The following is a 60,948-nucleotide window of genomic DNA, read 5'->3' as shown; positions in this document are numbered from 1 at the left end:
CAACATAAATATATCTAAGTATTTATAAGTTGCCTAGTAGCCATAACACAAGCTTTGCTTACCGAGGGACCAGATGGCTGTGTTAATTTTTCAGGGTTATTATATTATCATCAATTAAAAAAAGCTGTTTGGTCCCTGAAACTTCAGTCTATTAATTCGACACTTGTAAATAATCTATACATATAAATAAAATTGGAGTGTCTGTTTGTAATATTGAAATAACCGTTTTTTACTACATGCATATGAATATAAATACGGTACATACACCAAAATAACATTTCTTACAATTTTTGTCTGTCTGTCTGTCTGTTTGTTCCGGCTAATCTCTGAAATGGCTGGATCGATTTTGACGGGACTTTTATTGGCAGTTAGCTAATGTAATAAGGAGTGACTTAGGCTACTTTTATTTTGGAAAAATAAAGATAAATTCCACGCGGAAGAAGTCGCGTGTACAGCTAGTTGGATATATTAAAAAAAAACAATATTAGTCTTAATGTTTATTTATGAACAATCAACTGTTATCCTTAATGCTATATATTTACAATTTATTTTCGTAAAATTAAACAAAAACGAATCTCCTCGAAATGTACAATCGACCGCAAAAGTTTTCATATATATTTGACAATACTATGAATATATTTGTACGTATTTGTAAATTGCAATGAGTTTCCACTAGAGAGCAATTTGTAGGATGAGGGTCAAAGGGTGATCAGGCAATGAATAGTTTGGAAACCAAATGGGTTATGGTTTTTTTAGGGTTTCGGGCTATTATCAGTTGCTAAGACTTCACAATGCTGAGATAGTACTGCCACCTGTTTAGATCTTGTGCTCGCCCTGTTTCAAAGTCCGTACCCCCCGTCGGGAACAGGAATTGAAGGAGATTTTTAAGAGCGATGGTCTGTATCTCCTTTGGATGTAGTGAAAGTATCATTACATAGTATAAAACAAAGTCGCTATCTGTCCTTATGTAACCTTAAATCTTTAAAACTACGCAACGGATATTGAAGCGGTTTGTTTTTAATAGCTAGAGTTATTCAAGAGGTATGTTTATTTAATACATGTACACCCGTGCGAAGCCGGGGCGAGTACTAGTTAACTAATAAACAACTAAAGCGAAAACAAACTAGTAATACACGGAAAACTGATTTCGGAACTGAATCGAGGACTTTTAGCGCTCGACTAACTAAACCAATGCGGTGTCATGTACATAATTAAATAAAAAAACATCGACGGAAGAAAGTGGATTGTCGGAACTTGAAATACCCAACTTTACCCGCCTCCCCTCCAGAAGAAGAGGGGGGAATGTGATTGTTAGTAATGTCGAGGAGTGAGTAATGCTAGCAATGTACCATGTCAGGTTGGGCTAACTGACCTGACCTCATATTATCATGAGTTCATATTATCATCCTTCACTGGTGCCCCGCCAGCGTAAAAGTAGCTCAGATGGGGCACCATTCCGTTATCATCCATTAAAAAAAAATCTTCAGATACAAAAGAAAATCAAATTTTCACAACACATATATTTATAAAGATAGAAAGTTAAAAATTCATTCACAAACTGGAAATTCACAAAAAACTGCCTAACAGGAATTGAATCCTGAGCTTTCACTGCTACAAATAACTAAACCAATCGGTAACTCATATATTTATCGAGAAACACCGTTGTTGTTACATAGTATAAAACAAAGTCGCTGTCGCTTCTGTCCGTCCGTATTTATGCTTAAACCTTTAAAACTACGCAATGGATTTGGAAGCGTTTTTTTTTAAATAGATAGAGTGAATCAAGGTTTATATATATAATACATGTACACCCGGGTGAAGCCGGGGCGAGTAGGTAGTGTTGAATAAAATGTTGAAAAAAATTGCGTTAAATACATATCAATTTTCATATTTCTATCCTGATAAATATGTGATAAGAATTTCTGAAATAAAAGAATCTGAATAAACTTTTGTAAAGTTGAGTTTTTCACTTTACGACAAATCCGCTTTCTTCTCTCGATATATGTTAAAAATAAGCAACAATCTATTGACTTAACCTTAAAGTTAGGTCTATAAAATTGCAATTGGAAACTTAGTTAACTAGTGTGGTATTAGGCTGTTCAAGTATTACGTAAGCACTATGGGGGGGGGGGGGGGGGGGGGGGGTATTTGCTTGGCTTATTTTGGATGACATGGGGGTGGGGGAGTCTAGATGATGATTACGTCATCGTTATTTTCTTTTTTACACAAATGGCAACCCTCACATTGTCTTTGCTAAAAAAAACAATACATTAATCGAAAATGTTTATGTCAGCATGAGGGGAGGGGGTAAAAGCTTTGCTTACTTTTGCTGATAGGGGGTGGGGGGGGGAATAATTGTAAATCTGCTTACGTAATACTTGAACGGCCCGTATGAGACAGTCTCTGACGATTATTTTTTTATCATTAATCGGAGTAGGTAGAGTTATTTTATGTAGTTGCCATATGATACAATAATGTGGATATTCCCCGAATCCCAGGATATATTTTTAAGTAGAAAAATAATAAGTTATTTACGCCTTACGGAGATTACTCTCCAAGACGTTTATAGATTTTTATTGATTTATTTAAACACAGAGAGCGCGATTTACCAAGGTACTTTCGATAAACAATTGTATTCCAATGGTGCAGAAAGAGACAAAAACAGGTGACACTACCTGTACGTGTGAGGGAGAACGCAATATGCAGCGACATTATGAGTTTTTTTTCGTACTCTTGGCAACACAGTGCCAAGAGTCTTTAGGTATTATATTATTTTATTCTATAATATTTATTGCTATTAAATTTATTATATATCAATCGCTTTATTCTTAAGAGGAATTCTTTTCAAAATATTTAGATGTGCCTGCAACTGTGTAAAACTTTAGTAGTTTTAACTTGAAGCACGACATGCTGTTGGCCGCAGATGGCCTTTACTGACTGTAACCGGACGATAGAGGGCGAGTGCAGAGGGAACCCATATCAACATCAATGTTTGAGATCAATGATCATAAACTTTACCTACTTCGATCAGTTATTATGCATACTTTGAGTATATCACAATATTCACTATTCTAATTCCATGGCGTTCTTCATGTAATTGTCAAGTTCTTTGTCCAGGGCTGACTTGGTGCCGGCCATGTACTGGTCTAGTTGGGCATCCAACTCCTCTTTCGTGGGGACGGGTTTTTGGACTTGATTCCTAACTACACCTCCTGGAAAAGTAATAATAATCATTACATAGTATAAAACAAATTCGCTGTCGTTGTCTGTCCGTCCCTATGTATGCTTAAATCTTTAACACTATGCAACGGATTTTGAAGTTTTTTTTTAATAGATAGAGTGATTCTAGAGGAAGGTTTATATATATAATACATGTACGCCTGGGCGAAGCCGGGGCGACTATCTAGTAATATATAAATAACCCTGGAAAATTAACACAGCGCCATCTAGTCCTAAGTTAAGCAGAGCTTGTGTTATGAGTACTAGACAACTTATATGAATACTTAGATTTTTTTGTAAATACATACATAATGTACATAGAAAACACTCAGATCGCTACAAACAATCATACTCATGAATACAAATTTTCACACCGTGCGAGGAATCGAACCCGCAACCATTGCAGGTGGAGGGATAAACAATAGACATCTATGGTCGTCAATATTGAACCATCCGAGCATTTTTACAAGTTTATAGTTTTTGTCGAAAAACGTGATTTTTTATATTTCTAGACCCGGGGGTATTCGGGTCATTTTGACTAACAGTTGAAAGGTTAATAAAAAAAATACCTCTGCCCCTGGCGCGGCCCCGGTTGGCTCGTGGAGGTCGCAGGGGCTGCGGTCGCGGCCGGCCAGGCCTCCACGCGCGCCCCCCGCCCTGACGAGCGCCCCTGGGGACACAATAACTTACATTACCAACTTGGAAACATTTAAACACTCAATGATCAAATTAAATACTCAATAATCCTCAATGAAGGGTTGAAGGGGATTTTTTTGTAATTAAAATGGCAGTTAATTAATCACAGCTGAGGACTTTTAAAATATATATATATATTTACTAGCCCGGAAAACGTTGTTCTGCCTTAAAATAAAAAAAAAATTAGGGGTGGACTACCCCTAACATTTAGGGGGATGAAAAATAGATGTTGGCTGATTCTCAGACCTACTCAATACGCTCACAAAATTTCATGAGAATCGGTCAAGCCGTTTCGGAGGAGTATGGGAACGAAAACTGTGACACGAGAATTTTATATATAAGATTATAATATATTTATTGATTATATCTACACCATTGGCAGCTCAGCCACGGAGGCCGATTCTTACAATTATGTTAAAATATAATATCATATAATAATATCACATAATGATAATGATAACAGGGATGAATGGAAGCGAAAAACATATTACGCCGACCCCAAATAAATGGGATAAGGAAGAAGCAGATGATGATGATAATAATATATTTAATAGGAAAGTGCTGCATCGTCAGCGAAATTGCACGTGGAAGAATTTGTAGCTAACAGTGCAGCCTAAATGACGTTTTCATTTTTTTTTTATACTATGATGTTGTCAATCAAGCATACGGCCCATCTGATGGTAAACGGTTACCGTAGCCTATGAACGCCTGAAACACCAGGTGTATCACTTGCGCGTTGCCGACCCTTAAGAAACCTTAATATACCCTTCTTGAAAAACCCCCATGCTGTAGTCTCGTGGGAAAACCTCGGCAGGAAGTTCATTCCACAATCTAAGTGTACGCGGGAGGAAACTCCTCTGAAACCGCACTGTTCAGGACCACTTAGGTTCCAGCGTGTGGGGATGAATTCCCTGTCGATGGCGAGCGGTGCGGTGGTAAAAGGTGGCTGTCGGCATCATGTCGAACAATTCCTCAGAACACAGTCCGTTGTACAATCGGTAGAACACACAAAGTGAAGCGAAGTCTCGCCTCAAGCTAAGTGGCTCGATACCGCCAGAGAGATTGGGATCATCGACAATTCTCATAGCACGTCTCTGAACCGAGTCAAAAGGACCGAGCTGGTATCCAGGTGCTCCCGCCCAAGATTAAAATTTCATTGTAAAGAGTATTTCATACTGTCATATGTACATTCATATAACATATTATTTTACTTAATAATTATTGTCATGTATATATATTACATATATTGTCTAGGATGACATCTGGAACTCCTTATGGTTATATAGAGAAAGTCTTTTTTGTTGAATACAAGATTTATTAAATCATTCAAAAATCATTTTTTTAAATGTAGGACATTTTAGCCGCTTATGAACGTCAAGTTTTACATTATAATTTTTTTTCCCTACCGTCCAGTTCGGTATATAGATCCAATTGAGAAGAACTGGGAAGAAACTCAATTGAATTACTTTTTTTTTAAATCCATTTTATTTACAACGCATAGGTATTTATATAGGTGTCTATGTCTAACATTAAATGAAAATCCCGAACATGAAAACTATTGCCATGCACGCTCGTCATTCAAGTAATCGTTTAGTGATTAATAGGCCTTGCTCAGTAAATATGATTTAACAATTTAGTTTAGTAAATTGTTTTACAATTTATGTAACTTAAATCATCAACTGCTTCTTCCTTATCCCATTTGTTTGTGGTCGGCGTAATATGTTTTTCGCTTCCATTCATACCTGTTCGCAGTCATCGCGTTATTTACTTCCTTTCTTACCATATCATCTTTCACACAGTCCATCCATCTCTTTTTCGGCCTTCCTCTGCCCTTATAACCATGTGGTCAGGTAGGGAAAAAATATTAATACAAAAAAGTTGAAGTTCACATGCGGCTAAAATATCCTGTATGAATAAATGATTTTTGATATACATTCAATTAGATTTTTTTTATAGATAATGGAACGGTGCACCCGTCTGCGCTAACGGTTTACACTGGTAGAGCACCAGTGGAGGATGATAAGATGAACATGAGGTCAGGCTCAGTTAGCCCATTGTGACAAATTCACCAGGAATTTATCATGATTTCCAGGGAGGACCGTGTGGAGGTCAATCTGACATGGTACATTGCTAATAATGGTGATGGGTTATGAGTACATATTACTAACAATCCCTTTGAGGTATCTCAAATCGAATGGGGGGGTATTCGATTTAAGATACCTCAGACAAAAATATTGCTTAAACAAAACCCCCGTCCAATTCAAACGGGGATCGATATTACGACGGTTTGAGCCGAGGTTCGAGCCCCTAGTGATGCCCTCAGACTAAAGTCGTATCCGTCAGGCGGGAGTTGGCCTTCAGCCGCTCCATAAGTCTTTCCGCAGGTTTGGAGTGCCATCTGCACTCGCCTCCTCGTCCGCTGAAGCTGTAAAGACCAACTGCGGCCAACAGCATTAGAGTAGTCCGGAAAAAAAGATTGCCCGCCCACTGTGGCTCAGATTGGCAAAAGATAAACAGATGGAAAACATTGGAGGAGGCATTTGTGTCAAAAAGGAAAAGTTGGCGCAAGAAATTAATCATCAATAAAAAAAACCAACCTGAGACGACCGCGAAGCATGCGGTTGGGTCCACCGCGGCGCCGGAGTCCCCTCCACGCGCCCACAGATGCTAAGTTGCTGAATGATGCTGATCGACTGTAAATTAATTTAAGACAAGATGAGCTCACAGACTTATAATAATAAATATAAGGCCAATTCACACAGCGCCATCTAGTCCTAAGTTAAACTAGCTAAAGCTTGTGTTATGGGTACTAGACAACTGATACAAGTACATAGATATTTTTTTGTAAATACACACATATTATAGAAAACACCCAGACGGATACAAACAATTGTACCCATAAATACAAATGTTTGTGCTGTGCGAGGAATCGAACCCGCAACCATCGGACATAAAGCGGTGTGCTAAACCGCTAGAATAGAATAGAATAGAAAATCATTTATTCAAATAAACTTAATTTAAGCACTTTTGAATAGTCAACAGTTTTTTAAATCTACCGCTTATTCGGAAACCTGTCTCATCACAAGAATAAGCAAGAAACTTGTGTGTTGCTCCTTGAATATGTTGATAAAATTGAAAAATCGATATTTTTAAATATTTTATATGTACTATTGTATTTTGAAGTAATATGAATAAATTCATTACAAACCTCAGATTCCCATTAGACTGCCTCCAGGAGACTCTGTCCTTTATACTGGCTTGGGAGAGGTTACCAAAGCTATTGGAGCGCCGTAACCCTGGCAGGCTGCTCTCACTGCCAAACCTTCGTAAACCACCAAGACGCTGTTGGATTGCCTGCTGAAATAAATATGATAATTATAACCCAAGACAACTAAGAGACTTCTGAGTTCAGTTTGGCTGACTTCTTTGTAGTCTCGGCTCTATATGAACAACAGCTCAGATGAGAGGCTGTGTGGAGTATAGAATCTACATTATATTACATTACAGTTTAAACAGTGCCATGTAGTACCAAGCTAAGCAGAGCTTGTGTTATGGGTACTAGACAACTGAAAACTCCAAGACCAATAGAAACAATTATATTAATGAATACAAATGTACTATTCAATGAATTGAACCAGCAACTGTCAGGAAGTAAGGTGTGTGTTAAATCGTCAGATCGCAGGGGCCGTCAAAGTAGATATTTTATATTTTGTAGCTTGTCTAGTATATAGATAGATGTAGAAAATATGAATATCTTCAACACACACAATGAAATAAATGTGCCAGTGTGAGTGATAAAATGGAAACTATTTATGCTTTTCCACAACATTATTATGTAATATTATTAATAACTTACTGTTTTACCCTCAATAGGCCAAAACACTAGTTTCATGTCACAAATTAATCTTACAAAATTACCATTACTTGGGCTGTATGCTTGTATACCTTATTACTTTATTGGTAAAAAAAATGTTTCATTATCAAAATCTGTTCTATAGACAATGATTTTGCAACATATAAAGATTGCAAAGTTGATACTTATAAGATAGACCAAAACATGATATCAAATTGAAATATAAATTATAATATCGAAATAAAAGACTAAGAAACAGTAAGAAAAATATTATACTTAATTAAAAAACCTACCCTTTTAGCTTGCTGTTCCAACCGGCGCGCTATCTGCTCTATGAAGTTTTTATTCTTATAGTTAAAGTTCTGGTTTTGAGCGAAGTATGAAGCCGCGCTTGGGCGTCTTCGTTGCCTCATAGGAACACGATTCGGTGTTACTGAGGCTAGAAGTGTAAACCGATCGTTCAAGCTCATAGTGGTGGCCTGAAGACCGTGGACTTTTTCTATTACCATGTTGCCGACTACGGGTAAATTAGAAATTAGAAAACAAACAACGCAATATGTAAACACTAATGCATTTGAAAAGTATGACTGGAACGGTGTAGTAAAACGTTAAATTCATATACGATTTAAATACGTAAGAACACAAATTCAGAGAAATTTGATATTATTTATAAAATGTCAAGTAAAATGTGAAATACAATATTCACATTCGCGGCTTGCTATGTTTCACAGATTACAGAAACTTAAACTTCCTGCATGACACTTCTCAGCTGTCTGTGCCAATTTTCTACAGAATAAAAGTATTATGACAGTTTGAATGATAGTGTATAAATCGTTGTTATGCGGTCTTTTCATTACAATATTTATGTATTGATGGCGAAATAAAATAATAATGCTACATTTTCAGTTTTCAACATATCATTTTTTGACATATCGTATTTATTTTTCTATATTCAAAATTCACAAATCATGTAGGATATTTTAACCGCTTATGAACGTCAATTTTTTCCCTACCATATATAAAAGAAGAAATGTAGACTGCCAGTAACTGTCAATTTGCAACAGATAGTATAAATGCGAAATTTATTTTGAAAGTAACAAAGTGCCAGTTCGGTGTAGTATTTCACTTTCTTCAATCAAAATAAAATTTTTGTTAAACCAAAATTTAATGTTTTCCATATGGCATGCTATTTCTGACATTGATGTTAATATTCTTCATGTCATTTCATCTGTCAAATGCTGTCAATGTCAGTCATATTTATTTCGGCGAATTGTTTTGATTTTCTTCAGGATTTCATAAGATAACGCAATGGAATTCTAAAATAATATATTACTAACACTACATATTGTCCTTAAATATATAGAAGAAGTGATGTTTGATTCTAAAAAAATCCCTTCTTAGTCAGTTTTTTTGTGTAATATCAATAATAAACTTCCCAAAGTTGTTATAGGTTATGTAAGTTAAGTTTTCATGCAACATGAAGTTAGATTGCTTTATAAAGGGGCGCTGGAGCGAGGAGGCACTCATTTCGATTCAACCTATGATGTCGGACGTTGGCAACAACGGTACAGTCGAGGAAACTTGTTTGGTCGATATGGACGCTTGCTATGAAACGTTCGACAAAGATGGGTATGTTCATTCATCGGCGTTTCTCATTCACATTATTACAAAAAAAAAACTATAGTATATGTTATATTTTTTTTTACTAATTCCAATTAATAAAAACTTTTTAAAGAAGTACAGAAAACTTTTTTTTACACTTAGTCTGTATAACATTCTTTTTCGTTACAAATCATTTTTTATTATATTTTTCGCACTGTATATATTTATTTTTAAAACAACCTTGAGTGTCAGAACTTATATTGATTACTCCACTATGCACATTACACTTAATATCTGGTGGTTTCACTATATAATCCAAATAATATAAATGAGAAAGTGTGTCTGTTTACCTTAATCTTGTATTAGACTGGCTGAACAGTAAAATGGTAATGAAATATGAGAATATTGGCCATCTTTTATCTCAAATAAAGCACTTGAAGATGTTTATTTATTTTATTTGAATTTTCATTCAATAACTTATATTAAGTTGTATAAAGTGAAATGAGTTATATTATATCAATTTATATAACTATATTGACCCATATTATATGTGTATATATATATATCTTAAAAACTAATACAATATATAGAAAGTAATAAAATAATAATATTGTTTCTAAGATCACTTCACTCACTACGAGAGTCTGCCGCTGTAGCACCAGTACACCACCAATATATGAGATGGTGCTAAGTACCCAATACATAGAAAACTCATTTCACAGTGTTTGTTATCAAACTCTTCTAAAACTTGACCTAAGAAATGATTTTGGTGTAGACACATATTAACACTTTTTTTTCTTTTTCAATAATTTATATTGGCAATCCGTTTATTTTTTAAACAATAGTCCAATCTGATTTGTCTTTTATTTCTTAAATACAATAGAATAGAATAGAAAATCATTTATACAAATAAACTTAATTTAAGCACTTTTGAATAATAGTAGAATGACAATCTTTTTAATGTGTCAAATAATGAGGCACTTTCTTGGATGTCATATCTTTTAAGTCGAAAGAATGTTAGACACCTCAATCCCTGCAGTTGTGACAGAACTTGTACTACCTGTCTTGAGTTACATTCTAGGGGTCTGAGATGAATGATGAATGTCCATTGCACGTATGTGTAAGACTTTGCTCAGTAAATATAATTTAACAGTTGTTTCAAAATTATTGAATTGCAATTGTAAATTAAAATATAACATTATTATAATTTGTGAGCAGGGGAAGGTTTACCCCTGAATGAGATCTCTTGCAGCCAAACTAACTCTGTGGGATACTAGTGGAAATTAACAAACAATGGTAGTGCAGTGTTAAATATACATTTAACTCTATGAGAATAAAGCTTTTTAAATACACATTAGAATATGCTGTTGTCTCTAGAACACTGCACTACCATTGTTTGTTAATTTCCACTAGTACCCCACAGGGTTAGTTTGGCTGCAAGAGATCTCATTCAGGGATAAAACTTCCCCTGCTCACAAATTATAACAATGTTATATTTTAATTTACAATTGCAATTCAATAATTTCAAAACAATTAACAGTTGTTTTGAAATTATCATATTTACTGAGCAAAGTCTTACACACTAAATGATTACTTAAATGACGAGTGTGAATTGCAATAGTTGTTCATGCACGGGATTTTCAGTTAATGTTAGACATAGACACCTATATAAATATACCTACAGTGTAAATAAACTGGCTATTAAAAAAATCTTTCTAAGAGTTTCTTGCCAATTCTTCTCAATTGGATCTATATACTGAACTGGATGGTAGGAAAATTTTATAATATAAAAAATTTGATGTTCATAAGCGGCTAAAATGTCCTACATGAATAAATTATTTTTATTATTAATTTTAATTTGGTTATTACATATAACAATTGAATATAGTGTATGGGAAGCAGCAAATGGCTAAAACGATGATCTCATGTGATGCCGTAATGAATCATAAGTAATTGTGTACACAATAAACATTTGATGTAACATTAATAATCTTGGCAGTATAATATTACAAGTAATTATACAGCACTGAATTTTTAGTTTCATTCTTATATACCAACTAGCTTTTGCCTGCGGCTTCGCTCGCGTTAATTTATCCCCTTAGGGGTAGAATATATCAAAATCCTTTCTTAGGGGATGCCTAGGTCATAGTAGCTTTAGGCATGCAAAGTCTCAGCCCGATCGGTTTAATATTGACAAAGTTTCATATAAACTTTCATCCCCTATTTTATCCCTTTGGGGGTAGAATGTTAAGAAAGGACTTTGGTTAAATCCTTTCTTAACGGATCGGTAGATGTTATGACGTAAGACGTTGAGATTTACTAATTGTGGAAGTGTATAGTAGGAGTAAGTACTTATAAAAAAAAGCTATGTATTTGCAATAGTTATCTAGTACCCATAACACAAGCTTTAGCTTAACTTAGGTCTAGATGGCGCTGTGTTATTTACACAACGTCATTTTGAGATTATTATTATTATTAAATACCTCGTGAATTGACCACGATGTGCTAACAGATCTGATCTCATACTCAATTTATCATCTTCCACTGGTGCCCCGCCAGCGTAATTATTGAGATTATTATTGTTATTAAATTCCTGGTGACTTTGCCACGATGATCTGATCTCATACTCATTTTATCATCCTCCATCGGTAGTTTGTATTCACACACTTAAACTTACTTAAATTGTAAAGTAAGAATAAAATTATTTAAAAGAGCAACACGCAAGTTTCTTGCTCGTTCTTCTTGTGATGAGACAGCTTTCCGAATGAGCGGTAGATTAAAAAAAATGTGATGACTATTCAAAAGTGCTTCAATGTAAGTTTATTTGAATAAATGATTTTCTATTCTATTCTATTCCATTGGTGCCGATTATATATATATATTTGTTACTAGTACTACTGGTATATATGTGTATTTGTTGTATTGTACTCATATATATACTGGTGCCACGCCAACGCATACCCTTAACTCAGGCGGGTGCACAATTCCTTTATTTTTTTTTATTAGACGAATAAAAAAAAATGTGCACCCGCCTGAGCTAACGGTACGCGTGACGAAATAATGAAAAAAAAAATTTATTTTATTGGAAATATTTATTGAATATTTTTTTTTATTATTCGTCTAGGGATGGGAAACTCAATTTCGAGGAGTTCCGGCTGATCTGCAAGGCCCTGTTTCGTAATGACAAGGGTCACATATATCCATTAGCTGAAGATCGCGCCCGTCACATCTTTCAGGTGTTCGACAAGAATTCAGACGGTTATGTCGACAAGGAGGAGTTCACTTTCTGCTGGAACCACTGGATAAAGGTGGTGCGTAATTTTTTTAAATTAATAATTAATTAATTAATCTTAATTCTTAATCATTACATAGTATAAGACAGTCACTGTCGCTGTCCGTCCCTATGTATGCTTAAATATTTAAAACTATGCAACGGATATTGAAGCGGTTTTTTTAATAGATAGAGTGATTCAAGAGGAAGGTTTATGTATAATACATGTACACCCGGGCGAAGCCGGGACTAATAGCTAGTAATATTATAACGTGAAAGTTTGTGAATAAGGATGGATGTTTGTTACTCTTTCACGCAACTACTGAACGGATTTTGATGAAACTTTACAGTAATATAGCTTATATATAAGAAAGAACCCGCGATCATAGAAAGTAAAGCGGTAAGCTAAACCACCAGTAATAAAAATCGACTCCAAAATATAAAAGAAAAGGATTTTTCTGAAAATATACTATTTGAAAGTTTTTTTTAATCAATTCATAAATGACAGAGTTACGAAATAACAAACCTTCAATAAATGAAAAAAAAACAGTATCGTTAAAAACTTCCTCCTGTTTTGAAGTCGGTTAAATAGCGAAGCAATTTTTATTGCTTACTTGCAATTCACTTGAATCGTTTTGTCTGATAAGCCGCTAGTCATAATCATTGACTCATTTAGTGAATTTACTTATGTTTATTTGTTAAACATATGTTTCATCATTGAATAATATGTATTCATATATATATACAGACAAACTTGCTGTCCCCAAGTATCGTTTATAAAAAGTTAATAGGTCTTTTATGGGAATAGGTATAAAAATTTAGAATAGAATAGAATAAATGATTTTTGAATTTTGAATTTTGAATTTTGAATTTTATATATATAGACAAGACAATATAATCTCAAGACAATTCACACAGCGCCATCTAGTCCCAAGCTAAACTGAACTTGTGTTATGGGTACTAGACAACTGATATAAATACATTTTTTTTGTAAATACATAGAAAACACCCGGACCGATACAAACTATCATACTCTTGAATGCACAGTTTGCACCGTGCGAGGAATCAAACCCGTGATAATCGGAAGTAAAGCACACCACCAAACTATATAAAAAAACTAGTTGTTACAGGCAATTTCGTCCGCCTAGAAATTAACTTCTTTTTTACTACAATATATAATATTTCTAAAATAACAGTAGCTTAAGTTACTCCTTATAACATTAGCTATCTGCGAGTAAAGCCCCGTCTAAATCGGTCCAACTGTTTCAGAGATTAGCAAGGACAAACAGACAGACATTTTTTTAGGCATTTTTTTCATGTAAGTTCCGTATATACTTCCTGTTCCCGCGACTTCGTCCGCGTGAAATTCAACTTTATATTTCTATAATAAAAGTAGCCTAAGTTACTCCTTATTACAGCAGCTACCAGCTGCCAAAAAAGACCCGTCAAAATAGGTCCAGCCATATCAGAGATTAGGCGGAACAAACAGACAGACAAAAATTGTAAAAAATGTTATTTTGGTGTATGTACCACATTTATATTCATATGCACGTAGTAAAAAACGGTAATTTCAATATTACAAACAGACACTCCCAATTTTATTTATATGTATAGATTATTCATCAAGAAGAATGTTCAAAAAGAAGAGTATGTTTAGATATGACGACCGATAGAGAGCAGTGGAAGAGAATGACATACTGCGCCGACCCCAAATAATGGGATAAAAGCAAGGCAATGATGATGATAGATTATTCATCAAAGAATCCCTTTCAGATAGTGCGACCGGTGAGCGCTTTCCTGATAGTGGACGTGCAGAATGACTTCATCTCTGGTACCCTCAACATCAGCAAGTGCAACGCCCAACAGGACGGCAGCGAGGTCAGTTCAATTTATAAATTACTAATGACCCGTCCCATAAATGTCAAATAAAACACTTCCTTTGCAAAAAAGCTTACTATAAAATTGAAGAATTCGTTAACGATAATAATGTTTTTGAAGAAAAAATTTTAAATACATAGCACTGACAATATTATCTGATTACACTAATAATGAGTGCGTACACATTTCTATGTTGATTGTCGCATAGATTATTTACTTGTTACACTGTAATTATATATATAAAAAAAAGATCTATTGAAAAGAGCAACACACAAGTTTCTTGCTCATTCTTCTTGTGATGAATCTGCATTCCGAATGAGTGGTAGAATCAAAATATGACTATTCAAAAGTGCTTGTAATGAGTTTATTTGAATAAAGATTATTTCTATTTCTATTTCTATTTCTATTTCTATTTCCCGGCGTTGGTTGAGTTTCTCGGCTTGTTCTATACTATAACACGCATGTTATTATACATATAGACCTTTCTATCATTCTATCTATTGCTGAAAACTGCATTAAAATCCGTTGCGTAATATAAAAGACTAACTGTGCCGGTAGTTTCACCCGCAGGCAATTTATAGACTATATGTTATTCTGATGTTATGTCAGTGTTATGTGATGTCTGATGATAAACTATATAACTGTAAAGTTTCATCAAAATCCGTTCAGAAGTTTTTGCGTGAAAGAGTAACAAACATCCATCCATACTTACTAACTTTCGCATTTATAATATTAGTGAGATATACGAACAGACAGCGAATGCGTCTGCATTTTATACTTATATATTTGTAACTAGCTACTCGCCCCGACTTTGCACGGGTGTAGGTACTTGTATTATATATATAAACCTTCCTCTAGACTCAATCTAACTATTAAAAAAAACTGCGTCTAAATCAGTTGCGTAGTTTTAAATATTTAAGCATACATAGGGACAGACAGCGACAGCGACTTTATTTTATACTAGCTGTTTCCGCGACTTCGTCCGCGTGGAATTTAACTTTATTTTTCTTTGTAAATTAAAATACAAGTAGCCTAAGTTACGCATTATTACATCAGCTCATTTCAGTAGCCGGAACAAACAGTCAGACAGATAAAAATGGTAAAAAATGTTATTTTAGTGTATGTATCGTATATTCATATGCATGTAGTAAAAAACAATGATATGAAAATTGATGAAGTATATAGATTAAATAAATGTTTCAATAAAACGACTACTGTAGTAAAAAACGGTTATTTCAATATTACAGACAGACACTCCAATTTTATTTATATGTGTAGACTATGTAATGATACACTAGTAAAGTGATAAAGAATAAATTGTATTCAAAACTACGCAAATGCTAAGTAGAATTTTATCTATTAATAAAGTGATATTATTGATTAATTAAAATTATAGGAACATCAAATACTTAATACAAGTATGTGAGAGATATGAAAAATAAATGTAAATATAATATTATCTAAGCCAAGAGCCCTTCAAATAGAAATACATCGCACTTGCTTGCTTCTTCAGAAATGGATAAGACGGACGCAATATATAAATAGTGCCAGTTTTTAAACTTAGGATAATTCGCACAGCGCTAGTCCCAAGCTAAGGGGGGGCGTCCAGTTACGTGAGATGTTTAAGGGGGGGAGGGTATCAAGTCAAATCTCATCTAATTGGAGAAGGGGATCCCGGCAAATAACACGCAATTTTTTTTCTGATGTAAATAAAAAAAAATATATACTATATTGGTCGATTTAATCCAGATTGTACGTGCTTGGACGGCAGATGATTGGCTTTGATCACGAGTTATGACACCAGTCATCTTAGTTAATTAAAGGAGATGGATTGGGGACATCAATTTACTAAGATAGTTGAAACCAAAAGAGAATTGGATAACGCTCAGCAATATTGATTACTAGTCTTAACTAGTCGTAAATAAAAGCGCGAAGTAATTTCTTTTCTTTTTACAATAACAATCCAGCGCGTTGAGAAACCCACATTTTGAAAAATCTCACGTGAGATTGTGGGATGGGGGAGGGGTTGAATAAAATATCACGACATCTCACTAGAGGAGGAGGGAGGGACAGAAAAATCAAGGAAACACGTCACCTTTTCTATTCTATTCTATTTTGTTTAATTCCGCTACAGTTATCATGTGTGAGACCACAAATATTCGGTGTGGAAACTTTACTACCGTTACGACCTTCTCTAACAGCGATCAAATTTGATTTTGACGACCTCGGTGGTCTAGCGGTCTGGCACACCGCTTTACGACCGATGGTCGCGGGTTCGATTCCTCGCACGGTACAAACATTTGTATTCATGAGTATGATTGTTTGTATCGGTCTGGGTGTTTTCTATGATAATATGTATGTATTTACAAAAAAAAATCTATGTTTTTGTATCAGTTATCTAGTACCCATAACACAAGCTTTAGCTAGCTTAACTTGGGACTAGATGGCGTTGTGTGAATTGTCCTGAGATTAAAAAAAAAAAATCAGACCGTTATTGAGTCTACAGCAATATTGCGACACGTGTTTCGCCTCTGAACGAGGCGTCATCAGGCGTTGAATAGAGTTTGGATACAGCTCGGAAGCTAGTGTTGACTGTTCGGTCAGAATAACAGTCTCCTTATTACATCTACCTGCCAAAGAAAGTCCCGTCAAAATCGGTCCAGCCATTTCAGAGATTAGCCGGAACAAACAGACGCGGTGATTTTTTTTAAAGGATGCAAATGGAATGGTACACCCACCCGCCAACGGTTTACACTGGTGGGGCACCAGTGGAGGAAGATAGTATGAACATGAAGTCAGATCAGTTAGCCCAACGTGACAAATTCACCGGGAATGTATCACGATGGTTTCCAGGGGGAACCGCGTGGAGGTCGACCTGACATGGTACATTGCTAGCAATGGGATGATCAGTCCACATCACTAACAATGCCCTTCCCCCAGACGCGGGGATTGAACCTGCGACTATCACCATGTGAGATAGTATATTAAAATACTGCACCACTATGGTCCTCCGCCCTAATAATAATGTTTAGGATAGGAAATATATACAGTTTTTTTTTATAAATATACGAACTGAAATGATGAATGCGTAACCTTCGATGACGTCAACTCCAATATTTGTGTAATACAGTAAAATGGCATAGTAAGCGATAGGGTTGTCGTTTAGACGTATCTCGGCCCCGGTGGTCTGGCGGTTAACACAGCTTTTATTACGATGGTCGCGGGTTCAATTCCTGGCATTCATGAGAATAATTGTTTCAAAATGGTATGTATTTTTAAAAATGTATCTAAGTATAGCAGTTGTATATATAAATACATACAATATTTTTTTAAATATAATTATTTGTACTGTGCAAGGAATCGAACTTGCGATCATCGAAATTATAGCGGTGTACTAAACCACTAGACCATAATGGAACGGTGCACCTGCTTGCGCTATCGGTTTACGTTTATGTATCTTATTTTGGTCTATCTCACGGGAGATCAACCTGACATAGTACGTTGCCAGCAATGGCACTAAAGTTTCATATTTGAACATCCACGTAGACGACTTTAAAAATCACATATCCTTTTTTTTTGACTTGGAGAAAATCCCTCTTGGAGACCCGCCCGCCCTGGCGGAGGCAAGTGGGTACTGTGAGACTCCTACTCACTAAAAACTCCAATATGTCCCTCACCTATGCCGGAGTCGCGGGATCGAAATCAGTCCACCGCGACAACGACGGCGGTGGCCCACTCTAGCAGCGGGCCCCAGCTCTGCGGGTTCTTTAGCGGAACCCATTACTTTCCCCAAGTTCATAGGGCCTAGAACAACTGTCAGCCCTAGCAATAGATGAAGACACACTACCATAATAAACGACTTGTAGATAGGTACATATTGTCGTGTCTGAGACCAATATCGGTAATATTAGCATAACAGAACTTACCGCATGGGTTCATTATAGAGCCGCATTTAGGAGCCGGCCAGGGTTGACAAATGTTCGCAGTAATCAAATTACCTCGGAGGCGTGCACGTACCCACATGCTTCTATAATTGAGTAGGGCGACTTAGGTCGCCCTAACAATTAATGGCCACCCACACACTTCTATAATACAATTGAGTAGGGCGCGAATTAGGTCGCCCTAACAACGAGTGGCAATCATCATCTCAACGCGGAAGAACGTCCACTGCTGAATAAAGGCCTCCCCCAAAGATCTCCACGACGATCGGTCCTGCGCTGCTCGCATCCAATGTCTTCCAGCGATCTTGACCAGCCCATCCACACGCTTCTACAATTTAGTAGGGCGTGAAATAGGCGCCCTAACAATGAGTGGCCATCCACAAGCTTCTACAATTAAGTAGAGTGCGAAGTAGGTCGCCCTAGCAATGAGTGGCCATCCACAAGCTTCTACAATTAAGTAGAGTGCGAAGTAGGTCGCCCTAACAATGAGTGGCCATCCACAAGCTTCTACAATTAAGTAGAGTGCGAAGTAGGTCGCCCTAACAATGAGTGGCCATCCACAAGCTTCTACAATTAAGTAGAGTACGAAGTAGGTCGCCCTAACAATGAGTGGCCATCCACAAGCTTCTACAATTAAGTAGAGTGCGAAATAGGTCGCCCTAACAATGAGTTGCCATCCACAAGCTTCTACAATTAAGTAAGGTGCGAAATAGGTCGCCCTAACAATGAGTTGCCATCCACAAGCTTCTACAATTAAGTAGAGTGCGAAATAGGTCGTCCTAACAATGAGTTGCCATCCACAAGCTTCTACAATTAAGTAGAGTGCCAAATAGGTCGCCCTAACAATGAGTGGCCATCCACAAGCTTCTACAATTAAGTAGAGTGCGAAATAGGTCGCCCTAACAATGAGTGGCCATCCACAAGCTTCTACAATTAAGTAGAGTGCGAAATAGGTCACCCTAACAATGAGTTGCCATCCACAAGCTTCTACAATTAAGTAGAGTGCGAAATAGGTCGCCCTAACAACGAGTGGCCATACACAAGCTTCTACAATTAAGTAGAGTGCCAAATAGGTCGCCCTAACAATGAGTGGCCATCCACAAGCTTCTACAATTAAGTAGAGTGCGAAATAGGTCGCCCTAACAATGAGTGGCCATCCACAAGCTTCTACAATTAAGTAGAGTGCGAAATAGGTCACCCTAACAATGAGTTGCCATCCACAAGCTTCTACAATTAAGTAGAGTGCGAAATAGGTCGCCCTAACAACGAGTGGCCATACACAAGCTTCTACAATTAAGTAGAGTGCGAAATAGGTCGCCCTAATAACGAGTAGCCATTTACAGGCACAATCAAGTAGGACTAGTTAGGTCGCCTTATAGGCGTGATATAGGTCGCCCTAACAATGAGTGGCCATCCACACGCTTCTACAATTGAGTAGGGCGAGATAGGTCGCTCTAAAACGCTGTACGAGCCGTTCGTATGAGGCGGAAAGTTTTAAGATTGGTGAATAAGTCTATATTAAGTTATATTGTAAGAATACAAACTGTAATATAGTTAATAATAAAAATGTAAAAATAAGTAATACACATATATGTATGTAATAAATAATTAGTTTGTCAGTCAGTAACAAGCCCGGAAGTTGATATCCGGGACGGTGTGTAATATTAAAAAAAAATGTTTTGAATCAATTGTTGTCAATCGACAACCCTAGAGGCAGTTCGGCTCGTGTCATGTTGTTTTGCCTACAATTTGTGACGTAAACTAATAAGTCATTGGCAGTCATGACTTCTGATGCACAGATATTTTCTATAGGTACCTCGGAAATTAAGGAGTCTAAAAATAGATGTATAAAATAAACAAATTAATAATCTTAGTACAATTCATACAGTGCCATCTACACCCAAGTTACGCTAAAGTTAAAACTTGTGTTATTTTTTTTTTTATAACAAAGGGGACAAACGAGCATGCGGCTCACCTGATGGTAAGTAATTACCGCCGCCTATGAACACTCGCAACACCAGGGGAATAGCAAGTACGTTGTCGGCCTTTTAAAAAGAAATAAGCTCTTTTCTTGAAGGTTTCAATATCGTATCGGTTCGGAAATACCATTGCTGGAAGGTGATTCCATAGTGTGGTTGTGCAAGCCAAAAAGTTTCTAGAAAACCGCACTGTGGAAGACCGACATTCATCCAGATGATCAGGATGGTATTTCGGTTTCTGGCGGGTGGTACGGTGGTGAAACTCAGCACCTGGTATTAATCCGAACAATTCCTCAGCACACTCCCCGTGATATATGCGGTAGAAAATGCACAGAGATGCAATATCACGCCGCAAAGCCAATGGGTCGAGTCTGTCACATAGACGTTGATTACCAATGATTCTGGCTGCTCGGTTCTGAATGCGGTCAAATGAAAGTAGCAGTTATGGGTACTAGATAACAAATACATAGTTATAATTTATAATTATTAAAAGATATAATTTATTTTAATATTGTGGGAAAGGAGCATGTTTGTAATGGAAACTAGTAATCACCATTGCTAGCAATGTACCATAGTAGGTCGACCTCCACGCGGTTCCTCCTGGAAATCATCGTGATAAATTCCTAGTGAATTTGTCACGATGGGCTAACTGAGCTGACCTCATGCTCATCTTATCATCTTCCACTGGTGCCCCGCCAGCGTAAACCATTAGCGCAGGGGCAGGTGCACCATTTCATTATCATCCACAATAAAAATACATACATAGTATATATAGAAAACATCCAAACCGATACAATCATACTCCTGAATACAAACGTTTGTGCCCTGCGAGGAATGGAACCCGCGACCACCGGAAGTAAGGCTAAACTGCCATACCACCGGGGCCGTCAAGAGTACAAGTATATAGTTGATTGGTGAACTTTATAATTTATATTCCGCGTAATTGATTGATGATCAGCGATACTGCTATCCAATGGCTCAATGCTTTTGATAAGATTAACAAAAATACCAAATGTCAACTCTACACTATTACTACTAGCTATTACTCGCGACTTCATTTGCCTTATTTATTCAAGACTAGCTGAGACCCGACGACTCCGTTCGCGTGTAATTAAAAATTAATATTTTTTATTCCACGCTTTACTCCTTATAATATTAGATATTTGCGAGTGAAAGTCACTTCAAAATCGGTCCGACCGTTTCGGAGATTTGCAAGAATAAACAGATAGACAGACAAAAAATGTAACATTAACTATCGGCGAGGGAAAGTCTCGTAAAAATCGGTCCAACTGTTTCAGAGATTAGCAATAATAAACAGACAGATAGACAGACAAAAAAATTAGTCTAATTAACACAAAAGTTTGGAAATAGCTAATAACAAAATTTGATAAAGATCCAGCCATTTCAAACATTAGCAAGAATATTCAGCAACCGACAATTTTTTTTTTAAGAAATAGAAATAGAAATAATCTTTATTCAAATAAACTTAATATAAGCACTTTTGAATACAATACACTTAATATAAGTTTTTTTATTCTACCGCTTATTCGGAACGCAGATTCGTCACAAGAAGAATAAGCAAGAAACTTGTGTGTTGCTATTTTAAATAAATATTAATTTACTTATATTTTATTAACAACACAATTTAAATTAAATAACACGAAAGTTTGTAATAACTAATGACAAAATTTGAGCAGCGCAGGACCGATCGTCGTGGAGATCTTTGGGGGAGGAGGTCTTTGTTCATCAGTGGACGTTTTCCCGGCTGAGATGATGATTATTATTATTATTCATCATTATCTCATCCTCATCATCATCAACATTTAATAAATAACTTAAAATTACTCAAGAAAACTAATCATATATAGGTATACCATCAGACCACGTGTTTAAAAAAAAATAATTCAATTGAGTTTCATGCCAGTTTCTCAATTGGATCTATATACTGAACTGGACCGTAGAGAAAAATGACAGACAGAGAAAAATTGTAAAAAATGTTATTTTGATATATGTACCGTATTTTATTTATATTTATATGCACAAACATTTTTTACAATTTTTCTCTGTCTGTCTGTTTGTTCCGGCTAATCTCTGAAATGGCCGATTTTGACGGGACTTTTATTGGCAGTTAGCTGATGTAATAAGGAGTAACTTAAGCTACTTTTCTTTTATAAAAATAAAGTTGAATTCCACGCGGACAATTTCGCGTGTACAGCTAGTAATATAAAAAATTTTACGTTCATAAGCGGCTAAAATGTCCTACATGCATAAATGACTTTTGAATTTGAATTAGACTGTGCGTTGTCAGTACTTGAGGGAGCGCACTGTGTTTGGTCGATAGCATCGGACACGTGCGATACGGGGCGAGCCTCGACAGCGTTTTTATATTATCTACTCTTCACTTTACCAAATAAAGCTTATCTTATTGGGCACATTGATTTTAGAAGAAAAAAACTAATCCATCACATTCAAAATAAGTATTCCTGTTGCTAAACTTTGCGGGTGAATGATACGATGTTGTTGGTCGAGACGATGTATATTACAGATGGTAATAAACTGACAATATGTACATTGAAATAATGATCTTATATACTAAATAACAATAGGAAAATGTAAGGTGGGGTGACACAGTTTAGACACGGCAGTGCTTAGTAGACAATATTGAATTTGTCTTAATAGACATTATTAAATGCAATTATTATTTTGATGTATCTAGGTAACTGTGTCCTATACTAAGTAACGGTTGATATATAAAGTGCAAGTGTGATCGGAACGAGAATAAATTATAATATTAATCTCAGGACAATTCACACAGCGCCATCTAGTCTCAAATTAAGCTAGCTAAAGCTTTTGTTACGGGTACTAGATAACTGGTACAAGTACATAGATATTTTGTTTTCGTAAATATTATACATAGAAAACACCCAGACCGACACAAACAATCATACTCATGAATACAAATGTTTGTGCCGTGCGAGGAATCGAACCCGCGACCGTCGGAGGTAAAGCGGTGTGCCAGACCGCTAGACCACCGAGGTCGTCATTGTCGTTCGTCGTTATATTTGCTACTGTATATAATCCACTGAATATGTTCATCATATCTTACATTGAAAGATAATTTCTTGTTGCCCATACGGCGGGTCGTATTATGAAATACCTACCGTATACAGTTTTAAAAAACATCACAAAGAATACTTATTAAAAAAACAAATTTTAGGCATTCCACAGAAATTTCTTGGCTAGCGGTTGCATCTCACGTAATGATTTAAAAAAACTCTATTTTTTTTATATTTTTTTTTTTCTCGTTTAATCCTTACCACTTAGTAAAAATTATATCAAATTATACTGTGAACTATTTACATTATTTTTATTATACACACACCGCACAGACAATCACCAATAATATTGCTCCTTTTTATTTTATATTTATTTTAATCATTATTGTCACGTACCCTCAAATGGGTTGATTGAAAATCAGTGTTCTGTTCCCTGAACAATGTTCCACCAACATCTTTTTCTATTTTTCACACATAATAACACAATTTTATAAATCTTATGTCGTATTATGTACTGTCTATTCTTATGAACATGTTGTGTGTGATTAGTAACAAACAAATAAACGATATATCTATCTATCTATAAATAAATAATAGTGGTCGAAATCTTGTCTTGGTTAAATTTTGCTTGCCATATTAATGTACTGATAAAAATAATCTTTATTCAAATAATATAAACACTTTTGAATAGTCATATGTTGATTATCGCATGCTTGATCCTTGTTAATGTGTATTTACTTAAAACAACAATTTTAAGTAAATACACATCAACAAATACACAACAAAAATTTTAATTTATTCAAAAGTGTTCAAAATTGAAACACATTCACATAAAGAATGAGCAAGAAACACGCAAATTTCTTGCTCTTGTGATGAGTTTGCGTTCCGAATGAGTGGTAGACAAAAAAATTAATTATTCACATGTAAGGATGAATGTACTTAGTAAGTAAATCTTATATATAAAATTATATATAAGAATTATTATTAATATTATACAAATATTCTAAACATATATAACTCAAAGATGACTGACTATCAACGCACAGCCTACACCACTGGACGGATCGAGCTGAAATTTGGCATGCAGGTAGATGTTATGACGTAGGCATCTGCTAAGAAACGATTTTGATTAATTCTACCCTCAAGGGGATAAAATAGGGGCTGAAAGTTTGTATGAAACTTTGTCAATTTTAAACCGATCGGGCTGAGACCTTGCTTACATAAACCTACTATGACGTAGGCATTCCCTAAGAAAGGATTTTGATAAATTCCACCCCTAAGGAGATGAAAGTTTGTATAAATCTTCTTAGATTTTCGACTGATTGAACTGAAATTAAAGATTGTAGCTACTATGATGAAGACGTTCGCTTAAATAGTATTTTGATAAATTCAACCCCCATGGGGATAAAATAAGGGATGATGCAGGATGTAAATGTATTAGTTTGAACCTATCAGTATCTAATCAGAACCTATCAGAACGAATAAATTAAGAGGAACAAATGAATTTTTAGTTCTTTAGGCTACTTTTATTTTTGAAAAATAAAGTTAAATTACACAGAATAGCTAATTTTTGTTAAAATGTTGTATACTTTGACCTAAAACAATCTTTGAATGCAGAGTTGCGCTTGAGTCAATTTGGTTGCTCGCGAGTCACGTTATAGCTTGCAAGAATGTTAGGAGCTCAGTAACCCTAACCGAAACTATCAGATATCCGATATAAAAAAAAAATATTCGTAACCGTAACCGAATCCGAAATAAAAGTCTCGGATAATATCGGATAGGAGCGGAGCCTAATAGAGACATGTTACGTAACCATTTTATTAGCTATTTGTAATTTAATTTTTAAATTCCTTAAAAAATATTACCCGTAATTGAAAGTATCCACTAAATACTAATAAAACTAACGGATAATCCGAAATAATTACATATCCTCATCCGTATCCGGTATAATAATTATTCCTATATCCGAAATCGATCCGTATCCGAAATTTCATATCCATAACATACTTGATAGCTTACTAGATATTTTTCTAATAAAGCAAATGTTTCAACCGGCATACGTGGATCATTAGTTAAATGACTCGACGGTAACTCTGTATATGACAATATTGTTATGCGCATAAATTGACTAGGGGCATTGATTGTTCCCGAAATGTTAGCGTATAGGCAAGTTTTACTAACATTTAATGGGTTCCTGTCCCCGCTGTTCACTAAATCCAAGTCGTAAAAGCTGATTTATTCACCTGTCTTTACGCTCGTATCAAATTGGTATGTGCTTGTATAGTTTTTACTTATTTTGTATGAAAGGAAAATTACAATAGACTTGGACCTTTGTCATGTAGCTTAACATGTTGATACTCCTTTTATGTTCTGATGGTCGTTCAATGGTGACTATAATTGTTTGTGTTGGATTGTTTATTTTCTTTAATAGAATCATTTCGGTTGAGGCAAGTCTTTTTTTTTATTTATTAGGTCACCAACAAGGTTTATTTTAACATAATTAACATTATGATGATGTAATGATGTAATCCCGGCCGATTTACCGGCTACGGCTACTGTCTTCAACTCCGGACTTGCCGTTGATGTGCTCGCATGTGACTTACTCGTATGTAGCCAATTTTGTTTGTGAAGATCTTCGCACATTGCCGACATGAGATCATTATAATTGATTTGACGACCTCGGTGGTCTAGCGGTTTAGCACATCGCTTTACGTCCGATATATAATTGCGACTTTTAAGTTCCAGTGGTCGTTTCGTGGTGACTATAACTGTTTTTATTGGATTGTTTCTTCTCTTTAATCTCGATCTACGATCGATTTCTTTACTCGAACCACTTGAGGCAAGACTTCGTAACGGTTTGGGTGTTCTACCGAATATAAGCTACACCTACATTTTACCACTGCACCGCTCGCCATCTACAGGGAATTAATTCCCACATAATGGAACCTAAGTGGTGGTAAAGTGCGATTTCGGAGGAGCTTCCTCCTTGCAACGTGCGGGAGGAATATCCTCCTACTTTTTGGAATGAACTATTCTTGAGACTAATGTGGGATTTTTCTAGAGGGTATATTTAGGTTTCTTAAGTATCGGTAACACGCACGACACCCATGGTGTTTTATGGTGTTTTAACGGTAACCATTTACCATCAGATGGACCGTATACTTTATTGTCACAATAGTTGTATAAAAAATCTTCATCAACAATTGGCCTGTTAAATGCAACAACAATATAAATCACACTGGTAGTTTTCGAGGTTGCTACGTCCAAACAAACAAACTCTACTTTATGTGGGATGTTAGAAAGAACGTGTTCCATACTTATTAGAGGCCCCGCCTCTCCCTCCAGAAGGGGATTGTTAGTAATGTGGACTGATGGCCCCATTGCTAGCAAAGTCGGGTTGACCTCCATGGGGTTCCCCCTGAAAACCATGGTGATAAATTCTTGGTGAATATGTCATGACAGGTTAACGGATCTGACCTCATCCTCTTCTGACCTGACCTCATCCTTCACTGGTGCGCCGCCAGCGTAAACCGTTAGCGCAGGCGGGTGCTCCATTCCATTATCATCCATAAAAAAAAACTTATTAGACGTCACTTAAAACCCGTTGTACTCTTGAGGACTCAGATGTTAAGAGTTAATTTTAAACTTTCGTGTTTAATATACATTATTTAAATTATTAACCGGGTCTTAACACGAATAATTTTCTGGCAAATATATACCGTAACCGGTATACCGGAAACCAACACACACAGATAGATACCTACATGCCTCCTCACATCATCACCCACGCCATTTACAATCAGTCGTCACCACTCTCACAAACAGAGCGCAAGATCTCTGTGCCCCTGAATTTGTGGAACAAGAACTATCCCACGTTCAAGAAGTACTCAAGAAAAATGGTTACATAAAGAGTAGAAGGCAAAATAAGCGCGTAACAAAAGCTAAAAAACCGGAAGTGAACAGACAGCCAGCGTACATGACTTACTTAAGAGGAATAACGGACAAAATTGGAACAGCACTAAATAAATACTCCATTAAGACTGTATATTATCCGCACTCAAAAGTAACGAACAATTTACGTTCACCAAAGGATAAGCTACCTTATGAAGCTCCAGGTGTCTACAAAATTGACTGTAGTTGTGGTAGCTCTTATATTGGCCAAACAAAGCGATCAATAGCCGAGAGAGTCAAAGAGCACATTGCAGCGGTTAAAAATCGACAACCACACAAATCAGCGATTGCCGATCATCTACTGAACGCAGGAACAAATCACTGGATTGAACTACATGCGCCTAAGGTCCTCTCTACTGATCACCACTATTACCCACGAATGGTCCGGGAGGCGATTGAAATTAAAAAACATCCCAATTTCAACAGAGAGGATGGCTTAAAATTATCATCTGCGTGGAATCCAGTCATAAATAAATTCAAGCAAAGTTCAGTAGCATCAATAGTCAATAAGTGTACGGATACCGTGAGTGCTGTGTGTCGCGAACTTTCGTTAAACAATCTAGTGACGGTAGATGAAGAAAAAACTGCTGTCACCTATCTACATTGACATCGCTGTTACTCCAGTCAGCTCGTGACCACGGCTAGTGCAACCTAGTCGAAACGTCGAGAGAGGTAAATACCTTTATTTGCCATAAAATTATTCGTGTTAAGACCCGGTTAATAATTTAAATCAGATGTTAAGACTCCATATCCTGGAATTTCACTACCACATTTTACCGTTACAAATACAGCTTACGAAGCAAGCTGTTTAGCAGCATACAGACGAATATATGCAGAGTCTGCCTCGGTTGAACAATTTATTTCTTCTTGCTATATTACCTCGATACTGAACCCATAGTCCATTACTTCAAAGCGGAAAGCTTCGTGATTTTAACTGGCATTGAACATACTTCTAAATTTATTCCTTTCGATTTTATTATACACTAAAATTAAAATAGACCAACTTTTAACGTGTCTTTGAAAGTTTTTTCAATAAAGACATATTCGAATATTGCATGGGCGAAGTTACTCTGCAACATCGTAAGTTTATATTGATAGTTTACCTCCAAGTTTAACACGAACCTCTGCGGATCTTGCACAATACGTTTTTGGGTGGCTTCCAAAGCCGTATCGATTGTAAAAAGTTGAGTTACAAACTGAAAAATAATTACAAGATAAAAACTAACTTACCTATGTGAAGTACGATTTAGGTTATATTAAATACTTAGTCCTAGATAAAGATAGAGCTCACCGTTTTTTTTCCTTTTGATACTGTTATTGTAACTGATTTTGGTTTTTGTGAGCATTGAATATTGTAATTCATTTTATATATATTTATATTTGTGTATCCTAGATCTTATTTAATATATTTTTTGTGTTTATATTATATGTATCTGTATGTAGTAAAATCCCGCATCTTAGTTTTTTTTATGAGTAATGGGGGCTGCCTGAAAACCAGCGCTGTATAAGTGCACCTCATTAAGTTTGTGCTTATATCAGCAACAGCTGAGGCAGCTCCTATTGCCAACTTCTATGTTCTTATTTCTTTCTTATTTTGTGTCTTATTGTAAATTGTATTATTTGTGTTATGTTGGCATAAAATCAATTATCTATCTATCTATCTACCTTAAAGGAAGTAAACTCAACATATACCCACTGTTCACTATTCACAATAATACGCACGGCAACATTATCGCGATATCCAAAGCCGTAAGCAATATTAAAAAAAAAAGATTGCGAGGGTGGGAGTCGTTTCGTCTTTATGTGTGTTCTGATTATGTGTGCTGTCGTAATTGTCAAACGAGTGTCGCAATTGAAAAGTCAAAAAGTCGAGTCACAACGCGAGTTTCAAAGCGTTTGTGGCCCTGGTCCCCACCGACTTGCTGCCCACCTTCATGAAAGAGGACTACTGGCCGAAAGGTGTGGTATATCGGCGCTACCGTGGCAGATTGCCGTCTTCAGTGCCGTGATCACACAGACAATATCATTGTATTAGTTTTTAAATATTATATTATATGTATGTTAGTCTATAAGGTATTTATAATATGGGCCTAGTTGCCTGAAATAAAAAAAAATTGTCGATATTTTATATAGATTTGTTTACTAAAGTCGTGAATATTATTAGTTTATGTACGAAACAATAAAGGAACGCAAGAGTTGATACTGGAGGGCACCTATTTTCGGTTTTGGCGGTAAACAGATTACCCGTTCAAAAGGTAAGTTCGGCCAAGCCCGAAGTTCTGGGAAGCCTTGCTGAAACCGAACCGGCAATCCTCGCAGTACAAGGCGAGTGCTGTCCAAATTATCAATTTCTTGCTCAAATCCTATTGTCGGAAATACAGTCCACCAAAGACAGCTGCATTTAAAATTATATGTCAGTTGTTTTTATAACACCCATCCATATCTATAAACATCGTGTATAATTACAAGAAAGTATTAATATATAGTTCTAAGACTAATTTAAAATTACCGGCTAGAAAGGAAGTTTTTTTTTTGTTTTATAGAAAAGAGTACCAGAGTGAAACTTTATACAAATCTGCATTATCTGTCTGAAATGGGAAACAAGCTAATGGTTCACCGGATGGTATGTGGTGACCATCGCATGTAGTAATATATGTAGGCGCTGCTTAGCTTGGGAGTAGACGGCACTCTTGACGAAGTCGGTGGTCTAGCGTTATAGCACACCGTGACCGATGATATCGGGTTCCATTCCTTACACGGTACAATCATTTACTATAACTTTTTTTTTTATATATATTACTAGCTGACCCCGCGACTTCGTCCGCGTGGAATGTAACTTTATTTTTCTAAATAAAAGATTTTTTCTAAAATAGCAGTGGTCTAAGTTACATCAGGTACTTGTCAAAAAAAGTCCCGTCAAAATCGGTCCAGCCATTTCGGAGATTAGCTGGAACAAACAGACAGACAGACAAAAATATTCAAAAATGTTATTTTCGTGTATGTACCGTATTTATATTCATATGCATGTAGTAAAAAACGGTTATTTACAATATTATTACAATATATACTCCAATTTTATTTATATGTATAGATGTATGGATTTATAAAAAAAAAATATGTGTATACTTGGAAATCAGTTACCTAGTAGGCATAACACCAGCTTAGCTTGGTACTAGGTACTTTTCCTGGTTTCAAATGCAGAAGTTACGACACCTTTTCAGTGGTAAGAAAGGGGTGGGACTGAACATTGAATTTCCTGTCACGAAATCAATTATCGTGAAACTCAACGATTCTACTCACCACCTAATCAAAACTCCATTAAAACTATTGTCATCGACACGGCAATGCTAAAATCTCAAATGTTTCGTTCATGCTATAAGAGCTATCTTGTATAACACAATGGAGTTTCTAATGAAACCAAGATTTTATATGTTCAAGTATTTTAGTCAGGGACGTAGCTACCGCCGTATCTGACGTATCAGTTATACGGCCCCCTCTGGCCATGGAGGCCCCAACGTGCGTAAGCAAAAATTAACTTCCCAAAATATTTTTTATTTCACAAATGACAAATGTAAAAAAACAAATTTTTTTTCCGCATCAGCTATAAATGATTTCTTAAATCAGTTTGCCGATAAAAAGGCAAGGAGAGTGTATATTTAAATTGAATTGTTTGTAAAATTTTTAGAAAAAGTGTCAAATGTATAATTCTGATGAATAAATTCTTCTTATTTTTTTTTAGTTTTATGGATTTTTTTTTCTTTTGTGAGAAATCTTTACCCTTCGAAAGGACCAAACAAATTTTTATACTGCCAAGACACGCTACGCTTCTGATTTTAATTTCAATAACCTCCAATATCAATCATTTCAATCCATCAATCCAATCATCTTCAATTAAAATACATCAGGTGCTTTAGGCTTGAACACAGCTTTTAAGTTATTTATGTATCTAAATTCTACCGTAATTATTTTTATGCTCTACTCATATTATTATTGTTATTTTTTTTTTTTCAGACAAATTCACACAGTGCCTCTAGTCGCAAGCCAAACATAGCTTGTGTTCTGTGTACTAGGCAACTGATATCAATACATATGTAATTTTATTTTTTTCTATAATTTATATTATGTATCATGTAGGTTTATATTTTTGTACGTATAAATATATGTAAATCCATATAATATATATAAAAAAAAATCCAGACTGATACAAACAATCGTACTTAAGAATACAAATGTTTGTGCCGTGCTAGGAATCGAACCTCCGGCCATAAAAAGTAAAGGGTGTGCTGAACCGCTTGACCATGCTTCGTACAAAGTTATATATGTAGTACATATAGCAGATATTTATTCTGAAAAGGCATTATTACTATACTTGGTATTTTGTAATTGCTTTTATTGTAGTAAAATTCGTAATAAATTTAATTCTAAAAGTTTATAGAAAAACTTACAAATATCATCAAATTTAATTAGTTATTGAAAATATTCATAACGAACATTTTGCAGTAAAAAATACTGCAACACAAATCATCTGCCAGAAATGGCTTGATAGCGCATTATGGAGTTAATTTGTATTGGTCTCAAAGTTAACACCTATCGCTTGATCGCAATTATGGTATCAGGGATTGGGCGCGCCTGGCACCGACCGCCGCGGAGGGTTGCACGAGTTAATAATAGGTAGATTGGGCTATACATAGGCTCCACTCTTGGTCGAGAAAAAATATTTAGGATACTATGATTTGCCACTAAATATATCTTGCTACTAAATGAAATAGGAAGCAGGAAAACATTACATTAAGATAGGTCCCCGATCACTCAAACATTAAAGACAATGAGAATGCTGACCAACTGGCAAAACTAAGAGCAAAAACCGTCCAATAGGGCCCTAAACCTTTCTGTGGCGTACCTCGATGCTTAAAGATGGGATATCTCAACCTAATAATTAAACAGGAAGCACTAAAAACAGAAAATGCCAGGATTGGTACATTCAAAAGCCCTAATAACAGGCTACTAGAATCAATACTCTAATAGTCATGCTATTGAGTAAAAACTTTATATGCATCATGACTAGGATCCTCACTGGTCACTGTAAATTTACACACATGAAACCTATGGCTATCCTTAAGAAAGATTTGTAGATTTTGCCAAATCGCAGAGAAGAGGAAAAGGAAACGTCACTACAACTGCAATGTGGTTGCAACTTACTCATATATAAACGAAATATCTACTTTGGAAAGTACACATTATCCTGAGGAGATAAAAACGATCGCCAAGAATTGAAGGATATTCTTAGGAAAGAATCTCCTTCAATTCTTGTCTCTGACAAGCCTAGGCAACGAACTCTAAAAAAGGGCGATCACTTTATGCAGGTCACAGTGTTACAGATTCTCTTTAACACCGAGTAATAACCCAAACCGCTAATTAAAAATAAAAAGGAATGTAAAAATGGTTTGCCAATTGTCAGTCCAATTCCTCTACTTTTCCTTTTATCATAACTCCTTTCTTTTCTTAAATCTCTACATGGAAAATGTGTACTCGCGTATAAATCCATTAAGTAATGAAATGGACTTCATAACCTTTTACCCGTCATCAGAAAACTTTTGCGTAACAAATATTATTAGGATTTTGACGTTATAGTTCGTTTCAACAAACTATGAAAGTGTTAAATACTTTCACAGCAATTTCCTCAATAAACCGGTAAAAAACCGCAGCCAAGTTACTAAGTTTTTCAAAGTAATAAAGACTTTACTTAGAATTAGGTAATTTACTCGGTGTTTTGTGTATTTTTAGCCACTCTGAAACTTTTACAACAAAATTATTCAGTTTCGAAGTTCCATTTACGCGGAAACTTCTAAAAAACCTTTAATATACCTATTAGGTCTAAATAGTTTTGTTCCACCCGTACCTCTTCTACCTAGACAGACTATAAAATGCCTTTTGCATATGACAGCCTCAGTGGTCTAGCGGTTTAGCACACTGCGTTACTTTTGCGATGGTTGCAAGTTCCATTGCTCGCACGGTGCAAATATCTGTATTCATGATTGTTTGTATTTTCTAAGTATATTATGTATGCATTAAAAATGTATTTATATCAGATGGGACTAGATGGTGTGGTGTAAATTGTCCAGGATATTATTATTATGTTATAGGTACCTATGTCTCACTTATTTCTGCAGCCAAGCATGTTATTGTAATTAAGTTTAAGGCGCTATGAACACTAAAATTAAAGTATAATGGGTGCTCTATTTGGGTATATATCCATTATAAAAAAAAATAGTTTCGGCTGAAATTGAAACAGTAACCAAAATTAAATTTCTTTTGTATTAGTCAGATTGTACACATTGTCTATTTCTCTTGAGACGGCTGTAGCGTCCTTGACATTTGATGCAATGGTTATACGAGCATACGGTTTAGATAATCAGATACTATAAACGGAACTCGAGTTATTTTTAGGATTTAACGACTTCTCAGTTGGTTATCTAGAATAATAATCACTCTGGACAATTCCCACAAAGAGAGCTTGTGTAAAGATTTTAAACAAGTCTTACAATTACCTATATACATAGAAAACACCCAGACCAATACAAACAATCATATTGATGAATACAAAGAAATTGAACTTACGGCCACCGGAAAAGAGGACGCAAGACCACCAAATTGAACCGTCTAATCTATTTATCTAAACTTGAAATATGATGTCACCTTTTCTAAGACTTCCCCCGAAAATTTGATCGCCTAACCATCAAATTTTCTAGATTCCATGATTATGATTATATGAATTTTTGACTCCCCCAACCATTTGTTATAGAATGTTATAGTTTTTAGATATACCGATATTGATATTAGCGAATTATCTAGGAAGTAACCTCGATGGTTTACGAGGAGCACCGGGGAGAAGAATGGAGTCGGTCTAAAATGGTATATTGTTAGCCTCAATGGCCGTCAATCCCCAATACCAACGTTCCTCTCTCACAATTTATCGATTTTAGTAATAATATTAGCTAAATGGCAATTTTAGGGGCAAAAACTGCCCAACAGGACCCTGAACCCTTCTTTGGCGTGCCCCGTTACCTAAAAGTGGGACCTCTTAAACTAATAACCAAACAGGAAGCCCTGAATCACTGGCAGAAGCCAAGATTAGTACATTCAAAAGTCCTAATAACGGGCTACTCGAATCAAGTCTCCGATAGTTTGCTATTGTAAAAACAATATATCCATCATGAATAGGGCCTTTACTAGACACTGCAAATTGAATAAACACATGGCAAACTTAGGCCTGTGCTCAAAAAAAATCTGCAGATTTTGCCAAGCTGAAGAGGAAACGACACTACACATGCTATGTGGTTGTAGCCCACTCTTGTATAAAATATCGCCTTTGGAAAAAATTACACTCTATCCTGAAGAGATAAGAATATCCTTCAATTCCTCTCCCTGACGGGTCTAGGAAGAGAACTTTGAAAAAGGGGCGGGCACAGTACATCTATGCAGGTCGCAGTGCTAAAAGTCTTAGCACGTAACGATAGCACAAAACCCCTAATAAAAAATAATGAAAATGATATTAACACCGTTAAAATTGGGACGAAAACAGGGAGTTCTTTTTTAAATGTTGTAAACGTATTTAACTTAACCACATGATTGGTAATTTATTAACAAATGCTATGAACCATTGAAGTTTGAAGGTGAATTGTCCATTGTGTTCGGTTCGCATTGTTCAGGTTACAATTCAAGTTGCCACTTCCGCTATAGCGATACTAGCGCGACCCGTGGATTTATACACGGTTATGATTAGGTTTGTGCCAAATTTGTGGATGTTGACGGAACAGTTCAGCGTCGTGGCCTGGTTTAATGCCCGGACATTACAAACTCTAGACCGTAGAGGCCGTCAAATATGAAGGATACACTTTTACATTTATGTATCTATCGTATGTATGTCTAATGTATGTATGTATGTATTATTGGGGGATGGGAATTAGAATAGAATAGAATAGAATAGAAAATCATTTATTCAAATAAACTTACATTGAAGCACTTATGAATAGTCATCACATTTTTTTTAATCTACCGCTCATTCGGAAAGCTGTCTCATCACAAGAAGAACGAGCATTAAACTTGTGTGTTGCTCTTTTAAATAATTTTATTCTTACTTTACAATTTAAGTGTGTGAATACAAACTACCGATTAGCAGTAATTCAATTAAATAATCAAATAGAAAAAATATTGAATACACAACAACTGGTTAAATAATTAATAAGAGGAAATCAGTCAGTGGTTGTTAGTAATGTGGACTGATGAGCCTATTGCTAGCAATGTGCCATGTCAGCTTGACCTCCACCTCCCCCTGGAAACCACGTGATAAATTCATAGTGAATCTGCCACGATGGGCTAACTGACTTGAGCTCATACTCATCTTATCATCTTCCACTGGTGCCTCGCCAGCGTATACCGTTGCTGCGGTAACGGTGCACGGTAGCGGGAACACCATTCCATTAACATCCATTAAAAAAATGTGTTATTGTTAAATTGGAATTTTTTGTATATAAATTATGACGTAAAGTTACTACGTAAGAATGTTTCTAAACTATATTGCGCCGCTTACTAACTTCCCAGTTGGCCTTATGGTTAACTGGTCTCTACCAGTCAACCATAACGCAAATTGAGAAGATCCCTTAGGTGTTAAGGTTACTATGTACATTCATATATTGTATTTGTGCATTAATCATTACATAGTATAAAACAAAGTCGCTCTCGCTGTCTGTCCGTCCCTATGTATGCTTAAATCTTTAAAACTACGCAACGGTTTTTTTAATAGGGTGATTCAAGATGAAGGTTTATATGTATAATACATGTACACCCGGGCGAAGCCGGGGCGAGTAGCTAGTTACTAATGTATATAATATACTATAGTAAGCCGTATAGGCATAAAACGTTTGCGAATTATAAATGAAGGCAGTGTACGAGGAATTGAACCTGCGACCATCGGAAGTCAGTCCTTGTGCTAAACCGCTAGACCATAGAACCGTTTCATGCCTGCTTATACAAGCAGGCATGAAACGTTTGCGAATTATAAATGAAGGTAATAAGTATAGTTTTGCCGTACAAAGAGCTTTTGTGTACTCCAATCAATTCTTTGTAGGTAAAACACAAGGTTGCATGTCTGGAAATTGTATCTAGGTCTAAATCTAGACCTAATTCCAACGTAATACAGCTTAGTATTGTAGACCCAAATGTGGCATAATACAGCTACCCTTACCTACAGGGGTGAGTTATTACGTACAATTAATATACATATGACAACTTCAAACTTTGTGTACATCCTAACTAATATTATGAATTAGCTGTACCCGCGACTTCGTCTGCATGGCTTTAACTTTTTTGTCTAAGTTATTCCTTATTACATCAGCTACCTGCCAAAAAAAGTCCCGTCAAAATCGGTCCAGCCATTTCAAATGTCTGATAACATTTTTTACAATTTTTTTTAATTACAAAAATTGTAAAAAATATTTATTATTATATTTATATCCATATGCAAGTAGTAAAAAACGGTTATTTAAATATTACAAACAAACACTCCAATTTTATTTATATGTATAGATGTATAGATAGTAGATAGTAGGGATGTTTGTTACGCTTTCATGCAGAAACTACTGAACCGTTCATCATGAAATTCTGTATACATGTTCTGGAGGTTTTAGTAATAAATTTACTACATTAGTAAGTTTAATTGATGGTGTGCTACATGGCTCATTAGTAACGTTTACACTCAACGCAGAGTCGTAACGTGGGGTCCGCCCACGTTACGACTCTGCGTTGAGTGTACAATAAGTTATGTGAAGACGTAAATTAATGGAACGGTGCCGAGTGTTGACAGAAGTATGAAATAGAAGGAGGATGATGCACAGCTATAAAAGCTATTATTGATGCTGCAATATCTATTTGGTTGATGCTGATGGTCGAGATAGAGATCTCGATGGTGTTATATTACCTTACGTGATCATCACTTGGGTTAGATTTCTGAATCTCATCTGATTGAGTGCTAACCAAAGCGGCTGACCGTAATTGTTTATATTTGGCTGTTTCAGGTGGTGGAGCCCATCAACCGGCTGCTGGACTCCGTAAGCTTCGACTGCGTGTTCTACTCTCTGGACTGGCATCCGCCGGACCACGTCTCGTTCATAGACAACGTGCATATGCGGGAACTGCATCCCTCCTGTCCGGTTAGCACACCAGTTTTAGCCTTCTAAAACGTAATGTAATGTGGACTCTATTCTCCGCAATTAGCCTCTCATTTGGGCCGTTGTGCGTGTAGAGCCAAAAGGGTCTCTGGGGGGCGCGGGTCATGCGCACACTCGCCGCTGGCAGCACCTGATAGCTTCCAAAGTTTTAGAACGCTATATCTCGGGAAGACAAAGGTCCTCAGAACTGGTACTTGGACATACGATTCTAATAATTATGAAGTCTAGCCCAAAACCAATAATTTAACTGTAGACCATTATGCTAAATGCGAACTAAGCTTGGCGTCACTCTTTAATCAAAATCTTTTAAGCTGTTTGGAGAAGTATGGTAACTTCTCATATACAAATTTTACATATAAGAAGAATATAAAACACATGGATTGTTAAATAAGCAGCTCGCGTTATTAGCAATATTTTTCGATCCAAGCATCCGACTGAAAATTAGCTCTGTGCACATTAGCATCGTTTCGCCTGGTGGTCGATGGTTGGTGGATGGATGGTTCATAGATCAACCAGTATTGTTATTGTTAGATAGTGCACCATTACATTACCTCCTTTAGACGTTATTCAATCAGCCGAACACCTGACCTGCAATGGTCCACTTGGAAATTGCTTAACAGACTGCAAACCTAGTTAAACCGTTCAGGTACAACTTAGTAAAATGAGGTGTCGCTTCAAGGTACACCACGATTCAAGGTAGGTTTGCGACTGCGGAGCACCAGACTATGGCCCACCTATCGTCCTGTCCTTAGTGCCCGTCATCCTGCACAAAGGAAGATCTAAAAAATGCGACCGAATGCGCAAAAGTCTTCTCAAGATTATAGGGAAAGTGTATTCAAATTAAAATTAAAAAATCATTTATTAATGTAGGACATTTTAGCCGCCTATGAACGTAACATTTTTATATTCTATTTTTTTCCCTACCGTCCAGTTCAGTGTACAGATTCAATTGAGAAGAACTGGCAAGAAACTTAACGATTAAATTATTATTTATTTTTAAAAAAACCAGTTTATATCAATGTTTACTTATAAAGGTGTCTATGTCTAACATTAAATGAAAATCCCGTGCATGAACTACTATTGCCTTATACGCTCGTCATTCAAGTAATCGTTTAGGCTTTGCTCAGTAAATATGATTTAACAGATGTTTTGAATTTATTTAAGGGTAATTCCAGTATATCCTTTAGTTGCCATTGAAACGAAAGAAGATTAAAAAATATAAACTGAATTGATGTTGCAGATTCCAGCGGATAAAGCCCAAGCGTACGATACGGTGGTGTTTGCGGGTCCCCCGCCCATGAAGCAGCGGCTGTGGCCCCGGCACTGCGTGCAGGACACGTGGGGCGCTGAACTGCACAAGGACCTCAAGGTACACCTACGATAGGTTACGATGATTACTGTAATTTGACGGCCTCTCTGATCTAGCAGTTTGGTACACTGCTTGACTGCCGATGGTCACGAGTTGGATTTCTCGCATGGTGAAAACATTTTGTATTATATATATGATTGTTTCTATCGGTCTAGGTGTTTGCTATGTGTATTTATTAAAATAAATTTAAATTTAAATATATGCCTACACTGGTAATATTTCTGACAACACTTGACACCCTTCCATTAGTTTACCTCTTCAGATTTAAATTCTGTGTCAATTTATTTTACACCCCGACTCGGGAATGTACGGGACGGGACGGGACAACGCGGACTCTTATGATATGTCAAATCTACCGTCAGGAGTTAGTAATAAAGTGTACAATTGCAGATAGTGGAGGGTGCTGTGAAGGTGTACAAGGGTACCAACCCTGAAGTGGACTCGTATTCTGTATTCTGGGACAACAAGAAGTTGACCGACACCAGTCTCATCTCGCAGCTGCGACTGCGCGCAGCCACCGATATTTTCATCTGTGGACTCGCTTATGACGTCTGCGTTGGTAATAATGGTTTTGTAATATAATGATGAACATACGACCCGTCTTATACGCTTGACCCTGTAAGCGGTGACGATTGCCTGTAAGTGAAATGGCTTCCTCTGTTTATGATAATAATTGATATTTTTTTAGGCATTTAAATCTTTTTTCAGACACTGATAGTTTGTTGTAAAACCTTACGCAATTACCACAAAACAAATTACTAACTACTAATTCTATTCTAAAACATAAACTGTCTTATTGCAAAAAGATAAACCTGGTTTAGCACTAGTAATAAACCATTCACCAATGTATTCCTTATTACAAAATGAAGTTTATCTCTAAACCGTGATTCGTCTCTGGTCTAAAGTTAGATGTCCTAGTTGAATGCCCCTAGTTTAACAGTGGTCTAAATGCAAAAGGTCGAACTCCATTTTAAAAATTGTATTGTAAGTTGTCGTTTTTTGAAAAATATCTTAACTAAATTAAAAATATATTAACTAAGAATATATAAACCTAATTTTACAATAATAAATATATATAAAAGATGTTATTTTATTATTTTTTTCACTCTTTTCACTTTGAAGTAGTCACCATTGGATCGATCCAATAAAAATATCTCGCCGTTCCTTTTCTCCGTGTACTTGTAATTTAAAACTGATTTTCAGCCTAATAGTACGTTAATAAATATTATATATTAATGAAATAGTTATAATGAAGACAGAAAAATACTAATATTTTTTTTAGTTTATACATTTTTCTTTGAAGTAATATTATTTATGATAATTTCAGTTTTCTGGTAAAACAAAACGCAATTGTACGCTGACTGACATGAGTGACTGATTTCTGTATATTATCTGTGTCAGGAATATATAATGAACGATTTAACTGTAGTACTAAGCAGGTCTCTTAGATCCGGATTCATAATAATGTTAGGTTTATTCCAAGTATTAACTGTAGGAGTGGTTTAAACCAATGGTTTACACCACGTTTCGTCTGAGTTTTCAACAGATTTTTTGTAATAAAACCGAATGTGTTCTGTTGATAGGTGCAACTATAGCGGATGCACTTGCCATTGGGTACCGCGCGGTGCTGATCGATGACGCCAGCCGGGGGGTCGACCTTGCCGATATCGAGAAAACCAAGGCCACCATCGTCAACAACAATGGCGTCATTGTTACGTCCGACGAGGTATGCAGTCTTTTATGACTTGAAACTAGCTGTATTCGCGACTCGTCCGCGAGGAAATTAAAGTTCTTATTAAAAGTCCCGTCAAAATCGTCTCAAAACTCTATTCCGTATAGTGACCACCAGACAGTGCTATTACAAAAGTAAATATACACTATTCACTATTATATCAGTGTTCGTAACCCGAACAGACCAGACCAGAAATGTAGATATTTTATTTGTTTTGTTCTTTATAAAAAATATTTGTTTTTTTTAATATAAATTATTCTATGTTCATTCTAATACCCATCCCCTCTCTTTTTTCTGGAGGGGAGGCGGGTAAAGTTGGGTTTTTCCAAGTTCGGACAATCCACTTTCTTCCGTCGATGTCTTTTTTTAATTATGTACATGACACCGCATTGGTTTATTTAGTCGAGTCGCTAAAAGTCCTCGATTCAGTTGCTAAATCAGTTTTCCGTGTATTACTAGTTTGTTTTCGCTTTAGTTATTTATTGGTTAACTAGTACTCGCCCCGGCTTCGCACGGGTGTTCATGTATTATATATATAAACCATCCTCTCGAATCACTATCTATTAATAAAACCACTTCAAAATCCGTTGCGTAGTTTTAAAGATTTAAGCATACATAGGGACGGACAGACAGCGACAGCGACTTTGTTTTATACTATGTAATGATTAAAAATGTTATATGTAACCAACAGGTGGCAGCAATGGTGGAAGGCAGAGACAGGCGACCGGAGTTAGGGTACAAACTCGCCATGGAGCTTAAGAACGCTATGGAGGACACCCAGTGAGCTTATAACACAAAAAAGGGTATATAGTTTACTCAGGGGCACAACTTAATAGACCAACCCCAATTTATTTGAAAATGAAAATTTATTTCTTTAAAAAAAAATCGGTTAAATTCCACAGTGTTTGGATGACGTAGTAAGCATAGCAATACCTGTGTCAGGTACATCCCGCTCTTGCAGGTACATTTATTCTTTCCGTTTTATTCTATTTTAGTATTTAACTCTAGCGGTGTAACGGTGATAATCGTATGCGGTATGTAGCAAGATTTACATCATAATTATTGGTCATTCTAAAATAGAGAGTAAATAGAGATGTGTGTATAGAATGCTTTATTTTCATTATTTAATTAAAGAAAATACGTATTTCATTGCGACAGCAGAAATACTGTTGACCGTCTTATTGTTGATTGCAATATGAAGGCAAGTTTAGAGTAATGGATTTAGAAGAAATATCATTTATAAACTATACTAAGTCAGAAGTGGCGCAAGAATACACCCTTGCGGTACCTCCTGTGAGTTCTCTTAAAATTGGTATATATTTGGTGATTATTTGGTAATGCCAGTATAAATACGTATACAAGCAATGTTGCATTATCAGATTTAGCCTATGGTAATCATAACCTATATATATTTACCCTACAGTTACCACTTTTCAACAGATTTTTATTAAGTTTATCTAAAATGATAGTACAAAAAATGTATCATATAGATACTTGCAATTAAGGCCAGTAAGACTAAATATCGTCTACTAAGCACACCAGTTCAATATTACAATGTCTATTTCGTCAGTTTTCTGTCATCCGTTAATATATACATCGTCTCAACCTGCACGTATTAATACTAGAGGACCCATTTTTTACCATATAAATTAATGTCGCTATTAAAGAATAGGGGTTGATGATAGAAGGGTGAAAGGGTTGTGAGTATTTATTTGCCATCTTTATACCTTAAGTGTGTTAAAAATAAGATAACAAGCTAAACTTAGACCTAGCGAATATACATCTAAAATTTCATCATGATCGACTAGGACATTTCGGAGAAGTATGTCAACTAACACTGTGACAAGAGAATTATATATATATAGTTTTTGATGTTGGCCTATTAATTTTGCCCCTGAGTGTATAGACATAGATTTAAGAGAAGCATTCACAGACCACTGTAAACTTTATGAATAGTACAAATTTTCATGCGGCAATGGAAGTCCACAGTCCAAGTTTTATTATAAAAAGAAAGTGTGGCCTCTTTGTCCCACAATCATTGTACATTAGTAATAGTTTCGATGCAGCGCCTATTAAAGTCTGTTTTTTTATTCCAGAGACAAATTTGACATAAAATAGTGTTGTGGCAGTATCGGAAAGTAATACCGAAAAGAATAATATTAAATACCGATTTTTATAGGTTACTCAGAAATAATGTTTGAGTGTTTATTTAAAATGAATTTACACTAATTAATAAAGTATAAGTATTAATGCTTTCAAATATATTTTTGAAACAGTCATAACTTTTACGAACATAGTCAAGAAAACCGTAAACCAACCCATTGTGTCTCCTAACCACGATGTTGGCAAAATCATCGACCTCCTTTAGTGGTAGCCATTTAAATTAAAAGAAATATATTTTTAATTGACATATATTTGTCTAAAACCAAAACTAACTGTCATTTTGATAAAACAAATCACCTTTGTATGGTGACATATTTCATAAAACATATTTAAAATATTTAGCTAATATAAGAAAAAAATGGATAGTTTGCATCTTAATACCGTTAAAATTACTACATGTGTGGAAACCACAAATATGTATTTTTGTGTTGTTTAATATAAAGACAGTAATGGAAACATTAGTGTACGTATACGTAAGTAATTTTGTAAATATGTTGTGAAAACTTTAAAACTTAACATCTAACATGATAAATTACGATTATTATCGGTATCGTAGGTACTTCACTACCCCTCTGGTAGCTGGCAACATTATTTGACATTTCCACCTGTCAATTTAGTCTCCGAAATAGAAAAACAGGCTATACATATAATATTGATAGTGTAAGTAAATTTTATTTATTTACCCTAGTAACATTACTGTTAAAATATTTCGTGAAATACTGCACAGTTTTAACTCATTATTCCCTATTTATTGAAGACTTTGGGATAGATCCTACAATTTTAATTTAGATGTAAGTACTTAAATTATTTCATATTTAACTGAGAATATTTTTATGTTATTTTTTGTGACATTTCCTATTCAGCATTTATAAAGTGGCTGTAACAATTTAGCTTATAATTTTTAACGTAAGTAGTCCCATTAATAGAATTGAGATCATGGCTTATATAGGTCCTCATATTAAATTCCTAATAAGTCAGATTTATACTATAAAGTTCTCCAAAAAGGTTTCATGTTTAGTCCGATTGAGTAGATAGCTAAAATAAATTAAAAAAGTCACATAATGGGCACAATTATTTTGTAATATACTTAAATAAGCAAATGTCAGTATTCATCTGCTGCCACCAGCACTCGCAACGCTGTACAAAATAAGTACTTAAACATATACACATTTATAATCTGTGAGATTTAAAATCACGATTCATGACCAGTGTACTTATTTATTTATTATTAATAGTTTTTTATTGACACTGAATTGTGGAATTTTCAATATGGACGAATGTCAAAACGAGTTTATTTTTTTCAAATTCACGTGTATATTTTTTATCATGCTTATTTGGTCAAATTAGATTCGTTTTGGCAAGTGGTTTGTGTCAATATTGAGGATTTTTGTTGTTTTAAAAACATTTTTTTGTCTTTGGCCAATAGACCAGGGTGCCAAGACAATAACAAAAAAAGTTTTAAATTTAAATTATTTAAATGGTTCCTTATCTTGTAACAGAAGAAATCTCAACTTTTATTTCATGACATTTACATGAACAAATATTTTTAAATTGTGACATTTTTAATGGTAATTATTTAAATCAATTAATTAAACACGGGTAAATGGTTGAATTACTTAATTTTAAGTATAACTTAGTTATAAATGTTATTTATTGACTTACTGACTATACTTATTGACAGATTTATAGATTTTTTAAATCTAATTTACACCAACATGAATTTTAAATTAGTTTTCGTAGTATTACAATAACGTATCATTTTTAATCGCCGATGTAAATGGTCTGTGTGTCCTAGTCTGAAACTGTCTGTAGCATCGTGCTCCTAAACGGAAAGATTGATTATGACGCGGATTCTTTGTTTGGAAGCTAATATGATTGAAATAGTTCTTAGCTACGATTTATTAAAATCTGTGTAAGCGTTTCAAAGTCATCGGATTTTTTTAACTTTTTATAGTTGTTTCTTTGTGTTAGGGGTCACTTTTTTTTTAATTTATATTACTTATACTATAACTTATTTTGTATACATTGTAATATCAAAGTTGGTCAATATTATGCTAGTAAGAATTTGTAATTGTTTTCCCCAAATTGTACTGGTATATTAATCTGGCTTCACATTATTAGTTGCAGTCGTAAGATTTTAATAAAATACTCTGTTCTGATTGGCGGATAAACAAAGAAGGCGGAGCGTGGAGCCAAAAGCGCCTATCAACAGTAACAACATAATATGGCAATGGTCATACTGAATATAATGTGTGGCCAGGTAATAAACCAACAGTTTATTACATATAACTATAGAAATACCTGTTTTGTTGTTGTCAGTCAAACTATAGGTGATTTAAGTATTTAGATACTTAAGTATTCAAATGTTTATTTTATTATTATTTTACAATTGTTGAAAATGTACCGTATTCCATACTTTGTACACCCTTAGACATTCCCACTGAAATATAATCTTAATTATTTATAATATTTAATGCAAGCTATTGTATTGTAATACTGTACATCTATATGTGCTTAATAATGCGTATGTGGTAAGCAGATATGGACTTAAATAGGTTTGTACATGCTTACTATTAAGAGTGGAGTCACATTATCAGATTAAGTCTAGACGGTTTGAGCCGTCCGATTCTTATCGGAAATGTGTGACCAGGGTAAAGACCCTTAGGTCTTTATCAAATTAAATCAATATATTTGATATCAAATTGATACGCATAAAGAATAAAACCCAAGATAATAAAATACGATTACATTTTTTTTATCTTATTTAATACATTTTCTACTTTATATTTTAGTTTTAATGTATAATTGATGGTGACATGACCTATTTAGACAAATAAACTTAAAGTGCATTCTTGTAATTTCAAATTAACAGCTTTTAACTAAATGCGTATAAAGGGTACTACATCAACAACTTTTTTTTTCATTGTCTATTTATTAGTCTCCAAAACGGCTGGGCCGATTTTGACAAGACTTGCTCGCAGATAACTAATGTTATTGAATAACATAGGCTACTTTTATTTTAGAAATTTTATGTATTTTAATTTCACAGTTAGTTTTTCATATAATTCAATGTGATTTTTTTATTTTCATGGCTAACATATATATATGATAATAGACAATTACGTATGAATGTGACAATTGTGATACAAAAGTGTACAAAATGCTTGTCAGTGTGATGAAGTGATGGAGGAATTGTGATAGTTAGAACTTGCCTTCGTAGGCTCATGTTCATTAGTTACATGTTTTCGCACTGGTAATAAAAATATTTTACGTCATTCCCTCGTCTTTTATTTTGTAAAATATGAATCAACTTTTTTTATACTACGATACAAACAAAAATACGATCCATCTGAGGGTCAACGGTGACCGGAGACTACGTTCACTTACCTTATCAAGTTTTTTTTAATAAGAACAACACCTACGTTACATTTCATAATCTTATGCTGTCCACTGCTGGAGAAATAAAGTGTTATATTGTAATTACTTTTTTTTACGATGATGGGACGACCATCTAATGGTAAAGTATAATAAATATACAACTTTTTTATATTATTATACGGACGGCCTCAGTGGTATAGCGGTCTGGCACACCTTACTTCCGATGATCGCGGGTTCGATTCCTCGCACGGCACAAACTAGTAAACCGCTTGACCACCGAGCCCGTCTAACTGAAACTTTTACCAATCACAGTTACTGTAGAACTGGCTGAAAACAGACTTTCCATAAGAAAAAAAACGAATGATAGAAATAAGAATTTTATTCAATAAAAACCCTAATGCATTAATGATCCTAAGCTACTAAAAAGAATACTTTTTAATAAGCACCACACAAAATAGTGAGAGGGTTCAAACAGTCTGGCATAAATAATATTACTTAAACTGCATAACTATTTTATATTAGGTTTTAGATATTTATTCTCATTAAGAATTACAAATAATTCACTTAACATGAGAACTAAAAGCATAACTATTTTATATAGTTACAAAAGAAGGTCATATATAATGAACGGTGCAGTAACAAAGTCTACGCAGTAACTACCCGCATCAATGATAACATTTATTGGTTGCTTACCGCGCATAGATGGCCTCAGCAAGGATATGAAAATGTATCAGATCATCATGTACTAGATGTGGCATATTATAGATTTTTTTTTTTAATGTTTTTTATTATTTTTTTTTAATATTATTTTTAATATTTTAATCTTTATTCAAATAATTGCAATTTTGTAATATGTTGTATGATTGTATTGTATGTGCCAAATAAATATATTTTTCTTTCTTTATTTCTATCACTCGCAATTAATTACTTATTAGTATTGTTACAGTGCTGGCAGTTAAGTGTACCCTTTCCGACTAAACACGTTTGTATATACAATTTCCAATATATTCTCATCGCTGTGAGCCCTCTTAACGAAACTAATTGATATGTCAAATCACAATAATACATTAATATTGAGCTAAACTTACACATATAAAAGAAAAATGTATTTAACCACATAATAATTTCTTACAATTTACCCACACATCATTTCCTGTGCCATGTTGTTTTGGGTTGACTGGAAGGGATCTCTTTTAGAGATAATCCTTTGCTAGCAATATTTCTAATATTTACTTCAATTTTGTATTTAAAATTACAATAAGGAATATATAAAATCGTAGAATTCAGAAATTATTAGAGTGTTCTGTAGATATAAATAATAAATAAATAAATAATCCTGAACAATTAACAGAGCACCATCTAGTACCACGGTAAGCAGAGCTTGTATGATTCTAGACCACACAAGCTAAGCTTACCGTGGGACAACTGATATAAAATACTTAAATTTCTTTTTCTAGATACATACATAATATACATAGAAAACACCCAAACCGATACAAACAATCATACGCATGAATACAAATGTTTGTACCGTACGAGGAATCGAACCCGACCATCGGAAATAAAGCGGTGTGAGAGAGGCCGTCTATAAAGCTAATAAGTTGTGCAAATTTGTTATACACCTGAAAAACTTACTTAATCACTTAACTAACTCAAACTTGTTAACTTTTACAGCCACTTTCATGTCAATTACTTATCACTACACTACTCCAGTTCGGCAAACTACTTCAGTTGAGAAGAACTGGCAAGAAACTCAACTGGTACATTTTTTTATGTTTTTTGTCATTAGTCTTAAAATTCTCTAGTTTCCTATTTGATAGGCAAAACAATAGCCGGCAAGTTCGAGCATGTTCCTACGGGATAACAGCGTCAGTATGTCCAATCTTTAAACAAACATCAGTAGCATCCTTAAACTTAGATTGATCTGTGAAAGTCGATAAGTGTTCGAACAGCATTGGTATTCCGCGTTTTATCAAGTCATTTCACTCATCGCTTCACTCAGGTCTCTTGTATCCATTTGCAAATATATAGTACCTACTGAGCTACTGAGTTTGCCTATATTTCTAAAAAAATCACCAGTGCCTGTTTCACCTCTATCCCGCTCTCGAGCGTGGCGCTGCAGTCGCTGTCGAGTTTTACAGAATACCAATGTACTATCTCACGCGAATTCCGCTTTCGAATTCGTAAGTGATACTTGCAGAATAGCAGATATCTTATTTGTATGATCGAACACGTCTATTACAATAGTTCGAACTGTATGAACAATATGACTTTTTTCGAACTATTCTAATACTGTTGGCCTTTACAGCTGCACCAGGTGATAGATGGCGAGTGCAGATGGCATTCCAAACCCTCAGAAGTCAAGGCCAACTCCTGCCTGACGGAATCGACTTAAGTCTGAGGGCACCGTTAGGGGTTCGAACCTCGACGCAAGCCGTTGTAATATCGATCCCCGTTTGAATTGGACGGGGGATTGATCTCAGTGTAAATGATTAGATAACATGTGCAGTCCATCTACATCTAGAGATATGTTCAAACTTGCCGAAACTATTTATTTACATACTAAGTAAAAAAATAACACAAAACTGTAAACCACCAATTACCTTAGTGACAATCGACTTCACTAGTCACGATTTGCAATTTGCAAAATTAAGTTTAATTTCTCTGTCAATATAATTTCTTACAAATTATGTAAACACTTCAATAAACATTATCACATAATCGTTTCCGTTCTATAGGCACATAGGTATCAATACATTTTTTTGTTATTTTTGTAAAACTTTTCATTCATAATTGAACAAAAATTAGTATTATTCCTATCGTTATACATTTTAAACGCTACAGAATAATATATTTTATGATAACACAATTTCTAAAGACGGATTCATTCTAAATGAGAATCAATGCATTATGAACATAGATCTAAAATTACTTGCAACTGTATTTGTATTAGAATGAATGAAAAACAAGCCAAGGGTAATATAAATCCAAAATTACTTGCAATTGTATTTGTATTAGAATGAATTCAATGAATGAAAAACAAGCCAAGGGGAATATAGATCCAAAATTACTTGCAATTGTATTTTTGTACTAGAATGAAAAACAAGGCAAGGGGAATGTAAATAAATTACTCGCATATGGACATTTTCAAAATTCTCTTAGAACATTCACATAAATATGACAAGGAACATAACCTACTAGCTGCTTTAAACACACCTTAAGAAAATAATATAACAGTACAAATCCATAGCTGACAATAGCAGCACAAATAATGTTACTTTCCCTGATTATGCCGCAGTTAATCTTGACACCACCTGGAGGTCCAACTTCTGTGTGATAAATTCAAGTATTATGAAGACTAGTTCCCGTTTGCTGGAGGCCATCAATACGTCGTAGGCTCTACGATAATCGTTAACATCCAAACGCCGCAGATAATTGTACACGATGTAGAGTAACTCCATTAGTTTCTGCTTTATAGTCTCCCAGATCTCTCTCAAGGAGACATATGCTGAAATTATAATATAGTATATATAAAATTCTCGTGTCACAATTTTAGTTTGATGACCTCGGTGGTCTAGTGGTCTAGCACACTGCTTTACGTCCGATGGTCGCGGGTTCGACTCCTTGCACGGTATAAACATCTGTATTCATGAGTATGATTGTTTGTATCAGTCTGGGTGTTTTCTAGGTATTTACGAAAAAAATATCTATGTATTTGTATCAGTTATCGAGTACCCATAATACAAGCTTTAGCTAGCTTAACTTAGGTCTAGATGGCACTGTGTGAATTGTCCTGAGATCATTCTTATTATTAGTTATCATACTCCTCCGAAACAGTTAGACCGATTTTTATGAAATTTTATATGCATATTCAGTAGGTCTAAGAATCAGCTATTATCTATTTTTCATACATTTAAGTGAAAAGGGTTCTCCACCCAACATGTCACAATTTTTTTATTTTGTTCTTATAATGTGGCATTATAAAATACATACAACACTAAATTTTCACCCCTCTAACATCAACCCCAATTTTTTAATAGCCTTTTTAATTTATATGGCACAACCACGTTTGCAGGGTCTGCTAGTAACATATAATATAGTATAGTATATATGGGGATTGTTAACTTTGATAGTCTATATGGACGTAAGAAGGAGCAGAGCTAGATCAATTATACTATTTGCCTGGAATGGCATACAAGCTTTTGGCTCAAGATTTATTAAAAGTGAATAGAGAAAATTATGATAGTAAGGAAATAACATAAATATTTAACAATTAATTGTTAAATAGTTTAAGGACGTAATGAAAACAATATATCATTACATAGTTTAAAACAAATTCGCTGTCACTGTCTGTCTGTCCCTATGAGTGCTTAAATCTTTAAAACTATGCTATGGATTTTGAAGCAGTTCTTTTAACAGATAGAGTGATTCAAGAGGAAGGTTTATATGTATAATACATGTACGCTGGGGCGAGTAGCTAGTAAAAGATATAAAGCAAACTCACTGTAGACTCCATAACCAGTGACTCCTGCAACACCTGCACCAATCGCTGCCCCCAATCTGCCCCCAGCATAACCACCGACGAGCCCTCCAGCGACCGCAGACAATGTGGTCACTATCACAGCATTCTTGTTCCAAACTATGCGTATTTTATAGGCATCTCCTAAACCAACATCAATCATAAATATTATCCCAAATCAGCTAGTCAGAGGCTTTGTCAATGTCCTGGTGAATGCAATATATTATTATAAGAGGGGGAAGGTGATTGGTAGTAATGTGGATTCATGACCCCATTACTAGCAATGTACCATGCCAGGTTGACCTCCACGCGGTTCCCCCTGGAAACCATTGTGATAAGTTCTTGGTGAATATGGGACACAGTGACCTAGATACATCAAAATAATAATTGCATTTAATAATGTCTATTAAGACAAATTCAATATTGTTTACTAAGCACTGCTGTGTCTAAACTGTGTCCCATAGATAGATTGATTATTATTTTGATGTGTCCCATAGTGAATTTGTCACGATGGGCTTAACTGACCTGACCTCATGTTCATCTTATCACCCTCCACTGGTGCCCCGCCAGCATAAACTATTAGCACAGGCTGGTGCATAATTCCAGTATCACCCATAATAATATATGGAAGGGGGAAGTGGATTGTCAGTAATGTGGACTTATAATCCCAGTGCTAATAATATATGGTACTGTGCCTACACTTGTAATATTTCTGTCGAAACTTGAGACCCTTCCATTAGTTTACATCTCCACGAACATAGATATAAGTTCAGTGTAAAATCAGTCTATGTTCCGACTCCGCGTCGACTGTACACATTATTATTAGGCCATGTAGCACACTACCAATAAACATAATAATGTCTAATAAATTGTACAATCATTTACCGGTATACTCACTACCTACATACTACAATAAATAATATACTATGTAGCGCCACCTCATCCCAGCATATATAATGCTACAGTGATGAGGACAACCACCGGGCTACAGTACATTCAGGTTGACCTCCATGCGGTTACCCCTGGAATCCATTGTAACAAATTACTGGTGAATTTGTCATGATCATGCTCATCTTATCATCCAGTGGTGCCCCGCCAACGCACCACCCACCATGGGAATGAAATGGAATGAAGGATCGTGGGATATATGTATCCTAGCTATGGCTAGAAAGAGATAGACTTACATAAAAGTATAATCTCACCGTAAGGAAAACATCATACGTTTTTTCCTCATAACTCTGGCCACAGATAAGATAATATTACATATTCTGGCTCACCAAATCCTACTATTAAAACCAAGCTTTGTAAGCCGTTTTTAGTATGAAGGGTGAGATACGACAGTGACCATAAAAAGTACAATATAATCTCAGGAATGGCAATGCATATACAACAGGTGGTCATTACAAAATGAGCTGTTAGCTTGTTTCATCATAGCTGTATATAATAGCATAATAAAAAAAAAACAAAACAAACCCAGTTTCAATATAATGTCTTCAATTGCGCTTGAATTGAAGCCGACGTCGCGGCCAACGAGCAGTTCTCGTGAAGCCATGTCTATTATTTTATTAAAAAAAATACAACACAAATAGATTTATTACCACAATAAAATAACTATATAACAACGATTATAAATTGTTATTTATTATTAGATTATCAAGGTTTGAGACTATGACAACCACAAACATAGAGATGTGCCATCTCAAGTTAACTCGAGTTGACTCGAATTGAATTCTCCCTAACTCTAATTGGGGCTGGCGATGGCGGCAAATAATCGTTTATTTGCCGTCAGGCTAAACTAGAGCTCATCATCAAACGAAAGTGCCATTCGTTCATTATATGTTATTTCTTATCGAAAATACTTTTAAGATTCTTGACTTAACTTAATATATTAGTAACTAGCTGTATACGCGACTTCGTCCGCGTGGAATTTAACTTTATTTTTCTAAAATGAAGGAAAATTTTCTGAAATAAAGGTAGCCTAAGTTACTCCTTATTACATCAGCTACCTGTCAATAAAAAGACCCATCAAAATCGGTCTAGTCATTTCAAAGATTAGTCGGAATAACAGTTTTTGTTGTTGTCCGTCTGTTTGACAGACAACAACAAAAATTGTAAAAAATGTTCTTTTGGTATATATACCATATTTATATTCATACGCATATAGTAAAAGATGGTTATTTCAATATTACAAACAGACACTCCATTTTATTTATATAGATTTCTTCACTAAATTATTTTACAAAAATCTTTATTAAAATTAAATAAGTAATATTCTAATTCGAATAATATTATAATTGAAATAATGTTAATACTGCAAAAATCAGCAAAAGAATTATCTAGTACATTATAACATATTTCTTATTTAAAACAACATAGTTATTTAAATATATATTATTTTGCCTATCTACGTAAATTATAAAGTTAGACTGATTTTCTTTGCCATGTTTACTTTACTCTTTGGACTGACTTCATTTTGTCTCGATTGTAATATATCTTTCTAGTTTTGTTATTAAATAAGTGTACTTAATAAAAATAAATGTTTAATAACTATGGAGAAATGTATAAATTATGCTCGCATTTTTATCTATCTGAGTTCAGTAATGATAATTGTCCTAACAAAGAGGTGGAGATAAAGGAACACCTATGCCAAAAGTTATTTGTAACCAATAATGCACTCAGTTATGGCTGCTAACTCAAGTTAGGTCGAAGGTAATTCAATTTGAAATCGAGTTACGCGAATTTCAACTTGTTTCGAGTCGTGTTTTTTCCGAGTTGTACATCACTAAAATAGATAAAAATATAAACCAGCGAACATTCCCGAAATTTTTGACAGTGACAAAGAGATTTGACAGTGACAACATGAAATGACTTGACATGACTTAATGCGTTCCGTCCAGAAATAGGTAATTTATCTGTGGTTCTAACCACAGACAAATTTGCAGTAAGCAATAAATATTATGAAGTAGTATTTTTATATCAAAACAATATGAGTGATACACATTTAACATCATCATTGCGTCTTCGTGTCGCTAGAGAATCACAACTTCTGGCGGAGAAGAAGTGGATTTTGACAGCTCTGAAGAAAATAAAAACGCAAAGGAATTCTCTGCAGGTTAGTTCAGGAGTTCCCAATCTTCACTTCTCACTGCCGATTGTAGTTTGGTGTATGATTAGATGCGAGAGGTCGTCGGTGGCGGTAACTTCTGTTAGGAAATTGCAGAAAGAGGCGGGCGTTCTAACGTTACCTTCTTCCAATTTTTGTTTTTAAGATCACGGTATGCTGCTCCCGCATAACAGTTTACGTTAGCAGGCAGTACACTGGTTCCCCACCAGTGGGGGATGATAAGATGAGCATGAGGTCAGGTCAGTTAGCACATCGTGACAAATTCACCAAGAATTTGTAACGATGGTTTCCAGGGGGAACTGCATAGAGGGCAACTTGATGGGACATTGTTAGCAATGAAGTCCACAATCTACATTACTAACAATCCCTTTTCCCTCTCTTCCGATTTGGCCTAGAGGCATGTGTATTTTTACGTTATAGAGATATGATATCAATCACCTACTCTAGCCCCACTCTCTTCTCTTAAGGTTTCAAAATCCCACACACACCACTCGTACTTCCTCCCGGGTGGATAGTCATTGATCTAAGATATTAGAACTAAAAAAAGGAACTCTCACCGTTAGGTGTAGTGCATCTCCACATATATATAACAGTACAAGACTTGTATGCATCAAGATTGCATACAAGTATTTTCCATTTCTAAATAAATTCTTGTAAATTTTAGATAGAACGTTTACATCTCGAGAGTATGAAAGTGAGTTTAAAACAAGAGCTTCAGACTGAAAATAAGAAGGACAGGTTCACCGACACAAGCCCTCTGAGGAATGAAGAGTGCAGTGCCTTGATGGAGAAGAATCCCCAAATATCGAGCACCCAGATCACTGAGTATGACCCAACAGTAAATATGGAGGACCTGGAGGCTCTGTGCAATGAGGAGGAGCTCAATTTAGGTGTTCAGGATACTATTGCTCGTAAGTATTAATTATTAATCATTTTTCACCTTCTAAGATACAGTATAATTCTATACTAGTTCAGATGGCACAATTACACTTGTTTGTTCAAATTGTATTTACTCTTATGTACAACTTAACTAATAATTACACACAACCTATAACTGCAATAAATATTATTATTATTATAAGTTAAATAAATGTAATACATTTCACCTGATGGTGGATGTGGAAATAGCCCCCTCCGATAGGTCCTCCATCCAATTCAAAGTTGGATCGCTATTAGGGCTGCCTGAGCCGAGGTTATAACCACCTAGCAGTGTCCTCAGACAGCTGGCCCATAAGTCCTTCTGCAGTTTTGTAGTGCCATCTGCGTAGGTCCTCCTATCCTTTGGTGAAGCTGTAAAACCCAGCTGCACCCAACATTATTATATCATTGCAATAATATTGAATGCTAGTATTCTGAAGAGATAGAAGATCAGATATCCCTTTCATGCAGGCCCATTTGTGCTTTAGAACCATTGGAATTGATAGTGGTTTCTTTTCTCCCCAATAGGGTCTTTGAGTTGTGGTCCAAATTATTACCCTATGATTGGACTTTTATTTACCATTTATTTAACAGCTTTAATATTTCAGATAAAAACAATTCAGACTTCTGCATGGAAGAAGATGACGAGGACAATGATGACAACTGTGACGATGATATCCTGATAGATATGAACATGTTCATGAATGGACAGATGTGAACTGGTCACAAACAAACAGATATGAACATAAACATTATGTAGAGGAGCAGACTGGTCAACCACACTCTTCTAGGGGATGAAGGCTGAGGCCTCAGGCCTCAACCCTTTTGCCCCTGGGGCAGTAACCCCCGGGTAACAGGGTTAAAGTCTATAAAACTAACTCATGCTGGAGGCATTATCTATATAAACTCCCATTGCATGAGATATGAACATATAATAAATGTATGACATATGAAACTATCATATATGACAGTGAGTACTTTATCCAAAGTGCACTCTGTACAAAGTCATCTCAAATACCTCTGAATCAACTAATTCCGCAGCCGAGCAGCTTCCTTTGAAAGCAGTTTCATTTTGAAGGCAGAAACAGGATGTTAGTAGGTACAGTAGGTTAGAGATTTTACACTCGAGTCCTGGAAATTTTTTTCTTAATTTTAGTTATGACATTTTTGTCGTCTTTGTACAAAATTAGTAATTAATAAACAATTGCTGAGACAAAAAGTTTTGTGTAAATTATTAACTTATCTACACAAATAAAAAAAACAATGTCTGTTTGCAATTTCAAATTAACAGGTTTCACTAAATGCATATGAAAGTATAACTACGATATTCACATGAAAGATTTTTTAAAATCTTTTGCGTATGTTTGCGCGAATGATAAATGTCATTAGTAAAATAATAATAATATTTTTTATTTGTCTCAAACAAAAACCAATACAATTGTTGCCCATACAATAATAAAATTTAAAAGTAATTCACTACTTTTACTGAGTTATAACTCAGTGGGGTCAGCGCAACTGCTAAGCAGTTTTGAGGCTCGTTGATTATATATTGTGTTTAGATAATGAAAAAAAAATATGAATAATCATGTTTATGCTCCATAGTCCGCCATTTTAAATTATATTTTTTTTAAAAAGCTGCTAACGCACGCATAATTTCTCGTTCTCTGTCTAAAAATAATAAAAATAAAATACATATAACTGAGTGATCAAACTTTATTAATTATATAGGAATGTATACATTACAATTATATTGGCATCTACAGTATAATAATAATAAAGGTAATAGCCAGCGGGAAGAAATAACTCGATATATTATATATTTTCTTAATACTTTTCGTTACATTTCAGAATTTATATCTCAAATGTTATATAAATTCTGAGATATGAAATCTAATGCATATACCTAATAAAATAAAAAAAAAACCCAGCCCGAGTATGATTTTTATAATAGTGCTGGCAAGCAGGCATATGGCCCATCTGATAGTAAATTGTTATCGTTTATACCTGAAACATCAGGGATATCACATACATTTTTTTATTTATTTAAAAAATTAATAGAATATAGCTAATTGCGCACATGCCCGTTGCCAACCTTCAAGAAACCTTAATATACCCTTGAAAAACCCCATGCTGTCGTCTCCTGAGAAAAGTCTTGGCAGACTTAGTCCCCAATCTGAGTACAGGTAGAGTTCTTCGAAAGAACTTTCCTCTCACACTCAAATAGGTCCCCTCCGATTGATCTTCCGTTCAATTCAAAGAGGGATCGAAATTACTACGACCTAAGCTGAGGTTCGAGCCCTTAGCGGTGCCCTCAAACTAAAGTCATACCCGTCAGGCGGGAGTTGGCCTTCCGCGGGTTAGGGCCATCTGAACTCGCGCCCTATCGTCCGATGAAGCTGTAAAGGCCAGCTGCGGCCAACAGCATTAGAGTAGTCCGAAAAAAACACATTAGCCCGCCGGCCACGGATGTAGCTTCTAAAGATACACCGATGATGTGATGACATTTTTCTAATGATTTTCATTGTATAGTACACCCACCTGCGCTGATGGTATACGTTGGCGGGTGTATGTTAAAATGGGGTCTGGATTCAGTCAGGTCAGTTAGTACCGAATTTATATTTTTTATTAGTGTCAGTTTATTTCCACCGCCCCATGCATGTATATCATTACATAGTATAAAACAAAGCCGCTGTCGCTGTCTGTCCGTCCCTATGTATGCTTAAATCTTTAAAACTACGCAACGGGTTTTGAAGCTGTTTTTTTAGTAGAGTGATTGAAGAGGAAGGTTTATATGTATAATACATGTACACCCGTGCGAAGCCGGAGTGGTTAGCTAGTACCTTTTTAAAATAATAATTTTCACTAATTTAATTGTTTGATTTTATCCTCTGAATTCGAGTGACCGTCCTCCCTCTTAAATCTGTCGTCCCTAGAACACTGCCGCCCCTAGGCTGCGGCCTATATGACATATTTATAAATACAAGACTGAGGTAAGCACATATTTGCGATTTCTCAAAAATGTCTTTATAATATTGTCTTAATGTTTGTCGTAGTATATATTGTACATTGTCAAATTATTGTCTGATTACATAATCAATCAACGAAACAATTCATTCTCAAATTATTGTCTGATTACATAATCGATCAATCAAACAATTTAAAAAAATCCAATTGAGTTTCTTGCCAGTTCTTCTCAATTGAATCTGTATACTTAACTGGAAAGGTAGGGATAAAATATATGAAACATTTGAAGTTCATAAGCGGCTAAAGTGTCCTACATGAATAAATGATTTTTTAATTTGAATTACTTTATTGTGCTGATTATAGGTATATAAAGGTAATTTATTTAATGATATAAGAAAGGTGTTCCATATGAATGTGGATGGTTACAAGGGCAGAGGAAGGCCGATAAAGAGATGGATGGGCTGTGTGAAAGATGATATGGTAAGAAAGGAAGTAAATAACGAGATGACTGCGAACAGGGATGAATGGAAGTGAAAAACATATTACGCCGACCACAAATAAATGGGATAAGGAAGAAGCAGATGATGATAGGTATATAAAGGTAGAGGCAAGTAAATTTAACAGTTTCAATACTCTACCTATGAGTATTCGTATATTTAGTTATGCTACATAATCATGTCAGTATATATATAAACATGATCTCAACAGGATTCTATGGTGTGCAGTGGGATCGCATGGAGGTCGACCTGGCTGAAACAGCATGAGCTCACATATATAATTATTTATGAAAATTCTAAAATCTAAAGAATAACGATTGAAAACTAGATTGAATACTGAAACATCTAATGTAAATAAATAGCTTATTAATAATAGAATGTATATTTTACAATTATTTACAAAGCAATTGTAGTATTGTATAAAATTGCATTATTTCTATAACTCAAGTATAACAAATGGTAAATAACTTGTTAAATAAAAAAAAATCAGTGCCTACATCTAAATATATATAACTCAAAGGTGACTGACGTAGTGATCTATCAACGCACAGCCCAAACCACTGGACGGATCGGGCTGAAATTTGGCATGCAGGTAGATGTTATGACGTAGGCATCCGCTAAGAAAGGAATTTGATTAATTCTACCCCCAAAGGGATAAAATAGGGGATGAAAGTTTATATGAAACTTTGTCAATTTTAAACCGATCGGGCTGAGATTTTGCATGCATAAAGCTACTATGACGTAGGCATCCCCTAAGAAAGGATTTTGATAAATTCCACCCCTAAGGGGATAAATTAACGCGAGCGAAGCCGCGGCTAAAAGTTAGTATAGTATATATAGTGCCAGTAATCCATATAAATAAATAAAACTAAAGAGTCTGTTTGCAATTTCAAATTAACAGCGCTTCACTAAATGCGAAAGAATATACGGTAGATACATCAAATAATTAATTTAAAAGTTTATTTCTACGTGCCTAATGTATGTTTTTTTTCATACAAATGAATTTGCGTTTGGTCTTACCTAATCTGATGGTAAATGATGGCAAGACCCAGGATGAACGCGCTTACCCAGAAGAAATCTATTCACCATAGACTTCAAGAATCCGGGGTTGTTTCCTCCGGGAACACAAAAGCTGGAAGTGTGTTCCACTCTTTGGCAGTGCGTATTAGAAATGACGACGCGAACCGCTCAGTGCGAATGTGCGGAATTTCCACGACGTACGGATGAAGTGAGTCCGTCATTTATTAATAAATTATTTTAACTTTGTCTTTGAACAGAGTATAAGGCGGTGAATCCATAGACTATGGTATATCTATATATATATATATACTAGCTGTTCCCGTGACTTCATCCGCGTGGAATAAAACTTTATTTTTCTAAAATATTATTTTTTTAAATAAAAGTATCCTAAGTTACTTATTACATCAGCTAGCTGCCAAAGAAAGTCCCGTCAAATCGGTCCAGCCATTTCAGATATTAGCCGGAACAAACAGATAGACAGACAAAAAATTTAAAAAATGTTATTTTGGTGTATGTGCCGTATTTATATTCATATGTATATAGTAAAAACGGTTATTTACAATATTACAAACAGACACTCCAATTTTATTTATATGTATAGATGTATATACCTACAATAGTTATCTATATTATTTACTTATTTTTTGAAATCTTACACACTAATAATAAATGTAACGATATTATTCCATTACTTTAAACAAGAAATTCTTATATTTAATTTAACATACGGTAGCCAACCCTAGATTTAAAAAGATGAATAAAATTCGTGTTGAAAACCCAGAACGTTGCTTATTTTTGTATAGCATAAAAATAACAAAAAAAAACATACAACAAATTTTAGGTACTGAGGTGATTGCGTACATCTTAGTATATTTTTATTTAGTAATAGTACGAGATGGCGTAAGGGTCTTTCAAATATTATGTAAGCAGATTTATTACAATTATTTACTTTCTTTTTTTTTTGGAAATGGCAAACAGGTAAATGGCCAACCAGATTATAAGTGTTAACTGCCGCATATATACAACATCATTACGTTATTATGTAACACCCGAGACCACTCATTCGTATCCATTCTGGAGGATTATGTTATGCCTTTTATCCTGTAATTTCACTGCTTTATTTCAACTTGCAACCTAAACACATGTTACATTTCATATATAAATAATGTAAATATGTATAAGTGTGTCATCTATATATATATATGTATATATAATAAACACCTAGTGAAACACAATTAGCCTTACGAAAACTTCTGCTGTATCAAATCACAGCTGAAGTCAATATGTTAATAAGACAAAATAATGTCAGTGAAACAAATAAAATAAAAAAAAAAACTGTTTGGCGGCTGAAATACTGAAAATCAGCGTTGCAGTGACACGCTGCGGCACCAGCTGAGTGGAGACTCTTTCAGCTTATAGCGAAATATTAGTTTTTAAGTTCTTTTAATTTTCCACACTGTACTATGTACTATATGTGCTATGTGTGTATATATGCTATGCTGAATAAAATATCATTAAGACTGAGATACCCACGCAGAGGCTTTTAACAAAGTATTGACTTTGTACATACCATTCGATAAATCAGTTTATAT

At 35.1% G+C, this 60,948-nt stretch overlaps 4 protein-coding genes across 5 annotated transcripts; 2 read left to right on the top strand and 2 right to left on the bottom strand.

The window, feature by feature from the left end:
* Positions 1 to 2,759: 2,759 nt before the first annotated feature.
* Positions 2,760 to 8,485, bottom strand: LOC131841621 (chromatin target of PRMT1 protein-like). Of its 2 annotated transcripts, none has more exons than XM_059189945.1 (5): positions 8,062 to 8,485; positions 7,124 to 7,272; positions 6,513 to 6,608; positions 3,789 to 3,889; positions 2,760 to 3,212 (listed from the first exon to the last, which is right to left on the bottom strand). In XM_059189945.1, the coding sequence occupies exons 1-5, from the start codon at positions 8,275 to 8,277 to the stop codon at positions 3,067 to 3,069; spliced, it is 708 nt and encodes a 235-aa protein (XP_059045928.1). In that variant the 5' UTR covers positions 8,278 to 8,485; the 3' UTR covers positions 2,760 to 3,066. The 2 variants fall into 2 exon arrangements, with proteins under 2 accessions (XP_059045928.1, XP_059045929.1); XM_059189946.1 differs by having other exon boundaries at positions 7,124 to 7,269.
* A 561-nt stretch (positions 8,486 to 9,046) lies between these two features.
* LOC131841615 (uncharacterized) lies at positions 9,047 to 42,463 on the top strand. The gene is made up of 8 exons (XM_059189939.1): positions 9,047 to 9,397; positions 12,495 to 12,681; positions 14,415 to 14,519; positions 37,520 to 37,654; positions 38,913 to 39,041; positions 39,432 to 39,600; positions 40,625 to 40,767; positions 41,465 to 42,463. Exons 1-8 carry the CDS (start codon positions 9,246 to 9,248, stop codon positions 41,555 to 41,557), a joined length of 1,113 nt encoding a protein of 370 aa, XP_059045922.1. The 5' UTR covers positions 9,047 to 9,245; the 3' UTR covers positions 41,558 to 42,463.
* Positions 42,464 to 49,601: 7,138 nt separating this feature from the next.
* LOC131841616 (uncharacterized) lies at positions 49,602 to 52,993 on the bottom strand. The gene is made up of 4 exons (XM_059189940.1): positions 52,990 to 52,993; positions 52,307 to 52,387; positions 50,819 to 50,977; positions 49,602 to 49,822 (listed from the first exon to the last, which is right to left on the bottom strand). The coding sequence occupies exons 1-4, from the start codon at positions 52,991 to 52,993 to the stop codon at positions 49,602 to 49,604; spliced, it is 465 nt and encodes a 154-aa protein (XP_059045923.1).
* Positions 52,994 to 53,714: 721 nt separating this feature from the next.
* Positions 53,715 to 55,653, top strand: LOC131841624 (uncharacterized). Its single transcript, XM_059189950.1, has 3 exons — positions 53,715 to 53,945; positions 54,622 to 54,868; positions 55,484 to 55,653. The coding sequence occupies exons 1-3, from the start codon at positions 53,820 to 53,822 to the stop codon at positions 55,591 to 55,593; spliced, it is 483 nt and encodes a 160-aa protein (XP_059045933.1). The 5' UTR covers positions 53,715 to 53,819; the 3' UTR covers positions 55,594 to 55,653.
* The last annotated feature ends 5,295 nt before the right edge of the window (positions 55,654 to 60,948 follow it).

Source organism: Achroia grisella, unplaced genomic scaffold, assembly GCF_030625045.1.
Source record: "Achroia grisella isolate CSIRO2021 unplaced genomic scaffold, CSIRO_AGI_Agris_v1 utg18504, whole genome shotgun sequence".
NCBI lineage: Eukaryota > Metazoa > Arthropoda > Insecta > Lepidoptera > Pyralidae > Achroia > Achroia grisella.
This window is presented reverse-complemented; position numbering and strand designations above follow the sequence as displayed.

Coding starts and splice junctions, on each gene's coding strand:
- LOC131841621 (XM_059189945.1), bottom strand. CDS start 8,277: ATGGTAATAGAAAAAGTCCACGGTCTTCAGGCCACCACTATGAGCTTG. Junction 7,273..8,061: donor TGGAACAGCAAGCTAAAAGG/GTAGGTTTTTTA, acceptor TATTTATTTCAG/CAGGCAATCCAACAGCGTCT. Junction 3,890..6,512: donor ATGCTTCGCGGTCGTCTCAG/GTTGGTTTTTTT, acceptor TTGTGTCCCCAG/GGGCGCTCGTCAGGGCGGGG.
- LOC131841615 (XM_059189939.1), top strand. CDS start 9,246: ATGAAGTTAGATTGCTTTATAAAGGGGCGCTGGAGCGAGGAGGCACTC. Junction 12,682..14,414: donor GGAACCACTGGATAAAGGTG/GTGCGTAATTTT, acceptor AATCCCTTTCAG/ATAGTGCGACCGGTGAGCGC. Junction 14,520..37,519: donor CCCAACAGGACGGCAGCGAG/GTCAGTTCAATT, acceptor TGGCTGTTTCAG/GTGGTGGAGCCCATCAACCG.
- LOC131841616 (XM_059189940.1), bottom strand. Junction 50,978..52,306: donor AGACATTATATTGAAACTGG/GTTTGTTTTGTT, acceptor ATGTTGGTTTAG/GAGATGCCTATAAAATACGC. Junction 49,823..50,818: donor CACTGGTTATGGAGTCTACA/GTGAGTTTGCTT, acceptor TTATAATTTCAG/CATATGTCTCCTTGAGAGAG.
- LOC131841624 (XM_059189950.1), top strand. CDS start 53,820: ATGAGTGATACACATTTAACATCATCATTGCGTCTTCGTGTCGCTAGA. Junction 53,946..54,621: donor CGCAAAGGAATTCTCTGCAG/GTTAGTTCAGGA, acceptor TGTAAATTTTAG/ATAGAACGTTTACATCTCGA. Junction 54,869..55,483: donor TGTTCAGGATACTATTGCTC/GTAAGTATTAAT, acceptor TTAATATTTCAG/ATAAAAACAATTCAGACTTC.